At 34.6% G+C, this 72,089-nt stretch overlaps 3 protein-coding genes and 1 long non-coding RNA gene across 4 annotated transcripts; 3 read left to right on the top strand and 1 right to left on the bottom strand.

The window, feature by feature from the left end:
• The first annotated feature begins 8,441 nt into the window (after nt 1-8,441).
• On the top strand, nt 8,442-8,956 carry LOC120163098. The gene is made up of 2 exons (XM_039173109.1): nt 8,442-8,595; nt 8,673-8,956. Exons 1-2 carry the CDS (start codon nt 8,442-8,444, stop codon nt 8,954-8,956), a joined length of 438 nt encoding a protein of 145 aa, XP_039029040.1.
• Nucleotides 8,957-27,796: 18,840 nt separating this feature from the next.
• LOC120163056 lies at nt 27,797-29,436 on the top strand. The gene is made up of 3 exons (XR_005519615.1): nt 27,797-28,067; nt 28,729-28,807; nt 29,312-29,436. It is a non-coding gene; the product is annotated as an uncharacterized LOC120163056 (long non-coding RNA).
• A 22,103-nt stretch (nt 29,437-51,539) lies between these two features.
• On the top strand, nt 51,540-55,529 carry LOC120162963 (pachytene checkpoint protein 2 homolog). The gene is made up of 14 exons (XM_039172997.1): nt 51,540-51,753; nt 51,841-51,904; nt 52,072-52,178; nt 52,398-52,465; nt 52,743-52,846; nt 52,921-53,025; nt 53,678-53,767; nt 53,881-53,956; nt 54,039-54,108; nt 54,213-54,283; nt 54,398-54,488; nt 54,767-54,894; nt 54,975-55,103; nt 55,196-55,529. Exons 1-14 carry the CDS (start codon nt 51,621-51,623, stop codon nt 55,334-55,336), a joined length of 1,377 nt encoding a protein of 458 aa, XP_039028928.1. The 5' UTR covers nt 51,540-51,620; the 3' UTR covers nt 55,337-55,529.
• A 1,179-nt stretch (nt 55,530-56,708) lies between these two features.
• On the bottom strand, nt 56,709-58,463 carry LOC120163087 (elongation factor Tu, chloroplastic-like). Its single transcript, XM_039173099.1, has one exon. The coding sequence runs from the start codon at nt 58,356-58,358 to the stop codon at nt 56,901-56,903; it is 1,458 nt and encodes a 485-aa protein (XP_039029030.1). The 5' UTR covers nt 58,359-58,463; the 3' UTR covers nt 56,709-56,900.
• Nucleotides 58,464-72,089: the final 13,626 nt, after the last annotated feature.

Raw genomic sequence — 72,089 nt, 5'->3', positions numbered from 1 at the left:
TATTATTATTTTTAATCATTCATTAATTAAACATTTCAATGTTTGATCATATTTTATCATACCCTAGTCAACATGTTAATATCAATATCATACAATCATCAATTTTTTAATGAAAAATGACGAGTTTGAATCATATGAATAGTCGAGTGATCATTTTATAACTTTTAATGGTTGAAGGACTCAACAACATAACATCCTATAGTCGTGGGACTATTTTATAAATTTTAATAGCCATGAGACTATTTATGTACTTTACCCTATTATTTTCATATGATCTTTATTTTCAATAACTTGATAAAAATGAATTTAAAAATATTATATGGAATTAATAATCAACCGATATGAATATTAATAAAAATATTAATATATTTAATGTGAAATTAATATATTTAGATGGGAAAAAATTTAAAAATATTATATAAATATTTGATAAAATAATATTCTAATTCTGAACCACAATCGACATGCAGTTTTCTTGGATCAAAATTTTCCTTCGTTCAGCAATGAAACTATCTACTATTAATCGGAACTCATCGTTGCTCATCTCATCCAGCGATTTCCTCAGCGGTTCAGTAGTTGAAACCATCAGTTCTCTGCCCATCATTGCCATCTCTGATCTTTTGAACTGCCGGCGGGGATGTCGGTTTCCAGATTCCGAGAGCATCGATCATGTTATTCCGTACTCTTTTCGATTGACTTTTTCAGTTGAAGTTATTACAGGCTTTGGCTTTGTCACTGTTAGTGCTAGGCTCATCGTCGAAGATTATTGTTGCTGTTGTTGTCGTTTACGTGGTGAAAGGGAACGTTTTGTCTCTGCAACAACAACCGCATTTTCCACCAGGATGATTTGCTTCTCCACCGTGGTCTCCTCCGCGCCGTTGATAACAGCAACCGCATTTTTCGCCGCGACGATTTGTCTGTCCACTGTGGTGTCATCAACGACTGCGGATGCGGGCATAATACTCTGGCGAGAGTCGACGTACTCTTCTTAGATATCAGATTGTTTCTAGGTCTGTTTTTGGCTAGACAGAAGACAAACGATGAGGATGATGATGTTTAAAATAATGAAGATCGGAAGAGGCTCATTAAGAGTGTTGTCAAAACGCAGGCGAAGACCTCCGGCGACCCGGACGATGTCGGGAGTCAAAGTGGGGAACCAAGACCATGATGTAAAAAGAAACACCAACAAAAACCCGATAAATTGAAGACCGGACCTTAGCTTCTTCTCCATGTTGTATCTCCATAGAGCATCCTCTTTCTCTGCCTTAACGTTGTCAAATTCGAAGGAATCCATTCTTTTGTTTAGCAAGACACTTACGAGGGTAAATGTAGGAGCAGGTTTAAGGGTTGCTTTCAAAACGGTGGGTACTTGATGATTCGGTGCTTTGGAAGATGAATGATTTGAACAGATTCGACGATGCTAGCGACAGATGATGCTGAAGGTGGCAAATAAGCTGGAGGAGATGCAGCATACGAGAAGTCTGTGACAAACCGTTCCCTCTCTTCGTCAGGATCTGTTACTCAAGTCTTGTGTGCATGTTCAGTACTTCAGTTGGTTTGAGTTGATATCCCACATTGGTGGTTTTTGGGGGAATAACGGGTAAAGTGAGTGTATAAAAGGGATGGGTTTTCAGCAAATCAAAATTAACTCGTCGAGCTATAATCGAGCTTGAATCGAGCTCAAAATCGAGCTTCAATCGAGCTCGAGTCTCGAGCTTTAATTGAGCTTTTGAATTTTTTTTTTAGTTCGAGTCGAGCTTGAAAATTTTAGACTCGTGAGTTTTCGAGTTGAGTCGAGTTTACATTTTAAGTTTTCGAGTTTGAGTCGAGCTCGACAATACTCGAGCTCGACTCGGCTCTCGTTTACACCCCTAGTTTTGTGAAAGGTGTTTTAAATACTCATGGGATAGCTCCAAGTCAGCCAGCTAGAATTTCTTAGTGGATCCTCATCGGGTACTTTATTTTCTACTGGCAGAGAAACTGAGTGCATTCTGTGGCTATGTTACAAAATCTCTTTACTCTGAGTACTAGTGGCTTAGAAGACTTGTTCTGAGCTTGTGAGTTTTACAATGAGATGTAAAAGCGGTTTTGAGGTTGGTGAGCCGATTGCGGGTTGGAGTAGTAAGGAGAAACTAGACTTGGATCATCCTAAATTCATTAAGATTACCCGCACGTTGTTCGGCGGTTTCAGTTTTCCTATTTCATGAAGTAAACCTAGTGAAATTGTAAGGATTGTTATCCCCTAACTAAGAAAAAGAGGAAGATGATTAGTTGCTTTTTTGAACAAGGGTGGTTGGCTGGTCATTTTAGAGGTGATTTTCGTTTTGAACGTATTCAAGTTTTGTCTCAGATGAGATAACGCAAACATGTTCAAGATGAAATATGCCATAGTTGGTGGCGAGTACCCTTTGGGAATTAGGAATTGTCGGAAAATGTGGTCCTATGAGGACACGAATAGTCTAACGAAGATTTGTTAGGAAGAATAACATGCATGTCTTCTTATTCAATAATTAAATATAATAATGTATGTATGAATTGTATCCTAACGCTTTTGAAATGGCATAAGTCTATAAAAGTAATGATACTTATGTCTTGACATGACATGCACACATTATATCTTGTATGTACACGAGGTTTGATTTGTACACCAAGTTGGTCGTGATGATGTTTCGAGATTTTAGGGTACCTCTTTATCTTGTTCATGAAGGCGATATGTAGTTAGGGCTTATTAGCCGCAATACTCATGCATATTTTATTTTATTTTTCTTGCATGTTCTATCTTGATATCTTTATGATACTTACCATGATTATCAACCTTGATGGTAATACCCTATTTTTACTCTACATATTGATTTGGGAAGATTTTTTAATTGTCATGTTCATATATATGTAGGTTGTAAGTTTATGTTTTACATGTATGTAGAATCTTTGGAACATACTGAGTTCTATAGCCCACTTTCTTTCTTGTCTTTTCTTTGACAGTTCAAAAATCATGGATTCTTGTTTAGCAGTTAGAGGAGGATTAGAGTCTTGGTTTTGACATTAAAAATGTAAATTATATCTTTTATTTTTTAGTTTAAAAAAACATGGCATTGGTTTGTACTTATTATTCCTATTTTGGGTTTTGATTTCACTCATGTTTTTAATTATATGTTTTCCATACGAATTAGTAACTATTTTTTAGATGAAAAAATTTGGTAAACCCTATTTACCTAGCTTTGACGACAAATGTGGCACCCGATATTCGATCATAGCGTTTGGACCTAATGTTGGATGTTACATACCAACTATGTGGAAAGTTTTCATATTATATGATCTTAGTAGATTGACAAGCGTTAAATTTGTCAAATAAATAATCTAATTTCAAATAAATAATGAAAGTAGTATGGAGAAGTAGTGATCGATCCACAGGGACAATGAAGTGATTAATATGCTTATTTTGATCCTTTGGTTTAAATTGCAAAAATAAATACGGGGATTTAGAAATAATGAAAATAATAAAAATAAATAAGTAAATCAAGTAGAAGAATTCAATTAAGATGATATAGCCTTAGGTTTTGCTTAGTCTCAATTTCGATCGATCATCGAAATAGATTTTCTCTCCTTGATGCACGTCGTTTACAGTTAACGGAGCCCAATCTCCACAACTAACTCTTCTCTTGGGTTAACCGAAATTTTCAAGTCTATCTTCGAAATAGGGTCCTTGCTAGACCAACCTTGTTTCTCATCGTTAGCATCAAGACAATTTTTAGTACTGAAAGAGTCTGACTCGAGTTATAGCATCTCTCTGAGAATTGAACTCGATCTTGATTCCCCTTAGCGGACCGCGACTAAGTTTGTTCACAAGAAGCTAAATTACGACCAATGGATATGTCTTCCTAACTGCAAGCCAAAACAACCTTTAAGCCAAATTACATCTTTTTGGATTGAAGATGTAGTAACTTTAAAGGAATGATCGATTGCCACTATTAGTTTCCAGCGAATTGAAGAATGCTATCAGAAGTTACGAAGAACAAGTCTCAATTCTCACGATTTAGAATCGAGCTTCGCAAAGCTTTAGGCTAAGTGGAGTTTAGCTAAGCATGAATTGGATCATACTTAGCATAATGAAAAGAAAATAAAGAAAGAAAATAAAGAGATGAAAGAAAAGTAGAACCTCAATAAATAGTCAAGGAAATATGAATTCCAATATGAGTTGAAAGGTTGAACCTAATGGGTATTTATAACCCAAGAGTTCTAAGTAAATAAAATAAACAATTCCTAAATAAAAGGTAATGATATAATCAAACTAAAAATCCTACCGAGAGTTCTAATAAAATAACTAATTCTCAAATAAATAATAATAATAATAATAAGATAATCAAACTAAAAATCTTAAATTCAAAAGGTTTATCACAAAAGATGAAAAAATATTTAAGTTTTTTATTTCTGGTTGAATTCTGCTTTATCTTTTGGATAACTTTATTCTAGGTAATATAATTAAATATTCAAGATAATTTCACTCATCTTCTAAAAGAAGCAAACTGAACCATCGAAATCTGTTGGTTTTTGGGTTAATTAATCCAATGAAACTCTTGTGCAAAATCAACCCGAAAGGAAAAAAATCAGTAATATCCAAACGACAAATGAAGAGTAAATAATACTCCCTCAATCTCATTAAAAAAGTCCCTTATTGACTTTTTAAAAATCACTTTTTTAAACTCTGATCATGATTATTTTAAATAATTGAATTTTAATATTTATTTATATATATATTTGAAAACTACTTGATAGAAGGTTTTTAAAATATATTTTTACATATTTTTATCAATAATAAATTTTTAAATAATAATCAGTCAAAGTTCAAAAAATCAATAATGGACATATTCTATGGGACAGAGGGAGTAGTAAAATAGGCATTATTCAACACTTATCATAGATGAATATATAAGATAATCACACATGACATATATGTTATCTTGACAACAAATGTGGTATATGATATTCGGTCAGAAGTAATAGAGTGTTGAATTTTTTTTAATAGAAGCAACTAGTTTCATTAAAAAAAATCTAGAACTACAATGAATGTTTACAACCATGACCGTAAACTAAACATATAATTAGAATATTTTCCTATACCAATTGACACAATAAACTAGCTACTTGAGATTATACAAGGACCAAATAAAGAAAATGTTAAAAACTCAACCAAAGATTCGAACAAAGATATATACAAAGAGATCTAGTTGCATTGCCAAACAAACTACAAAAGGGGATCAAAACTATTGAAAGACCACCGACAAACCATATATCAAAGTCGAGTGACGTTAGAAAACTATCCATGAGCACAACCGCATATTCAAATCCAATCCGAGGGTCTAAAGCAGGGAATATCAACAAGATAAAAAAAATAAGCGTCATCTTGACCAGTCAAGACGTCGTCAAATACAACCATGAGACAGATAAAACGAAAAGAATGACTAAGTGATTGATAAAGAAGACAAAAAAGTGTAACAAAAAGCAGAGAAAAACGTTTCATAAAGGTAGAATTATTAAAACTAAAATACAAAAGGTAAATCAAAGATGTAATGTAAGAAAATAATGAAAAATCAAGGAATACCACCGGTCGACAATCAACACTAAGGTTAGTGTTGTCGCCGGCCAGGCAAAGATAAAAAAAATTTCAAGCGACACGAGAGAAACTTAGTGTTTGGATCGAGTGTTGGATGTTTCATATCAACTAAGTGAAGAGTGTTTTTATATTATATGATCTTAGTAGCTGAATCTATAAGATAATCGCACATGTGTTATCAATTCACAATCTATCATTTGTAAGTTAATATTTTAAAGATATAGTGTATACCAATTGAAATAGTTGTTACAAAGCATGTTGTTTATTAACAAAATAATTTAGCAGATTTTTTGATTGAACGATTCTTTTTAATATTTTTTAATAATAATTAAACTATAAGAACAAAACTTTTAGTATATGTATTATATTGTAACACTTAAACGCATCAAGAAAAATGAATTATAATAAATACATCCTATTATGATTGACTTTTAGTAATATGCCTTATATTTCCCCTTTGAGAATTTTCTTTAGATATACGGTACATGTTTAAATTGCTCCACTACAACACATAAAATGAATATCTGAAAAAGGTTATATATTAAGAATGAGTCTCATTTTACTATTGAACATTAATTAGAGATTCATTATAATAATTTTATTATTTTTTGATTAGATAATTTTCTAAACATCAAAAGAGAATAATTAGCTAAATGAATACGTTAAACATGTTATTATTATTATTTGGATCCTCGTATATTAATGGAAAGCTCACATAAATGATACAAACATTAAGTTAAGTAACTAACATTTATTAAAAATTGTTAATAAATATAATTTAAATATTAAATTATACTTTTATGAAAAATAATAAATATTATTAATTATATTAATAGTGTATTATATATTACTAAAATAAGAATATATTATTTTATATTATTATATTAATAGTTATTAACTACAATTTAATCTATATATAATTTAAAATATTGTTAATCTTAATCGAGTATTGGATTTGTCTAAGTAATTTATTTTCACAAAAAAATAACCTCTAATAAAATATGTTTTCAATATTTAAGAAAGTGATGAACTTGCCTCAACTATTAGTGCACTAATACCCCACCTTGCACTAATACCCCACCTTATTGTCCTGGGTTTTATTCTCTTCTCCTTCCCATTTCTTGTTTATAAATATGTAATTATACAAATCTATTTAAGTAGTTTACCTTAAAACTTTTTGTAAATTAAATGTTAGATTTATTTTATATATATAATATTACATGTCTTTGTTCTCTTGTAGGTTATATATTTGAGTCTCATTTCATATTATTATTTTATTACTTTTTACTCATAAGATATAGTTTAATATATTATATAATATATTGTCAATTATAAATAGAGATAGACACAAGACCCATATCTGACAAGTTTTGATCCGACTCGAACCTATTAGATCAAGTTTTTAAATTTTTTAAATATGATTTGGATTTTTTAGAGGATGAGTTCGTGTCAAATCGGATTTGAATTTATGGTGAAAATATTTGACCCGACCCGATTCAAAAAATAATATAATCATATCTTATATATTTAGAGATAATTATAATAATTCCCCTATCTTTATTTTTTTCAATTAGATCTCTATTTTATCAAATAAAATTAATAATTTTTAATAAATATATTTGTTTCGAGTCAGATCGGATTCAAATTTTATCTCAAAAGAAGAGTCAGATTTTAGGTCGAATGAAATCATTCTCAATCTGGATCGGATCAAGTTTCGGGTGGATAGTATATATCTTTTAGGTCGGGTCAAGTTAGCCGAAAACTCAATCTAACATGACCCACACCCATCCCTAATCATATACCAATTAATAGTTGTGACTCAATGGTTGGACTGTGCCCTTTGTACTCGAGTCTTGGGTTTTAATCCCCTTCCCGCTATTATTTTTGGTAGTTCATCCCATTTTATTTGATACGGGAACTGAAAGAAAAAATATGGGTATCTACGGCCAGCTCAGATTAAACCTTGGACCAAGACAATGGCCCAAGCGATTTTAGGAGTAAGAAAAAAGCTCGGGACCACCCTCCGATGTGGGCTCCACTTTATTTTAAGCTCACTATGAATTAAAAATAGAGTTGTAAATGAGACGAGACAAATCACGAGTTATTTGAAATTGATTCAATAAAATTCAGTCAATTTTTAAATTAAATAGACTCGACTTGAGCTTGAGCTCGACTCAAATTCATAATGAACCGAAATAAGCTACTTAACACTCGACTCAAAAAACTTATCGATAATTCGAAAAAAATAATATATCAAAATTTTAAAATTTTAAATTAATTTATTATTAATATTAACATTTATATGTAATTCTTTTTTTAAATAAAGATACAATATAAGACTTTTATGTATTTAAAATTTAAGTTTGAGTTCGAGTTTAAGCTTCAATCAAGTTAAGTCTAACAATATTTCGAGTTTCAATCGAACTTCAATTTTTGATTTCGAATAAAACTTAAAAATTTTAAACTTGTAAACTTTCGATTTAAGCTTCATTTTTTTATTTCAAGTTTAAGTTAAATTTGATAATTTTAAACTCATTAGTTTTTAAATTGACACGAATTTAATTTTATAATTTTTGAGTTGATTAAAATTCAATACTGCTGGATTCAACTTGAGAAAAAGGAATATATTACCCTCTTTCAGTTTGCCTGTAGGACCCATGTCTGTGCACGTATGTATATATACGCGCCTCTTCTTGCTTTCGGTGTCAGATTCATAAGAAAATCCCTTCTTTTTCTCTGGCTACGCCCCCATATATGTTCTGCTCAGAATCTTCTCAACCCTAACTTTCTTTGACCTCCCCAAACACTCAAGTCAAGGAGCAAAATAATAATGGTTTCTGAGACTCAATCCAATACCTCAGAAGCAATTAAATTTCTTTGCAGTTATGGAGGCATTATTCATCCCCGTTCTACCGATGGCAAACTCCGTTACGTGGGCGGCATTACAAGAGTTCTCTCTGTTGATCGTTCTATTTCGTTCACAGGTTTATTTTGTGCCAACCGTCTTTTCATTTTTCTTCCATTGAAAAAAGTGTATTCAATTTTTTGGTGTTTGTTGCAGAGCTGATTGTGAAACTCGATGAATTCTGCGGGTATTCGGTAACGCTGAGGTGTCAGTTGCCGAACGGCGATTTAGATACGTTAATTTCGATAAAGTCGGATGAGGATTTAACGAATATAATCGCCGTGTACGACGAAGCGGCGTTGATGTCTAAATCCGCACCGTCTAAGATCCGTGCAATCCTTTCACCCCCAAAGTCGCTCAACCAAATCTCTCCTAATACTTCCACCGTCAATCTTTCGTCTTCAAAATCGTCCGGTTCATGTTCTCCGGTGAGTACATGATTATATCGCCGGAGTTTCTCTCCGACACCGTTGAGGGGATATTCCGTCAGAGGATTGTATTGTCACAGTTGCTACCTGAAGCAGTATCCTAGGTTTTCTTTAACGCTTCTTGCCCTAATTGCTTGCGCTAAACTTGAAACGAGAGAATGACAACAGAGCCCCTCACTCGGACGGTTATACTGTAAAAAGCCGTACATACGATGCAGATGATGGATTTTTTGCAAAATTTTACTTACGATTAAGTAGAGCGGCATTTTTCCCGGAAAATCATCTTTTTAATTTAATATTTTTAATTTAATATTCTTGATTAGACATCGGTCAGATTATATTTTTTGATCTAACACTCTTTGCAGTAAGACGCGTCTCTTGAAGCGCGTTATACGTTGATTTTGCGTCACGTGGGGTAAGGCGTGCCCCCTGCGGCGCGCCTTATGCTGACATAGATACACGTGTGTATGGCGCGGGGCAGAGACCGCGCCATACGCCACGTAAGATATAATACGGGGCAGGGGCCGCGCTATTCAATTATCTCAATTATCAAACATGCATAATGCAAGGCGCGGTGCAAGGACTGCGCCTTGCATTATTTTCCCCAACTTCTCGGCTTTAAGGCATCATCTCTCGGCTATAAATAGTCGTCTCCCGTAAACTCTCTCACCAACAATCATTTAAATCAGTAAATAACATCCGACAATCATCTTATATTTGATTCAGAAGTTTGGTCGATCTTTCGTTATAAGGTAATTTTGTTATAATATTTATTTTATAGTTATATATGATTATTTGAAAAAAATATTATACTAATTATTTTCAATTAATTTCTGTGTTTGTAGAATTAGAAAGTGGAAGCATACGTCGAAATATTTTTGCGGTGAAGGTAATAATATAAAATTATATTATTTAAATTATTTACGTTTACGTGTAAAAAAATTATTCTGTTATATTTTTGGTCATGTATTATTTATTTAATCAGGTTTGTTTCAGTTGTTTTTTTTGCAGATATAATATTGTTGCACTTTTAAACTCTAAGAATGACACGACTTTCAGCTATTGTTTATTATGATGGAGAAATTCGAGAAGATGAAACCGGCGTTGTTTTCGTATCAAATGAGCGTGTTAAAATATCATTCAAGAGAAACATAACTCTTGAGGAGCTGATAACGAAGATTTCGAGGAAGGTTCATGTTGGAAGTAGTAGAAGAATGTCGTTGTTGCAGTACAGATTTCCAACATCATTGTTGCCATTAATTTATACAGCATTCGAACTATCGAACAATGATGATGTTGAAATGATGGTTGATTCTCAAAGTAATTATTCATACGGTTATATTGAGATGTATGCAAAGTTTGTTTAAGTGTGTGCTGTTCGGGGTCAGCCATTAAGCTCACACTATGGGCTGGTTGAATAAGTTGATCAAGTTGACAGCCCGACTATAGTAATGTGTAATGCTTTTAATGCCATAATGGGAAATCCACATCATGGGGCCGGCACATCAACTTCAATGGGGAGACATTCATCCGCAACTCCTTACGATATGTACCGAGGTGGGTCCACGAATAATCCGTATGGAAACATCGCGTCCAGTTCGAGGGGAAGGCATTCATCTGCAAATTTCTTTGACCTTAATATGGAGATTCCATCGACGCAACAATCTGTACAGTTTCCATTTGACACAATGGGTTTAAGCTCCAGGGGGAGGTATTCGACTGCGAGCTTTTTCGATCTCAATCCAAATATGCCTTCTAGTTCAAGGGAAAGGCGTGCCAGTAGTAGGTTCTTCGACCTAAATGTGGAGAGCATGGAGGAACCATCATCTCCACCAGAAGAACCGCTTCGTGAGCCTGGTACGGATGGTGCTGAGACTGGACTATTCATTCACCCAGAATCACCGCAATTCAACTCCGATGGTGATGATGATGTAGATGACGTTCCAGCAAATATGGCACAAACTGACCCTCCAACACACATGTATGAAGCTGATTATGATGCAATGTACAGACCAGAATTTGCGGATATAGCTCATCTCGGTGACTATGTATATTACTCATCAATAAATAATGGTGAGTTATCTTTAGGCATGGAGTTTTCAAGCAAGGAAGAAGCGATGATGTCTATCAAAAATTACAATATCCGTAATTTTGTTCAGTCCAGAGTCGACCGCTCCACGGCCAAAAAATATGTATGCTACTGTGCCCGACGCGAAAACAGATGCAATTGGATGGTTCGCATATCGAAGAGGAAGAGGAAAAACAACAGATAGGAACTAAAAGTATACAACGGCCCTCACACATGTTATGCTGGAGGGGTCAACCAAGATCATCCCAACTTGGACTCTAAAGTGATATGCCAAGCCATCATGCCCATGGTAAAAGCAAGCTCTCATATAGTTGTTGCAGTGTTGATTTCAGCTATACAATTGCAGTATGGGTACAATGTCTCGTATAGAAAAGCTTGGTTGGCAAAACAAAATGCCATTGTCAAACTTCATGGTGAATGGGATGCATCTTACAATGAACTTCCAGGTTGGTTTAGGCTGGTGCGGACGTTGAATCCTGGGACAATTATGGACTTTGAAACCTCCTATGCATACCATAATGATTGAGTTCTACGCGATCGATGCCAATTCTACCGGGTTTTTTGGACTTACCCACAGTACGTTAATGCTGTCAAATACTGCAAGTATGTGGTCCAGATCGACGAGACTTTCTTGTATGGAAAATACAAGCAAGTTTTATTATTGGCAGTTGTCCAAGATGACAATTGCAACATTCTTCCAGTTGCTTTTGCTATTGTCAAAGGAGAAGATACAGATTCTTGGGCTTTTTTCCTCTGAAACTTACGTGCACATGTTATCACGAGGGAGAAAATCTGTGTCATTTCATATCGCAGAGCTGAGATCAAAGCAGCAATGGAGTCTTTGGGTCCAATGTGGCAACCACCCTTTGTCCAATATAGGTATTATCTCCGACACATTGTTGCGAACTACCATGGAGGGTACAAAAAGAATGATGAGCGTCAATTAATTGTGCGCATGGGTAAGTGAAAGCAAGTTAGTAAGTTATACATTTTTTATCATTTTAATTTTGCAAACAAATCAAGTTATTAAGTTATACATTTTTTATCAAGTTACGAACTACTTCCTCGAACGTTTGAATCAATGCTTCAAGATTTACGGGCGAAAAACGAGGAAGGATACGATTACATCAGCCTCATCGATAAAGAAATGTGGACGAACGCATGATGGGGATATCGATATGGACACATAACGACCAACTTGGCTGAGGCAATCAATTCAACCTTAAAGGGTGCACGTCACTTACCTGCAGTGGCTTTGGTAAAAACTACATATTTTCGTTTGGGGCACTTTTTGCGAAGCTCGGGGGATTAGCTGAAACCTGGATGCAAGGCGGTCATATCTATCACCCTAGATTTGTTGTAGATATATAGAAAAAAATTGTTGCATCAAATAGAATGTCTGTAACAAGCTTCTCTAGAACTCATGAAATGTTTCGTGTCACAGAGTTGCCGCAACCTCTTCAAGGGATTGAAGCTGTGTCGTTAAGAGTAAATCTAAGGGACAGAACATGCGACTGCGGGTTTTTTCAAGCTCTGAAGTATCCATGCTCTCATGTGATAGCAGTTTGCTTGTATACACGTTAAGACTATACCATTTTGTGGATCCCGTATACTTACTCTGTGTTAAGGTATATGAATTTGAGTTCCCCCATAGGTAATGACAAAGACCTGATGAGGTTCAAGATTGGCTTTCGATTGTACCAATCTGATTTTATTGAGGAGTGTGGTCATCCAAATCCAATCGAATTCATTGCGATATGGATATCGAGAAAGATCTAGACAAGACAAAGATGTGGGCATTGTAGAAACCTAGGACACACTAGAAAAACATGTCCACTTCTGTTGTCATCAAGTAACAATTGATGAGGAAATGATGTAGTTGTTTATCAAATAATAATTCTTGTACTTTACTTTGCATTTACTTCTAGTTAATGTTATTCGATAACCGCTGATGAAGATTAAAAAAATGATACAATTATACGAGATTCGGCGTTGGCGTTATATTAACGAATAATTGATATTAACGATACAATAAGTATTAATGAAATGATAACCAAATTACAATAACTTATATAAATGATAAATTAAATATTAAATGATAAATAATAAAAAAATTACAATAAAAAAGTCCAATAAACAACTACAATAAAAAAAGTACTAAATACAAGTATAAAAAACAAAATCTATCGATGTCTGCGACGCGAATGTGTTCCACAGAGCGGTGGTTGTCGGTCTCGATGAGGATTTCTTCGTATCACTGGTTGTGACTCCTCGTTGTCATCATCATCACCATCATCATCAACATCGTCATCGTCCTCCTCCTCCTCCTGAGTAGGTACATTAGGTTGATGAGGAGCTGATGACGATGAAGAACCTCCATAGAATAAGGACCCTCGAGGTGTATAACTGACTATCCCACCAACCTGCGAAAACTGGGAAAACTAATAAAACCCTGACATCGCTGAGTGTAAAAACTGTACAGGATGTGTCTGTGTTGCGGCCATGGGTGATGTAGTTGAACCCGTCAAATATCCAGCATATGAACCCCAAGTCAGATCTGCAAACATAGACCCATAATAGCCTCCAGGAGAGGTCATCTGTGACGGTGGCAGCGGCGGGGTCATAAAACCCGGTAAAGGCGGCGGTGACGGCATCTGGTAATGGAAAGGCGGTGGCGACATAATTTATGGCTGCGATATGTAAGTCACTGGATACGGTGGTTGCTGTGAAGGTCCTTCTGGTGCAGCTGAGGATGAACCGGAAGCACCTGCTCCCTGTCTCCGAGTCGGGGGACGATGGTGTTTTATCGGTGAACGTCTCTGTCGACGTCATAGAAAGGTCTACCCTCGTGCATCCTCGAGATGCAGAAACAGTTTCCCGTTACTGTTAAACCACTCATAATAACTGTCAGCAACCATCAAAAGGTCAAGTAAAATGGGCTCTCTACGGTGAAGGCGCCGATGTCGATCCTCCCACAACACGACCCACTCATGATGCCTCACCAGCCAATTTGTATCTGTCTTGCCATGTCTATATATGTGATATACAACTCGTCCATATTACGAGGTGCTTCCAGAATTGGTTGAAAACAACCAAATTGCCGAAGCACGCGATCAGTGGAGTGCCACTCGACGGTCGCGTAACAGATCAAGGGGACCATCGCCATCCAAGCATCTGATGGGCCCCTCAACTCAGGTGGGATCACCGCCCTTACATCATTAGTAGAATATGGCACCCATTCAAACTAAAACAAATATATATAATTTCTATCAAAAGAATAATCTAATTATATAACTATAATCTAAAATCGATTTTTAAACATTGAAATTCATACCTGTGTGCCAGCCTTCTGATCGATTATCACCCTAATTTTTTCTAAATCATCAGGTAGCTCTTGATGGTTTTTCCTATCAGTAGACCACCTATTCAAGGAAAAAAAATTTATTATATGCTTTATAAAATTATTAATATACGAAATCGGTTTTATAATTGCCTCAGGAGTAGTGGAAATACGAATGGGTTCTTCGCAACGGGACATAAAAAGGGTAATCGATACCATGCCCAAGACTGCAGTAGCAGGAAACATCCACCGATAGCATTACGCCTGTAGTCAATGGCTTGACACATCTCCTTGTACAGGCAAGCCAAAACTACCGAGCCCCAACTGAGTGATCTGGCCAGATGAAAGTCGCCAAGATGTTGCAACCACATGCAGTGAACTTGGTTGCATGATTTGTCCGGCATCAGCAACCCTCCTATCAGCTGCAGTATGCATGCCCGTGCATACTGTTTAACTTCATCGTCAGACGCGTCCTCGCTCAACTCCCGAAAATTGGCATCTAACCAATTTAACGGTATCCGTCCACCGTTAAAATTTTTCGGGACACATCTTAGACTAACCCAGTACAAAGTAGTCCAAGAATCGGAAGCTATCCCTGATATCACACCTCCATCCACCGCAAGCCCCAGGTGCATAGAAACATCCTCAAGCGTGATCGTGCACTCTCCGCACGGAAGATGGAATGTGTGGGTCTCCGGCCTCCACCGCTCTACTAAGGAAGAAATAAGGTCTGGTTCTATCTTACAATGACCCTGATATCTACCTAGGTGACCAAATCCAGCCTCTACTAAATACGACATTACACGAGTAGGTATAACTAACTTAAGGTTCCTAAAAAAGGATCTAATATACGGTCTCTCTCCTAAAATATAAATAATTACATTAATTTTAAACTAATAATCATGCATTAAATTAATTAATTAATTAATTAAATTAAAACGTTAAAATGTTACCATATCAGTAAAGTGTCGAGATATATGATTTACATCCAACCAAAGTAGACGCCTTTCATTTTATATCTGCAAAAAAAATTAATTAAATAAAATATTAAACAATTAAAATAATAAATAATACTAAAAATAATATAATAAAATAAGAAATATAGAGTATTTGAGAGAAGTTGAGAGGATTTGGTGTGATGAAAGTGATTGATAATGGGGGTATTTATAGGGAGGGATGGGTGTGAACGGGCCGGGGTAGGTTGGTAATTAAGGGTATAGCACAGGGCAGGGGTCGTGCCTTTCTGACCCGTGTCAGAATAACAGGTAAGGTGTGGCCCTTGTCTCGCGCTATTCCCTTAATTACCAACCTGCCCCGCGCCTTACGCACGTGTATCCATGTCAGCATAAGGTACGCCGCAGAGGGCACGCCTTACCCCCACGTGGTGCCAAATCAGCGTATAGCGCGTTTCAGGGGGCGCACCTTACTGCAAAGGGTGTTAGATCGGGAAATATAGTCTGATCCGGAATATTAAATTAAAAAGATGATTTTTCAGGAAAAACGCCAAGTAGAGCTATATTACTTGTGATTAAAAAAGACTTAAATTACAAAGAGTTTGGCTAGTGGAATTTTGCAAAATTTTCTAACTAATTTGTTCCAATTGATAAATTTCGAGGGTATTTTTTTAAGTGGTCAATTTGATTAGTATTGTAATAATAATTACATTGTAATATAAATTGTTTTAAAAAAATGTCCCCATTAGAGTCGCCAAACTATCGACATCGTTTTACGTCCAGACAGGGAAAGATTGATACCGACTTTAGGGTTTTTCTTTGAAAAGAATTTCGAAATGTGAGGAGTTGCCACCAATCATTTAAGGTGTGATTGGGACACCATAAAACCAGGTGATTTTAATAAAACATTTTTTTATCAAAATATTGAGTTTTAAGGTATGCGCAAATCCAGTAATCAGGTTCGAGAGTCAGTTACGCGTGGGGAAAGATTAGCACCCCTACAAGTGCCCAAAAATTGGTACCTAGTTGGTTACCCTATATCTAAAATAAAAAATTGTGAGTTCGAAGATTATTTAATTTAAAAACCATTATGAATGCAAGGTTAAAAAGCGTTTTCGTTTGTTAAAACCAATAGCATTCGCCCCCTAGCATAAATGCGGGAGATCAGTTATTATGCTCGATAACCGAATATTGCCTCAACATTTTAGAAATCATGATGCGATTTTGAAAAGGATGTCGACCTATTTCAGGAATCACAGTAGTCACCCCCTGAGCATACTTGCAGGAGATATACCATTAATTCCCTAATAAGTGAACATTGCCATAGGGTTAAAAATAAAATGCAATCAAACAATTTTTTATTTGTCCTAATTAAGATAAGAGTAAATTAAGGTTTTTTCTAGCTTAAGTATAAAACTATAAAAATTAAAGGACCTAAAGGCACAAACCTAGAAGTGTAGGTTCTAATATTAACCCTATTTGATTTTTAAACCAATTATTGAATTGAATAATTGAGATGGTCCCTTGAGCATTTAGGCAATGGCTAACTCGAATTACTCCCTAAATTAAAAGGATTAAATTGAGATCTAGCTAAAAGTGGAGGCTCTATTTAGCCTATTCAATTATGTCAATCTTAAAAGTCTAATCGAAGTTCAGGGACTAAAAGGTCAATGATCTAAAATATCAAGTTCTAATAAGGACCTAAATTAATAATTTCTTAAGTTGAGGACTAATTAATAAACCAAAAACCTAAATATTATCTAAATTAACCTATTAAAAAGGGACTAAGCCTAAAGTTTTTAATATTGAAAATTAATAAATTTTAAAAGAGTCGAACAATCAATTCGAGTAACCGGGCATCTTATGCGAAAACTTGACTCTAATTTCTCCCTAATTAATAACTAAAAAGTCGTCCTAATTTCTAAATCCGATTCAAATGTTAATCTAATCTAAGAACTAAGTCTAAATATTTGAACTATTAAATAATGAATTATTTAAACAAACTAATTAAAATTAAAAGAACATAAAAAAAGAACATAAAAAAATAAAGATAAATTAAGCATCCACATATGCCAAATCACATAAATATTAAATTACCAAGAAAAAATAAAATAAAAAATAAATACATTAAACATATAATAGGGGGCTAAATTAAACATATTAAAAAGTTAATAGCTAAATCTAAACAGGGACCTAAAGCTAATTATACATTTTATGTAAAAACCAGATTAGGGGACTAAGATGTAAAAAAAAGGCAGTTGGCCACCAAAATTTACTGAGAGACTCGTCTTGGGCTCCTCGTTACAGATATGGGCTCGGCTTCACACGAAACGAGCTCCATCTCTGTGAAAATGGCTGAGACCCTTCAGCTTTCTCGGGCTCCGACGACTCATCCGACGACCCAGGTAACACTAGATCTATTATTCCTTTTATTTTTTAGCCTTTTTTTACTATAAAAAATGGTCGGTTGTTAATACTAGGTTAAAAAACTCTATTTGTATTTATATTCGAAACATATAATATATATATACAAGTTATACATCATTTTAAAACGAAACTAGTTCTTTTATTATTTTTTTTGAAAACTACAAGAAAGCCCCACTTTTACCAAGATTCAAACTAAAAGTAGTAAAGAATAAACAAAATAAAAAACAAGTAATGTATTCGAAACCAGAGAAAAAAAAAATAAAGTAAATAACCTTTGAAGGTTTCTTGTTATTGCTTTGAAAAGAATAGGTTACAATATTTTTTCTTGACTGGTCGATCTCCTTTACAGTGATTGTGCTTAGGGTTTTATACCCATATACAGAGAAAATCGAAAATCATCATTTTTGTTTTCTTCTTTGTTGCTTTCTACAAGTGGTGGAGTATTGGTGATGGTGGCGTACTGGAGTGACTCTCTTTCGGTTGGGGCAGAGGGAGGTGGCCTCTAGTTAGGGGGAAAGGGGCGGCTACCTAGGGCTAGGTTTAGATCCGGGTCGGGTCTAATTCAGGTCTGGTTTGGTGTTGTTCGGGTATGAACTTAAGGTTTGAGGCCTAGTTTTTTTTGTTTTATTTTGTAACGGGTTTAAGTTTTAATTAGGGTTTGGTTTGAGGCCCGATTATAAATTATAAAAGGGTTTGGGTATTGGTTTTTTTGGTTTGTAAATAATATTTATAATATAATAATGATAATAGTGATAATATAGGGGTAGATTCAAAAAATGGTGATTACAGCTGCCCCTCTTTGCTTATTGGTGTGAAATGAAAATGAAGCAAAGATAATAAAGAACCATTTTTCATCTTGGTCTCTTCTTGTCAAGCTGCAAACTCTTCGTTGGGAACGTCAATTCACCTCTTTTTGCGATGGAATCGAGCAGAGTGATAATGTTGATCCAACCTCATACGCGATGATTGACCCAAGGTGATGCTAATCTAACTCTCTATGTGGAATCATCGAGTCCTTGCTGCAAATGATATAATCTTGTTTCACTCTCTTGGCTGATTCCATCTTCAGTTCTTCAAGCTACAGGTTCTTCTCATCATAATCTTTCCACTAGAAATGTTGATCTCTCGATTGAGGAGTTGTTGATTAGAAATATCGTGAATTGAGCAAAGGAAATGTGAAAACATCTTGCCTGAAGGTCTTATGGATGGCCCAAAGGACTTATCATCTTGCTCAAAAGACTTATAAATGACTCGAAGGATTTAAGCATCAATCGGGAAGCCTACTATTGAATCTGTTGATCAGGCTCTGCTGCAGCGCTAGACCTTACGAATCGGAAAAATCTATATTGGAATCCTAATATAAATAATCTTAATCATTATTTAACTAATTTACGAAAACCTATGGGTAATTCTCGTAGTGCGCGGTTTGGGATGATCTGACGAACGGACAACACCGGACCTAACTGATCCTCTCTCAGGTGAAACACGAGTACCTTCATAAAATATCTTACTAAATCAATTCCATAACCATATCTCCAATAAATAATCAAAAATGTTAAAATACTAAGCATTTTTGGGTTAACAAGCTCAATTTGGGGATTTTGGGTTAGAATTTGGCAAAATGAACTTCAGAATTAGATTCAGGATGTTGAAAAACATAAAATATGACCTTTTAAAAATTTGAATTTTTGGTCAAAGTCAACAGGTTTGACTGACGATTTGGAGGCTTTCATGTTCGAATTTGGTGAAACAGACCCCAAAAACAAATTCAGGACATCAAAAAAGTCAGAATAGGTATACCCGAAAAAAAGTCAACGGTCGTTTAATGGTCGGTCAACGCCGGTCAAAGTTCTGGTCAAAGGTGGTCAATTGCAGTCAACGGTCAAAGGGTCGGGTCGGGTCGGATCGGTCATACTGGTTTTAAAGCATCCAAGCCATAGCAGAACCTTCCCCACGCGCAGTGGCGGCGCGTGAGACCTCCTCCGATGTCGAAAAAATTACAGAAAAATTTCCTAAATTTATTTTAAGCGATTTTAAGGCACTTACAAAGCTTGGTTCAAATTTTTGAATGATGGAGAGCTTGATTCCAACAAAACCGAAACTTTGACCGCTTCACCTCCCTCACGCGCCACCGTTGACGGAGACAAAGAGGACGCTGGTGAACTCAAAACGACACAAGGAACACGATGGTGTGGGAGGTGTCAAAAATGGAGCAACGATCGGTGATAAATTTAAGATTTTCCCGGCGGTGGTGCTAAAAAAAGTCGAAACTTTGAATCAAAATTCACGGTGTTTGATAGTGTTTCACTTTAATTGATTTAATGGGTTTGTTTATCGCTCGATGATGAACACGATGGTGGTTTCAAAATGTCGATCAGAGGCCGGACGGCGTCCGGATCGGGTTTGGAAGTTGGGCGATGGAGGAAGTAAATTATGAAATTGGTTTTCTATTTCAAAACAGAAAACCACGTATATAACATGATTCTGCCGACACTCCAAGGGTAAATTCAGGGCTTAGTCCCTGAATTTCCTTTAACTCTAAAACAGGCTACAAGTTTTGAAAACTTTTAATTTAATCCCCAAATTTCACCAAATTACTTAATTACAATTATGTTTATTTTTTTCTTTTTCCAATTTTCTGGGTTGTTACATAAACCAATTATTGAATCGAATAATTGAGATGGTCCCTTGAGCATTTAGGCAAGGGCCAACTTGAATTACTCCCTAAATTAAAAGGATTAAATTGAGATCTAGCTAAAAGTGGAGGCTTTATTTAATCTATTCAATTATGTCAATCTTAAAGGTCTAAGTCGACCATCATACTACGGCTAATGGCTGCCCTATAAGTAGGATTGGGATTGAGGGAGTCAAAATGGCTCTTAGAAAGATGGGGAGGGACAAAGCTGTCGGTCCAAATCAAATTCCTATCACTGTGTGGTTAACCCTAGGAGAAGAGGGAGTTAAGTGGTTGACCAATATCTTTAATATTATTTTAGAGACTGCCAAGATGCCAGAGGAGTAGAGACAATCTACGGTGATATCAATCTATAAGAATAAAGGAGATCCCCAACGTTATCGTAACTACAGAGGTATTAAACTACTCAGTCATACCATGAAGCTATGGGAAAGGGTGATAGAGGCTAGGTTGAGACAGGTTACTAGGGTTTCGGAAAACCAATTTGGCTTTATGCTAGACATGTCTACTACGGAGGCGATTCATCTACTCCGACGGCTTATGGAGAAATATAGGGAAAAAATAGAGATCTCCACATGGCGTTCATTGACCTTGAGAAGGCGTATGATAGCGTTCCCCGCGATTCGATCTGGAAGACCTTGGAAACGAGACGGATCCCAACTGCTTATATCTGGACGATTCGTGATATGTACTGTAAATCTACTACATACGTTAGGACTAGAGACACCGAGGCATTCCCGGTGGAAATCGAACTCCACCAGGGGTCATCTCTTAGCCCTTACATCTTTGCCTTGATTATGGACGACATCTATTGTGCGACACCAGACGGTGTTCCATGGTGTATGTTTTTCGCGGACGACATTATCCTAGTTGCTGAAACAAAAACTGAGTTGAATAGTAGACTGGCTACCTGGAAGACTGCTTTGGAAGAAAAAGGTCTACGAATCAATATTGAAAAGACATAGTATTTATGTTTAAACTTCAGTGGGAACCAAAACGATGAAGATGTAGAAGTATGCATAGAAGGACACGTTTTCCCCTCAAAGGATTGTTTCAAGTACCTAGGGTCTATGATACATAAAGATGGGGGTGTAGATGATGACGTTACACACCGTATAAAGACGGGACGCTAAAGTGGAGGGCTACTGCTGAAGTTTTGTGTGACAAGAAGGTGCCTCTAAAACTAAGGGAAAATTTTATAGAATGGCAATAAGACCAGCGTTGCTGTATGGATCAGAATGTTGGGCAATCAAGAAGGATCACGTAAGGAGGATGGAGGCCGCAAAAATGAGAATGCTTCGATAGGCATGTGGTAGGACTCTGTGGGACATAACACCAAACTCTGCAATTAGGATGTCCTTGGGGTGGTGCTTGTATCTGAAAAATTGATGGAGGGAAGACTACGGTGGTTTGGGCATGTCCTTAGGCGACAACCGCTGGATACGATTAGGAGGGTAGAGTCAATTACAGTCAACAGTGCCAGAAGGAGAGGACGACCAAGGAGGAAGTGGGTAGACTGCTTGAGATATGATTTGAAGGATTTATCCCTTATCGAGGACATGACCTCTGATAGGAAAGTACGGAGACTTAAGACCAGGGTAGCCGAGTAGTGTGGGTCACAGCCATAGGGTGTAGCATCTTTGTTTTCTTTTTAATGTCTTTGTAGTAATTTCCATGACTTCCACTTTTTATACATTTCTGTCATTGGAATTTATGAAGGCTTAGAACTAGGGTAGCGGAGTAATGTTGCCTTAGTTTAGGTTTTAACCCATTTGACTATATTACTTATCGTAGCTTGCTATCGCTGACTTCTGTGTATCATTCTCTTCATGTTTCCTCCTTTTAAATTTAGTCGGGTCTTACATTTCTGTCTATATGCAGAGATTTTTACGCAGGGATTTATTTGCAGGGATTACTTCCCATTCAGACGCGCATATGAAGATTGTTCAACTATGTATGTATTTATTTGTTTATTTATACATGCATTGTATTTTATCTTTATTTTTAATTTTCTGACTGCCGGAGGTCTTCCACGGAAGCTACTCTCAACCTGGCGTTAGGGGCAGCCTACTACCCTACCTCCCCCTTACCCCATTGTATATGGAAATAGGGTTTTGTTGTTGTTTTTGTTGTTAAAGGTCTAAGCGAAGTTCGGGGACTAAAAGGTCAAAGATCTAAAATATCGAGTTCTAAAAGACTAAAAGTTTAAAGACCTAAATCAATAATATATATAAAGTTGAGGACTAATTAATAAACCAAAAACCTAATTATTATCTAAATTAACCTATTAAAAAGGGACTAAGCCTAAAGTTTTTAATATTGAAAATTAATAAATTTTAAAAAGAGTCGAACAATTGATTCGAGTAATAGGGCATCTTATGTGAAAACTCGACTCGAATTGCTGCCTAATTAATAACTCAAGCGTCGTCCTAATTTCTAAATCTGATTCGAATGTTTATCTACTCTAAAAACTAAGTCTAAAGATTTAAACTATGAAATAATGAATTATTTAAACAATCTAATTAAAATTAAAAAAACATAAAAAAATAAAGATAAATTAAGCATCCACAGGGACAAAATCACATAAATATTAAATTACCATGCAAAAAAATAAAAATAAAATAAATACATTAAACATATAATAGGGGGCTAAACTAAACAGATTAAAATGTTAATAGCTAAATCTAAACAAAGTAAAAAAACATATTAGGGACTAATATGTAAAAATACGTGAAAACTATAGGGACCTAAGGATAATTATACACTTTATTTAAGCCTAAAATTAATATGTTAAACTAAAAAGGGAAAAATACAAAATTAGTCCACATGCATTTAAAAAAATTAAAAGGTCAATACGCTGACTGAAGTGTAAAAACACACTAAAAGTAGGGGGACTGAATAGTAATTATACCAAAAATTACAAAGCACAAACATAAATGGGTAAATTAATGAAATGGTCTCTGCCAGTGGCTACTTTGCAAAAACGCACGTAAATTTAGGGGAAGAAAACACAATTTTCCCCCGAAAGTGTTTTATAAAAGCTAACTTTTTCATTTTTTTATTTTATTTTTCCTTTTTTAAAATTTTTTTAGAGAGAGAAGCTCGCGCCGCCGGTCGCCGCTCCGCTGTCCGGGCCGTAACAAACCGCCATTGCCGCCGATGGCCGTTGGCCACCAAAAGTTACCAGGAGACTCGTCTCGAGCTCCTCGTTATAGATCTGGACTCGGCTTCGCACGAAACGATCTCCATCACCATGAAAATGGCCGAGACCCTTCGACTTTCCTAGGCTCGGGTGACTCCTCCGACAACCTAGGTAACACTAGATATATTATTGCTTTTTTTAGCCTTTTTTTACTATAAAAATGGTTAGTTGTTAATATATATATATTACAGGTTATACATCTTTTTCAAACGAAACTAGTTTTTTTTCAAACTATATGAAAGCCCCCTTTTACCAAATGAAACTAGTTCTTTTTTTTCAAATTACAAGAAAGCCCCCCTTTTTCCATGATTCAAACTAAAAGCAGCAAAGAAAAAACAAAATAAAAAAACAAGGAAGGTATTCGAAATCAGAGGAAAAAAATAAAGTAAATAACCTTTGAAGGTTTCTTGTTATTGTTTCGAAAAGAAGATGTTACATTGTTTTTTCTTGACTGACCAACCCCCTTTACAGTATTATGTTTGGGGTTTTATACCCGTTTACAGAGAAAATAAAAAATCATCACTTTTGTTTTCTTCTTTGTTGCTTTCTGTAGGTGGCAGAGTGTTGGTGATGGTGGCGTGCTAGAGTGACTCTCCTTTGGTTGGGGCAGAGGGAGGTGGCCTCTGGTTGGGGGGAGGGCGGCTACCTAGGGCTAGGTTTAGATCCAGGTCGGGTCTAATTCGGGTCTGAATTGGGGATGTTCGGGTTTGGACTTGGGGCTTGAGGCCCGATTTTTTTTTGTTTTATTTTGTAATGGGTTTAGGTTTTAATTGGTGGGGTTTGGTTTAAGGCCCGGTTGTAAATTGTAAAGGGTTTAGGTATTATTTTTTTTATGTTTGTAAATAATATTTATAATATAATAATGATAATAGTAATAATATAGGGGTAAATTCGAAAAATGATGATTACATAATCCTTGCCATAATTTGAAGAATCACTAAATAAATTGATCGAGATCTATAGAGTCACTCGGATCTATAGACATATTAATACACGTCCAATAAAAATTAGATTGCATTAGGTGTAAGTTACTGAATCAATAACAATATAAATTCTTAGGTAGCGTATGTAATTAATTAATAGCATACAATATCATACAATACATAACATGTCTCAATTTAGTCTTAGAATCGACTAAACTCAAACTCTAATATTACTAAATGTAACATTATTAACCAGATCTAATTGAGAATCAGATCAACGATGTTACGTGACTAATCAGAATCAAAATGATAATTTTTTAAAAACTTAATTTGATTATCATATAAACAATAGATTCAATCATGATTTAGGCGACTAACATGCAAGTATTTAATCAGTTGAAGCCGTTACTAACATTTACATGCAATTTATTAACATAAAGGGTAAATTATAAACATCACAAAGATTAGGTATTAATTGCATAACTAAATCATTTTATACAGTTGGTATCGAAATTATTCATAGGGTGCCGATAGTGTATTAATACAATATTAATACTTCTTAATTTAATAGGAACTTTGAACCTCAATACCATGATTTGGTATAGATGCATATAGCTTGAGTTGAAACATTAAACCATTATTTATACTGGTACTACTCAAGAAGCATCAATACTCATTATTAAAGAATACATTAAAGCTAATAGTATCGATATTGTTATCAATACTTGATATTGTATAGGAACAATATCAATACTCGATAGTGGTATTGATACTCATTTAGTGTTTATAAACTTTTATCTCCCTAATGAGTTTCGATATTACATAAATGGTACTAATACTCTACACACATTATCGATACTAAATTAACATTCAAAATTTAGCCTAGATATCAATACTTGCACTACAACAAAAGTGTTATGTAGCGGCGTTTGGAGAGTAAATGCCACAAAATTTAAATATATAGTGGCGTTTATAATCCAAACGCCACAAAAAGATACTTTAGCGGCATTTTTCCAACAAACATCATAATAGAGTGGTAATATAGCGACGTTTATAGTATAAATACCGAGATAGGGTTGTTTATAGGGGCATTTTTCTAAAAAAATGTCGAATAGAGTAGTAATTTAGCGGTATTTATAGCACAAATGTCGGAATAGGGTTGTTTATAGTGGCATGTTCTAATAAACGTCACAATAGTGTTGTTTATAGTGGCGTTTTTCCAACAAATGTCGTGATATAGTAGTAATTTAGCGGTGTTTTTAGGAAAAATATCGTAATAGGGTTGTTTATAGTGGCATTTTTAGACAAACTCCACAATAGGGTTCATCAATAGTGGTATTTGTTATAAAAACGCCGCAAAACATGTACTATAATGGCATTTTTTAAAAAATGCCTCCAAAGGTTAAATATATGCTTCACCCATTTCACCTGCCTGATCCCTAAAATCATTTCAACTATGCTTCCCTAAAAGGGATTTATCTGGTACAACAACGACCCTCACACGATTCCAAGTGATGTCGTCTTCTGTATGTCCCAGCGACCAAATCGGCCCTCTCACCGGCGAACTATAACACAATTGCAAGGTTTGATCCCTTCTCTCACAACTGAAATTTTTTATTTATTTTTTGTTGGTATTCTGAAAATGGGGAAAACACAGAAATCTAACGTATTTGAGAAAAATAATAGCTTTCGAATAGGAAATTAAATAATATCTACACATAGTGTTTTACTGGTTTAGTGCTTTGGAGTAGTATTTTTCTGCTTTCCAATAGGAAAATAATAGCTTTCGAATAGGAAAATAATAGCTTTTGAAAACGTGAACAAATGGTTGTGGTACAAAAAGCAGGTGTTGCCTTGAGTAAGAGAAATTATCGTCGGAATGTCCACGTGGCGTATTTGCTTTGACGATGGATCAAATTATCGTTGGGAGACTATCGGTCCGTACTTGCTGTCGAAACTCGATGATGACCCGAAAGGAGCTCCTATTGATCTATACCCTTCCATGGTCGATCTCCTACTTGAAGGTAATAATCGCTGAAAGTTTCTGTCGCTATATTTTTATTTTGTACTCTAAAATTTCATAGATCGTACGCATGTAGGATGTTCAAAGCTTATTGAGAACGATGATAGAGGAGTGGATAAATACCCGATGTTTAGAACAAAATTTGGTAACTCTGTGGCGTTAAAAGAATCTTCAATTGCAAAAGCATTATCTATCCTCAATGAAGATGACGTTGCCTCTACTGTTACTCCAAGTAAACGTTTCTATCATCAATTTAAATTTTTTTAATGTTTGATTCATTTCCCAAGCCACCTGCAATCAAGTTTCATACTGTAGGTGGAAGGTCGTTATCTGTTTCAAGTGAAGCACTGAAGCGCACAAGGAGTCTTCTTGGTGAACCGGAGGTAGGGGACTTATTTGGTGAAATGGATGAAGAGTTTCTCCATATAGCGTTTACACGGAGGAAAAACTTAACGATGCGTCGTCAAACAAGGATAACTGTTTTTTTACGTCCTTTCCCCACGAAGGAGCAATGAAGACTAAATTCTAGTGAACAATATGGTGAAGACTGTTTATGCATAACTTTAATGTTTCTAAATTTTAATGTATTTTGTTGTTAAGTATTTTTATGCATAACTTCTGTCTTAATTAAAATGTATGGTTGTTGTTAATTAGATAAAACTACATGATAGTAAATTTAGTTTATGTAGAGCAAAAATGAAATATTTAAAATCAATTAATAAATAAAGGTAATTAGTGGCGTTTGTATCCAAAAACGCCGCAATAGATTCATCCATAGTGGCGTTTTTCCAACAAACGCTGTAATATGGTTTAAATATAGTGGCGTTTTTTCAAGAAACACCGCAACTGAGATTTATTTTGCGGCATTTTTATACAAACACCATAATAGGGTTTATCAATTGTGGCAATTTACAAAAAAACCATAATAGAGTAATATTTTAACGGCTTTTTTAACAAACGACACAAAAGGTTAATCTATAGTAGCGCTTTTCTCCACAAACGCCGTAATATGTTTCATATATAGTGGTGTTTGTGTAGAAATGCTACTGAAGAATAAATACTTTTGTGGTGTTTTTATGTAAACATCGTGATAGTTCTGTAATTTAGTGGAACGCCGCAATATTAATAGCGTTTGGTTTAAAACGCCACAAAGTTTTATAAAACCCCAAATTTCTTCATCCCCCCGAGCCTACGCTCAGTATCATCTTCAGTAAATTGGGCTTGAAATTGAATCTATTGCCACCGTCCGTTCCTTGCGTCTTCAGTATCATCTTCAGTAAATCGCACCTTCAGTCGTCAGCATTCACTCCGTCGGTTCCTTGCGTCGCGCCTTCAGTCGCCACCATTCACTCCTTCGGTTCCTTGCGTCGCGCCTTCAGTCACCACCATTCACTCCGTCGGTTCCTTGCGTCGGTTCCTTGTATTAAATTGCATCATTCATCTTTTGGCTGTGCTCAGGTTGATTCTCAAGGTAAGCTTGAACCAGAAGTTGAAGATCTACTTCTGGAGATTGCTGATGACTTCATAGACTCTGTAAGGCTCTACTTTAAGGGCTTACCTTGTTGATATTTGCCTTTCTGTTTTTGGAGTTATGGAAATGTGCATTTATTACTCAGTTTGTGGTGGAAATTAACCTCAAATCGTAGTATAAATAATGTCATAGGCTTAACTGTTATAAATATAGACATGGCTAGCTTTGGGGTTTTTTGGTCAGATGTAGCCTGAATACAGCAAAATACTTTTTAAGAAATCCATGAAATTCTTCCTGCAATATTTTGTGCTTAGCCTGAAGAGAAATCAAATATTTGGGCTGACAGTGGATGGTTTAGAAGACATTGGGTTTACTTAAGTTATTTGATTTTTATGACTACATTGGGATGGTGAAAAATTGTTTTAATTGGTAATTTTTGTAATAAAAGTTTAGTTTTTCTGTCAGTTAATGCCAACTAGCCACTTGCTTGCAGTCACAGCTATACAACTAAACTGTCCATATGTACTGTTGTCTTTTTTTTCATTCATTTTTTTCAATCTTTCTTCTTATTCTTCTCTGTGTCCTCCTCTTTGGTACATTAATCAGCTGTTGAGCAATAATCTTATTTGTTTAAAACTTACACCATTTTACTCATTTTCAGGTGACAACACTTGCACACAGTTTGGCAAAGCATAGGAAATCGTCAACATTAGAGTCCAAGGATCTCTTGCTACACTTAGGTTTGTGCTTCACTATTTTTCATTTCTTTTGAATAGTTTTGTTGATGTGATGGTCATGGTACAATATATATTTGGATAGTTCTCTTATTTTTTATCACATGGGGTAAAATTCTAGAATATTTAGGTTTTCTATGATTTGAAGTTTGCCGTAATGGAATCCGTGTTCTCTGATTTCTCTCCTTTACATAATTGTGCAAAGTTACTTCATGCTTTCATATTAATAACTATATGCGAGTTTAAGCTTACATTCGCAACTTTATACATCATGTTGCTGGTGGTCAGTAGAATTTCAAAAACTTATTGTAATCCATGCTTAATATTTCCTTCCAGGAGCTGCTTCTGATTCACTCTTATATCATGTACATTTTGATAAAGTATGTTTTACTTCAGTATTGCAAAAAAATTTAGATGTTGAGTCTGCATAAGATAACATATTATAGTTTCTTCATCCTCTGAGTGAAGCCAATGGAGCTATAATGAAAGTTGAACATGGGTTATTTGCAGAGAAAAACTGGAAATTGACTGTTACAGGATTTTCAAGTGAAGAGCGGAATCAAAGAAGCCCGGTAAGCATTTCTGTTTGTTGTTTACTAGATGTCAGTGCTCAAAATGTCTAAGAATTTTGACTTCAATGTATGTGAATTCCAATTTCCTTTTAGGGTTAGGAACTCATCGTTTAAAACCCATCTTTGGTAGTCAAAATTTACTTTCTCTATATTTATCTTCCACATTCTACTTTGCCTGATAGCTTGAAACCGTCTGAGCTATCCTCTCTAGCATTTGTGCTGATGTTATTTCCTTTTGCTTTATATGAAAATATTTGATTATTTGCAAAACAAGAAAGATTACAATCGATGACGATGTATCTTGTTTTCAAAATATGCAGTTTTCCAAACTTATTAAGCCTCGCCATTTGCTTTACATTTACTTTATAGCTAATGGACGAGATATAGTTGGCTGTCAATATGTTCTTGTCTCCATCTCCTATTGGATTCTTTGTTAAACTTGTTTAGCTGCTTAGTTTACTTGATTCATTTCTCCATCTCTGTAGTTCCTCTCATGTCAATGAATCTCCATCTCTGTAGTAACTAACCTGGCACTTTTGATAAATCATACTTTTTTGAACGATTGAGTAGTCGCATATATATATTCATATGATCTGATCCAGTCTAATAAAAATATGGTCCAAATAGATTCTTTTTATGTCCTTTATGGAGCTTATAAAATATAAGGGATTATCTTGAATCCTAATAGTATAGGATAACTTGACTCGGGCTGATTTGCAATTCTCTGCTGCAGCCTGCTCCATGGATGCACTTCCAGAGTGAAATCCTTAATTTGTTTCCTTTTCTCATTCTTTGCGTTGTAAAGAAGGTTCTCATGTCTATCAGGTATCTCTTGACCATTTTTATTTGGAGTGTGTGATTTGCCACTTTTTTCTTTAATTATTGATACTGTTAGATGTTATGCATTTTTTTTTGTCAATAGTTTTTGTTTAACACACCTGTGCCTTTTGCTGTCAATTTTGTTTCGTATGTGTTATCTTATGCACAAACCATTTGAAATTTCTAGTAAATTCTAGGAACATCTGCTTCACTTGGGATGCTATCCTGTCTTCAAATTATAAAGTACTACTTTTCTTTCTTTAGTTACATTGCAGAATGACCTTACGTTCAAGATCTGATATGCTCCAGTCACATGTATAAAATTATATCGTGGGTCCCAAATATCTGAATTCTCAATGAAAATTGTAGGAGTAAATAAAACTAGAGCATTCAACAGTCTAATCTGGGGTGGTTTCATTTTCGTTATTTTTCCTTTCGTTTCTTGTTATTTTAGTCTTCAAAATATTGGTACTGCTGGCATTGTTTAGGATATAGATACAAATTCCTCAAACTTTAATAGTGTGTCTAGTTTTGTTTGTAGTGATGTTAATATGTTATTTTATCTCATTTTCTTCTTTTTCAATTTTTTGCAATTTGACTTACTGTCCACAGACCAGAAACTTACAAGCCAAGTTAAAGAAATTGTTGGGCGTATTAAAGGTCGGTTTGGATCATTGACTGCAGTACCAATTCATCACCTGGTACAAGTTTAATTTTCATGCTTTACTGCTGTATTCATGAATACTTTTATGTGAACCGTGTTGCCTGTCATTTTGGCAAACTAGTATTTATCTTTTTACCATCCTATTTTGAACATAATGTGCATGTATTAAAGATGATTGAAAACATATGTGCTGCTATTATTCAAGTAGAGTCAAATTTGAAACATATTGCATAAAATTAGAGTACAATGAAGTAAAATTGAGTGGAATAAGCAGTTCCTCATTTCTTATTTTGACATTAGAGTAGAGTTGAGAATTTATCATAATGGGGTTTTTTCAGCTCATTCTTCCCAGTTTTGCCTATAGTATCGGTACTGATAGAACAATACCGATAACCTTACCCATATTTTCCCTTTTTAAACCCGATTCTTAACCAAATTAACATTTGAGATTTAAATTGCAGAAGTAAGAAATGGATAAGAGTTGGATGGATTTCTCAAGGGTCAGCGAAGAATATCGAAATAGAGTCGAACATTTTCTAAATCTAGCTTTTGTGAATGCAAGCCAAGAGAATATGATTCTTTGCCCTTGTAAGAAGTGTGCTAACATTAATTGGCACATTCGTGAAGTTGTGTACGAGCATCTAGTTGTGTTTGGATTTGTTCGGGGGTATAGAAAATGGATATTTCATGAAGAATTTATATCTGATAGATTTGCTTCCACTAGTTATTCGACTTATCCTACTACTTCTCACCATCGAACTATTAGACAAGATGACATGGTAGGGATGTTGCGAGATGCATTTAATATGCACAATCGTCATCAATCTGTTACAGAAAATGATTGTGTTGAAGATGTTAATGATTTCACTGAGATTGGAAGAAGTGGATGTGATGAAGAGCCAAATGGAGATGCGGCAAAGTTTTACAAGTTGCTGAATGAAATGAATGAACAACTTTATGAGGAATCAAAATATTCAAAGTTATCTTTCTGCATTCGTCTTTTCCACTTAAAATGCTTGGGAGGGTAGACTGGTAACTCTTTTACGTAATTGTTGATGTTACTCGGAGAAGTGTTTCCTTTTGCAAAAATCCCTCAATCATGCAAAGATATGAAGAAAATGAAAAAAGATTTGGGTTTTGGATATGAAAAAATTCATAGTTGTCCGAATGATTGTATGTTGTATTGGGGTGATCGGAAAAATCAGGAGTCTTGTCATGTATGCGGAAAATCTCGATGGATGAATAGGGATGCAGAAAATGTGAGTGAGGATGAAGCTCAAGCACGATCAAGAAAGAAACCGGTAAAGATTCTGCGATATTTTCCTCTCATACCTAGGTTACAAAGATTGTTTATGTCCTCCAAGACTGCTGAGTCTATGAGGTGGCATCATGATGGCAGAACCGATGATGGATTATTACGACATCTTGTTGATTCTTTAGCTTCGTCATTTGACAACAAGTATCCAAGTTCTGTGAGAGATCCTCGAAATGTCAGGCTCGTTCTTGCAACTGATGGGTTTAATTCATTCAAAATCACGAGTACTTTGTATAGTACTTGGCCTGTTATACTTGTTCCATACAATTTGCATCCGTGGATTTGCATGAAACAATCATCTTTCATCTTATCCATGATAATCCCTGGTGAGAAAGGCCCTGGAAATGATAATGATATTTACATGAAGCTGCTAATTGCAGAGTTGAAAAGGTTGTGGGAAGGGGTCAAAACATATGACGTGTTGAAGAATGAGAACTTTAATTTACGTACGGCTTTATTATTGACAATTAATGATTTTTCTGCGTATGCAAATTTATCTGGTTGGAGTACCAAAGGTCGTTATGCTTGTCCTTGTTGTGTTGCACAAACATGTTCGAAGTGGTTGTTTAATGGAAAGTTCTCTTATATGGGACATCTTCGGTGGTTACCTGATAATCATAGATTTAGATGTCAAAAGAATATGTTTGATGGTGATGAAGAGTTTCGAAATGCTCCTGACCAAACAACCGGATCTGATATATTCTCCATGTTGAAAAATATCAATTTTACTTATGGAAAGATGAATCAAGCAACTAATACACGATCAAAGAAAATGACAAATCAGGTCAAAGAAAAGGACAAATAAGGTAGACTTGTGAAAAAAGAGGAGTATATTCTTCGAGTTGCCTTATTGGAAGAATCATATTTTGAGACATAATCCTGATGTAATGCATATCGAGGAGAATTTTTTTGAGAATATTATCGGACCATTCTAAATGATAGCAGAAAATCTAAAGATAATCTCAAGAGTAGACTTGACTTAGTCGACATGGGAATTCGACATGATCTTCATCCGCAGTTACATCCTACTGGAAAATATTTATTGCCGCCTTCTATTTTTTCTCTTTCGAAGAAAGAAAAAGAAGTGTTTTGCACGGTGTTGAAGGATATAAATGTCCTAGATGGGTATGCATCAAACATTTCTCGATGTGTTAGTGTTAAAGATTGAAGACTTTATTCTTTAAAGTCACATGGTTATCACATATTAATGCAAGATTTACTGTCAGTAGCTGTACGCGGTTGCATGTCGAGTAAGGTGACATCTTATATCATTGAACTTTCTAATATAATGAAAGCCATTTGTGGGTAAGTTCTGATGGTTGAAGAACTTGATAAATTACAAGATCGAGTCGCCTTGACTTTATGCAACTTGGAGAAGATATTTCCGCCTTCATTCTTCACAATTATGGTGCATCTGTTAATTCATCTTTCTCACGAAGCAATAGTTAGTGGACCAGTTTTCTATTGATGGATGTACCCTATAGAGAGGTGTTAATTGAATTATATGTTTCAAATGATTACTGATTATACCTTTTAATAGAATGTATTTACGTAGTATGTTGTTTTGAGTATAGGTTCTTGAGCAAGTTGAAGTCTTACTATCGTAATAAGCGTTATCCGGAATGATCAATTACTGAAGGGTATTTGGCAGAGGAATGTATGATATTTTGCTCTAGATATTTGGAAGATGTTGAAACAAGATGGAATAGACCAAATAGAAATGATGTGTTCAGTACTAATGACTTACTTCAACATTATTTGTTTGGAAGTTATGGCCAACCACTAGGGAAAGTTGAAATTGCACACTTAGATGACACATCTTGGGTACAAGCACACCGATATGTTATTTTCTATCACGATTCAATAGATCCCTTTCGCACGTAAGTCTTTCGGACCCAATACTAATGAAATCTCTTAATCTTTTATATTTATCATTTTTAACGACATGATATACTTTATAGTGAGTTTAAAGAAGTCTTGAGATCTTGTGCACGCTCCCGAAGATTACATCAGCGAGAAATACATAAGTTATTCACATAAACTTTTCATGATTGGTTAGGTCAGACGGTAAGCAACTAAATCATTCCACATAATTATAAATAATACATGTCTTAATTTTTATATCGGAATCAATGCAAATTAATTCACCATTCATGTGTAATAGGTTTGGAGTGGGAGAGAAGTTAGTGAAGATGTTAAATGGCTTTCTCAAGGTCCGAATAGAATAGTTAAAAGATATAATGTCTTCCTCATTAATGGGTTCAGGTTCCACACAAAATCTCATGAAAGATTAAGGATGACACAAAATTATGGAGTCTTAATTACTTCAACTACAAGTTATGCTAGTGTCAGGGAAAATAATCTGTAGGAGGGAGATGTTGATTATTATGAAATTCTTACGGACATTATTGAGTTATATTATTATAGAAAACGAAAGGCTGTGATGTTTTGGTGTGACTAGGTTGATCTAAACAGAGGCATAAAAAAAGATAAATTCGGGTTTACAATGGTGAATTTCTCTCGATTAATTCACAATGGTCAACGATCGATGGATGAATCATATGTATTTTTTTCTCAAGTGAAACAAGTATTTTACTGTCACGATCCAATGGATGACGGTTGGTATATTGTGCTTCGTAATACTCCCAGAGACTTGATAGACATTGGGGATGGAAGTAGAGATGACATTGAAACAAGATCAAAATGTTTACCTCTAGTAGCACAAAACTTAGAGGAAGCTATCACTAATAGAACACAATTTCAATGGGTTCGGGAGGACATTGATGAAGATATTTATGACAATTGACATTACATAAGAATGTCGTAAGATTTTATATCTTAATTTATTTGTTTATAATGTTATAACTTTTAATATGTTGTCTTTCAATATATTCATTAATTAAATCATTTTCTTTTTACAAATGTTTTTTTATTACAGATATCATGTCGAGGAGAAAATTAAGTGATTTGCGGGTTGTTCGAGCTTCTGAAGAGCATGAACAAACAAATAATGAGGAATCGAATGCTGCTGACTCTTCCGAAGTTCCTATAATTGTTGAAGAAGCTATAGAAATTCAAGGTAATATTCGAAACTTTATTTAATAGTTTGTTCATTTTCAAAACTTACATTTAATAATTTCTTATATAGTTGAAAATGTTGGAACACGCAAGAGTAGATGACGTACAACATTGAAGGAATTATACCAACTTCTTCCTGGGCACCGTGTCAAAGTTTCAAAAAACAATGTCGGTCAACCTATTGGCCCAGAAGCACGTCTTCTATCCGGCTACTTAGGCATAGTTGGACGTAATGCTAATCTTTTACTGATCAATTATGAGTCATGGCGCGAAATGCTTAATAGTAACAAAAATCAGGTGTTGGATTTTGTTAAGGTAATAATGTCATTATAATAGATACTTTATAACAATTCAATACTAATTTATACTTACGTTGAACACTTATTTGCTGTATAGGAGAAATTTTCTTTAGAGGTCTCTGACGATTATGTGAAGCAAGCTTTAGGGAAGAGATGGAGAGACCACAAGAGCTCCTTAAAAAAGAAATACTTCAAGAATGATCTCAACCTTGAAGAGAATCTACAAATTGTCCCACCTGGAATGCTCAGGTACTAATAGGAAGATGCATTCAGATTTTGGAGTTCACAAAAAGGACAGATATGATTTATTTATCAAAAATAATTTTAACGAATTATAAATCATCATTAAAAGTGGTTGTTTGCAATTGTAGGACCAAGAGCATATTGGTGTTGCTAGTAGGCAACAACAAAAGTTTACGCACACGGCTGGATCGAAGAGTTTTGCTTGTATAGCTAATGAGGAGGTATTATAGATTATTCACATAGTTATTTGTTTTCCGTGTATATACTAACTCAAACTAATTATATTATGGTACATTGTAGGAAAATGCATCTGGTTCTAAAGTTGGTCGAATCAAACTCTTCGACATGACACATACAAAGAATGATGACACTCATATGACTGTTGAAGTTGCAGAAATTATGGTACGTTTATTAGATAGAAGATTTGAATTATGTTTTATTTATATCTATAGCATGACATTTTTAGTTGAATTAATTATTTACTTTATTATTAGGAAATTTGAGGGAGAAAATGGCGGAGTATCAAGCTACGGCTTCGAGTCAAGGTCTTGTTAATGAGGATGACATTGAAAATCAAGTTATTAATGACGTTTTGGGTCCTAAAAGATATGGCTGGGTGAGCTGTCAAGGATCATTCGTTACTCCCACCAAATATTTTGGATTTAGTTCATCTCAGTACATGTCATCACAGTCTCAGTCTTCCCAATTAGAAGTTAGTCATTTAAAACAAAAGTTGGCTGAAATGGATCAACAAATGGCTAACATGAAAGCCGAAAATTAAGCGAGGGAAGCAGAGATAACAGCAGCGGAAGCACAGAGAGAAGCAGCGACAGCACAGAGAGAAGCAACATATCAGCAGAAATGTCAAGAATTTGAAAAACGACTACATGATATGATGCAAATGTTATAGAAAACGCAACCTCAGAATCCACCATCTTAGTCTTATTTGTGTTATATGTTTTGTTAATGTTACTGAACAATGTTTAACTGAATTAATATTACGTTAATGTAAACTTTTAATTATTATATTGGATTTGATGTTGGTTGTTATGGAAATTGAGTTTGGTGTTATTGATGTCATGTTCGTTGGATAATGGAACATGATGAAAAAAACAGATTTGGGGTAATTGAAGAAAATATTTAAATTGTTTCAATTCTGTGTTCTTTAGCGGTGTTTGTAAAAAAATGTCGCTAAATAACAAAAACAATACCGGCATTTTACATGAAAACGCCATAAATAATTTAGATATTTTGTGGCGTTTGTAACAAAAAACGCCGTTATATACCAAACCTTTTGCGACATTTGCATCCAAAAAACGTCGCTATATACCAAACCTTTTGCGACGTTTGTATGAAAAACGTCGCAAATTATCTAATTTTTTGGTGGCGTTTTATTATAAAACACCACTATATAACAGACTTTTCACGGCGTTTGTATCTGAAAAACGCTGTTAAATATCTTAACCATTTGCGACGCTTACAAAAACGCCGCTATAGATGTAGACATTTTGTGGCGTTTGTATCTAAAAAAACGCCGATAAATATCTACACTTTTTGCGGCATTTGTGGGCAAACGCCGCTAAATCGCAACACCTATTGCGACGTTTATTCAAGAAACGTTGCTATATCTCTTCACCTATTGCGGCGTTTTTTGTTGACAAAAGCCGCGAACTTTAGCGGCGCTAGTTTTCCCGACGCTTCTTGTGGCATTTTTCATATCGCCATAAACGTTTTTTGCGGCGCTTTAAAACGCCGCTATAGGTAAAAAAGCCGCAAATGTACAGTTTTACTGTAGTGTTGACATGATAATATCGATACCTACTACTGATTTGCTATTAATACATTATGTTTATATCAATACAAAATGCACAAATTAGTTAATTTTAACTTTCAAACATGCTCGTAAGTTCTTCAAATTTTATCCATGTTATGTTTAACATGTGATATGATCCACGACATTTCAATAATACGACATATCATCAGTTTCATCAAATTTCACTCATGTGTAATTAACATTCTATCATGCTTAAAACATATATCTCATAAGACATTTCTTCATGAAATTTAATATAATCTTATGCCTACACAGTTTGTGCATGGAAGCATAATACACCAGTTCATCGTATTCGTAACTTACATAGGTATCATATAACATATCACACAATAGACACACGAAACATACCAACTAGGAGTCAGCATTTGATCGAGTTGAATTGAGTCAAAAAATTTCAAGTTATTCGAATTGACGAGTCATATTTTATAATTCCAACTTGATTTGAATTATTTTAGTCGATTCGAGTTTATAAAATTCCAGTCGAGTCGAGTTTTCAAGTTTATATTTAAATTTAATTGTAAATGTTTATAATATTATGATACTATTTGATTCCATTTCAAATGGTTTTTTATAACCTTATATGATACATATATATTTCTTCATACTTTTATCATATGTGATATACATATATGATATATCTTACAGAGTCGAGGGACGCGACTCAAACTTGAAAATCAATTCACTAGTTACTAAAAATTTCAAGCTATTCAAGTTGTATTTTATAACTCGACTTGAACTTGAAATTGAATTTTTTTTCGAGTCAAGTCGAGTTTATGAAATTACAACTAAAAGTCAATTCGAGTTGAGTTTTTTCAACTCGAGTAGAAAAAATCGATTTTTCCAGTCGAGTTTACGAAATTACAGCTTGAAATCAATTCGAGTTGAACTTTTTTTAGTCGAGTTGAAAAATCGATTTTTCGAATCGAGTCAAGTTTTGCTCACCCCTAATACCAAATCACTTTAACGTATATTACACACAAAATACTTTATATTTTACATAGCCATCATTCTAGGAGTTTTAGCAAAAGTTCATTACACTAGCAAAATCGTAAATGACTTATAACAGTTAAAACACAATTTCAAACTCAACTACGATGATCGATACATTAAAAATCTTTAAACAAACAAAATAAGCTTATACAACTTAGTAAGATAGTCATAACCATAAACCATATTTGAATGACATGTCTATAATCATGATCTTTTCATACTTAATAATAATGGCAATGATATCTATATTGACATTAATGGAATCAATAATAATAACAATATCAAAAATCATGATTATATTAATAGTTATACAATAACCCGATGATATTCTTTCAAAGTATGAATACATGAATTCTTATACATCGCTGTTAATAATGCAATAGCACATCAATAATGGTCAATCCCTCAGTTACTAATGGGACATAAGTCTAACCAACATCAACATCCCTCCATTACTAACGAGAACAAAGTCTAAATAATACTCGTTCAAGCGTTGTGGACTCTATAACATGATAATTATATCTCGAACTCAACAAGATAATCATGTGCAATAAATAATCACAATAAAATGTTTAACAAATAACCATATTTGAACTCTTCGCTCGATCATCCCATGTAATCATATAGGCTTACCAATACTTTCTATTAACAATGTTTGCCATCCTTTTTTCTCTGAGTCAATGATCATGCATATAATATTGCATACGTAGTAATGATCACTACAACAAATTAGGGTTTTAGCGGCGTTTATTTAGCTCTATAGCGGCGTTTTTAAGCGCAGCTAAACACTTTCCCGGCGTATGTAAAAATGCCGCAATAAGCGCCGCTAAAACTAACGCCGCAAAAGGTAGTGGCGTTTGTGAACAGAAAACACCGCAAAAGGTCAAGTTCTATAGCAGCATTTTAAAGAAAAACGCCATAAAATATCAAGATTTATAGCGGCATTTTTAGAAAAACGTCGCAAATTACCTATCTTTAGTGGCGTTTGTTTTCTAAAACGCCGCTACATGTTATTATATTTAGCGGCATTTGTGGTAAAAAAATATCGCTAATAACTATGTGTATAGTGGCATTTTCTTCACAAAATGTCACAAAAGAACCTAACTTATGGTGACTTTTATTTACAAACGCCGCTATGGTTAACTGATTTCACATATATCATTTTCTATTTTATATTACGCAAATTTAATATTCTATAGCATTATCTAATAACAGTAAACTTAAAATTGGGGGACATGACACCAAACTCTGCTATTAGGAAGTCTTTGGGGTGGTGCCTGTATCCGAAAAATTGAGGGAGGGAAGACTACGGTGGTTTGGGCATGTCCTTAGGCGACAACCGTCGGATACGATCAGGAGGGTAGAGTCGATTACAGTCGACGGTGCCAGAAGGAGAGGACGACCAAGGCGAAAGTGGAAAGACTGCTTGATATCTGATTTGAAGGATTTAGCCCTTACCGAGGACATGACCTCTGATAGGAAAGTATGAAGACTTAAGACTAGGGTAGCCGAGTAGTGCGAGCCACATCCATAGGGTGTATCATCTCTGTCTTCTTTTAATGTCTTTGTAGTAATTTACATGATCTCTACTTTTTATACGTTTTTTGTCATTGGAATTTATGAAGGCTTAGAACTAGGATAGCGGAGTAGTGTTGCCTTAATTTAAGTTTTAACCCTTTTGACTTCATTCTTTTCTCGTAGCTTGCTATCGTTGACTTCTGTGTATCATACTCTTCATGTTTCCTCTTTTTAAATTTAGTCGGATCTTACATTTCTGTCTATATGCAGATATTTTTACACAGATTTATTTTCAGGGATTACTTCTCATTACATACGCGCATACGAAGACTATATATGAAAAGTGTCCAACTATGTATTTATTTATTCATTTATTTATTTATACATACATTGTATTTTATCTTTATTTTTAATTTTCTGACTGTCGGAGGTCTTCCACAGAAGCTGCTCTCAACCTGGAGTTGGGGGCAACCTACTACCCTACCTCTCCCTTACCCTATTACATATGGGAATAGGGTTTTGTTGTTGTTGTTAAAATTTATTTACGACACAAATTATGTAGAAAAATAAATCAAAATTTATAAAATAAAATTAAAATGTAACATAGTTCAACATTGTTCACTAGAATATCATTGAAAGCTCAACTGACAAAGAAAGAAGGAAAAGAGGCATGTTCTGTTCTTGGAACTACTGCAAATTAGTCTCTACCTCAGTCCGGACTTTTTTATCCACTGACTGGGCAGCCAGCAGAAATTGAGTGATCTTCATAGCCATTTTAACTAACATGCAATTGGAAACAAAAAGCACTAATCAACATTGGTGAATAGGACACAAATACATCACTAGAGATTGCAGCCAGTTATAATTGAACAATATCAAACAGTCATATATAGTAATAATCATGGTTGGAGCCTTGGAGCAGATGTTGAAGGAACAAACTTATCAAAACCACACAAGTTATTCGGCAAACATAAATCAACATTTACCAAGCTTAATATAGAGTAGAATATCATTGCCAATGATAGGTCAATAGTGACAAATATGCTGAAACAGTGAAATCATACTTTCCACTAAAAGAAATTAAATCCCTATACTTAAATAAGAATATTAAAATTTCAAGTGCATGCAATAACTTCTTTGTTCAATTTCTTAATCACTATCCCTCTCAATGATATTGTCATATTATTTGATTTTGAAGTTCAACCTAAACGAAGAAATAAAAGCATTACTATCTTACAATTACATAAACCCAAAAGTTCTTCAAACCCCCTTCGCACAATCACAGAAATCAAACAGTTATTGCTAAGAAAAAGGGGAAGACCTTAGAACATAACATAAAACCTTTAATCTCATTCCTTTACTAATCAGAGAATCAACCAAACAGAACAAAAGAACACACGTGAGTGACGATAATCAAACAAAAAGAACAAGCAAACCGAGAACATGATATATGAAAAAGATTGTGGAGGCCGGAACAATGATAATGATTAGTTAATATCAAAGGATTGAACAAAAAAATCACATAAGAGAATTCAAACAAAATATCACCTCTATAGAACCCATACCTCCCGGAGAACAGGAAATTGGAAGTTCCTAGCAAGTTCCAATCCTTTGCAAACATCGTAAAAATCAGAAAGGCTATTAGCCTGCATCATAGACATTAATTATATTTTCACCAAACCAACCACAACTACTAACCAAATAACAATTTAATTCAATAACCAGAAAAGCTAAATATTCGACACAATTGTAACTATTAAGAAATTATATCTTCACCTGCTGACCAGCTAGCTTGTATACATCAAGTGCTTGGACAGCTTCATGTCTAGGCATCTCAAAAAACTGCAATGAAATCACAAATCAAACTATTGTGAAAAGGGGGAGAAAATAATTAAAAAAAAGTATCAACCTGAAATCAGGAGTAGACATCTAAAATTGATTAAAGCAAAACTATAGACAATATTTCAACCACATTCAACCAAACTCTAGCTCTTCCTAAATATTTCCTTTCACAGGGCTATTGTGTACTTAGAACCATCATCTAATCTCCTTTCAAACATCATGATCATTTCTAACCAGATTATGCGTAATGCATTAATTTATCCAGTTTAACACACTATCTATCCGTGCATTTTGTTTATAACAATGTAAAGTATTTTTCACTCTGGCATTAAACAAAGTGTTAAAATAACAACTTACCTCTTTTAACAAATAGATTTTTCTTTGCCATCTCTATGTGCAAAAGGGACTTTAACTCGGCATCAAAAACCATTTCCTAGCACACATCCGAATCAAACCCAATCAGTGCTTTGAAAAAGAGAGATACCTCAGATGAGTAAAATAAAAAATGCCAATTAAATAAATCTATAATACTTGAAGGGCATCCTTAGCAGCAACTGCAAATCGCGCATTTGAGAAGAGAGCAAAACCCATAGGCTTTTCTCCCTTGTAGTTCACTTGCGAAGCTTCATAACCTGGAAGCCATCTCAATAAATTCTGCAACTCTCTCTCTTTGACATTTTCAGGAAGACCCGTAATGAAGATAGTCCGAACCTAAATCCAGCACAAATTAATTACAATATCCAAGGAAAGTTCAACGACCTTGCTTTAATACTTCAGCTTTTTAAATCTTCTTTGCTAAAAACAAAGTAACTAAATTGTCAAAATTTACATTCAAATAACGAAATATATGTAGTCAGTTATTAAATTAATTTAACTGATTCTCAAGTGCAAAACGAAATTCGAATTTCTATATAAATTATCTATAAACAAATACTTTCATGGAGTGAATCAATGGACTACACAATGTTATGCTGAAGAAAATAAAGCGAAACTAATTTTTTTTCAAAGCTGAAAACCAAAACATAACAAAACCCCACTGAATTACATGTAAAAAACCATAGATATGAAACTAAAACAGATATGAAAAAGGAACAGACGAACTTGAAGTGGAGATTGATATACCTCAAACAAGTCTTCGATGAAGCAGGGAGGCTTCGAAATAAACACACACAGTCTGGGCAGAGAGAACTTAGGGTTTTTTTATCTCTCACACACACGAAAACACTATTCCCAGTGTTTTCTTATGTTGTTTTCCTGCCGATGCCAAAGCCAAACAAAGAATTGAAAAAAAAGAAAACAAAATGAAACGAAGGAGAGGAGGAATCGGCTAAGAAATGACTATAGATTTTTTGAAGATATGAGATTTGATGATTTCAGGTATTTCTCACCTGGATTAAGCTCTCCTGATGATCCAAGCTCTGATCTGACATCGGGAAGGTTGGGTCTTTGAGAAGAGAGAACTAAAGCTAGAGTGGCTTTGAGTTGATATGGGATAGTGGGTCTGTATTCTAGAATCTTCTCCACCATTTTATTCACATCGGATTCCAGCTCCTCCAAGTCTTCTTCGGAGTCAAGCTCCGGTTCAGCTTGTCGATTGTTAATGCCAATCTCAAGGGATTTGTGTTTGTTGTTTAGAGTCATGGAGTAAAAGGGGTAGATTTGAATATTTTTTTTCACTTTTGGGAGATTAGGGTTTTGAAACTTGAGGCGTCTGAAGATTTACTAAGCGTTTTAAAAAAATGAAAAGGGTTAAAGGGGAAATTGCGTAGGAGTCTTTAGCGACGTTTGTAAATAAAAATACCATTAAAGTACGAGTCTTTAGCGGTGTTTGTATAAAATTGACACTAAAGTACGAGTCTATAGCGGCGTTTGTATAAAAACGTCACTAAAGTAACAATCTATAGATAGCGACCTTTTGTAAAAACATGCCACTAAAGTACTACTTTATTGCAGCGTTTGTTGAAAAACGCCACTATAGATGAAGTCTACAAACGCCGCTAAAGTACTACTCTGTTGCGGCATTTGTATAAAAACGCCACTAAAGTAATAGCCTATAGCGACATTTGTAAAAAACGCCGCTAAAGTACTACTCTATTACGACGTTTGTTGAAAAAACGCCACTATAGATAAAGTCTATAGCTGCGTTTGTAAAAAACGCCACTAAAGTACTACTCTGTTGCGGTGTTTGTATAAAAGCGCCGCTAAAGTTACCATTTTGTGGTATTTGGAATGTAAACGCTTCTATATGTTTAAAGTTAGTGGCGTTTTCTCTCAAAACGCCGCTAAAAACGTCACTGTAGAACATTTTTGCTGTAGTGGATCAACATAACAATCATAATACAAGTGAACACACTCATCTAACCGAAGCTGCTTGGTTTTGACTTAAATTAAACACTACCAAGAACTTTAGCCTTCCCTTTTTATTTGATGGCCTCCATCAAATTTTCTTGCTTTAGGAATATAAAAAGAACATATATTTAATGACAATATAACCAATTTAAACGTAAACCCTCATATTACCATAAACCTTAATTAAGTTTTGATTTTAGGTTTAAGATTAACTTACTCGAAATCAAAAATTGAGATTACCAATGGAACACTTATGAGATGATGATTATAAATATGCATTTACATTTCAATTTGGGAAGGGAAAGAGCTTGAATTTTAGAGAGAGAATTTAAGGTTTCTAACATTAAAGGCGTAAAACAAAGTTTGAAGATGATATGAGAAATGACATTCTATTCTCTTTTACCATACCTTTTAACCGATGAAAGACAACTCTCCAAGGAAGGTCAGCTAAGTTGTTAAATTAAAGAATTTAAGATAAAATGATTAAATTATAACAAATTAACACCTAAGTTCTTATTCACCAATTTGGAAATGGTGAAATCTCATGGTTAGTCCTTCATTTTTTCTTCTTCTTCAAATTAATCATTTTATGGTCTAATTATACCTTTATCCATTAATCTTTTTCTTTGTTTTCATTTGAGCACCTAAGTTCCCATTTTTTACTAAACCATTATATTCTTAATTTATCATATTTTAATCCTTAGCCTATTTAAAAGGTCAATTATTCTTCAATCTAATCAATGAAATAAAATTAATCTCGATATAAGAAATCTAAAATACTGAAGTAACTTATCAAAAAAATTCAATCTTCATATATCAGAAAAATTCTAGACCAGATTTTAGGGTACATGTGTAATGTAACTCTTGATACATTTATGGAATCAGAATGATATTTGAGATAAAAGGATTTGATGTGATTATTTATAGTGCAATTATATTAATTTGTGAAAGATTGAACAATTAGGTGGAAATTGAGGGGTTATATAGAATAATCCAATAAAGGACTATATAAGAATACATGTCACTTATTCCTTGCTAGTTAGCTTTTTTGTTCGTTGTTATCTTTGTGAATTATGTTGAAAAGTCAAGCAACTTTCGGTGGAAATTGCTATTCAAACTTTCGGTGCAAATGATTGATAATTGACACCGAAATTATTGAAAAATGGGATGGTAAAACTGCACATTTAGTCCCTATACTTTAGGGTATTTATAAGCTTAGTCCTTAAGCTTCAACTATAAATACCCTAACCCATTTAGCTTCAAAACCATCTCAAATAATTCTATCTTTCTCTCAATACTAGAGAATTTAGAGAGTTTTCTTGAGAGTTGTTTTCTCTTTTTTATCAAGAGAGAATTGTTATTGTTTTCTCCTTGTTAGATCGAGAGAAGTTGTAATTCCTATTTTCTTATAGTGAAATTCTTCTATCTTTTCCCGTGGTTTTTACCCTATATTATTTAGGGATTTTCCACGTAAAATTTGTGTATTATTTATCTTCATTTTTATTTTCTCAAATTTTTAGTTGCGATTTTTCTCTATCCGATAGCTGTATTCCGCAACAATTAGCATCAGAGCCAGATTTGAGTGTGTAATATCTACTTATTATCTTTGTGGTTGCCACCAAAAAGTGGATCCTCGAACATAAGAAAATAAGAAGGTATTACCCATTCTCTGAAGGTTCCAGAGAACTATTCACGATAGTGAAATAGTGGGAGCTATCCGTAATAGAACTTATGGCAACGAAATTTGATATTGAAAAGTTCAATGGGAGAAATTTCTCATTATGGAAATTGAAGATGAAGGTCATCCTGAGGAAAGACGGTTGTCTAGCAGCTATCAGTGAAAGGCCGATAGATTTCACAAACGACAATAAATGGATCGAAATGGACGAGAATGTTATGGCAAACTTTCATCTAGCATTAGCAGATGAAGTATTGTCAAGCATCGAGGAGAAGAAGACAACTAAGGAGATATGAGATCATTTCACCAAACCGTATGAGGCCACATCGTTGCACAATAAAATTTTCCTTAAGAGGAAATTATACACTCTTCATATGCCAGAATCTACTTCAGTGACAGAGCACTTAAACCACACTGAACACTTTATTTTATCAGCTTACATCCTTAAGATGTACAATAGAAGAACAAAAACATGTTGAACTTCTACTTCAAATTCTACCTAATTCGTATGATTAACTCATCATCAACTTGACAAACAGTAATGTCACCAGTCTAGTCTTCAATGGCGTTGCAGCTGCTATTCTACAAGAAGAAAATCGACGCAAGAACAAGGAAGACAAACAATTAAATCTGCAAAAAGCAGAAGTGTTGACAACGATGAGAGGGAGATCAACGTGGCCAAAGCAGCAGTCACAAACATGGTAGATCAAAATCGAGAAGCAAAAAGAATTTAAAGTGGTACAACTTTGGAAAGAAGGGTCACTTGAAGAAGGATTGTTGGAGTCTAGGTAAAAACTCCAATCCACAAGGCAATACCGCAAACACTTCAGATGATGGAGATGCTCTATGTTATGAAGCGTCAACCACCGTGGAAGATAGAAAGAGATTTACAGATATATGTATTATTGATTTAGGAGCAACATATCACATGACCTCAAGAAGAGAATGGTTCCATCATTATGAACATGTCTCAGGAGGATCTGTGTATAGTTGCAATGATCATGCCTTAGAGATTGTTGGCGTTGAAACCATCAAATTAAAGATGTATGATGGAACAATTAAAGTTGTTCGAGATATTTGGCATGTGAAAGGCCTGAAGAAAAATTTATTATCCTACGGATTGTTGCATAATAATGCAAGCAAGATTGAAAACCGTAAATGAATCATGAAGGTGTTTCATGGAGCGGTTATGGTGATGAAAGGTGAAAAAATAACAACAAACTTGTACATGTTGAAGGGAGAGACTTTGCAAGAAACAGAAGCCTCTGTTGCCTCATGTAGTTTAGATTCTGCAATGCTATGACATCAAAAACTTGGACACATGTCAGAACAAGGAATGAAAGTCCTTGTGGAGCAAAATCTACTTTCAGACTTAATAAATGTGTCATTTACTTTGTGTGAGCATTGCATAACATGTAAACATCACCGATTAAAATTCAACACGTCAAATTCTAGAAGCAAAAGTAATCTATAATTGGTTCATTCAGACATATGGTAAGCACCAGTTACATCCATAGGCGGAGCAAAATACTTTATCTCATTTATTGATGACTACTCCAGGAGATGTTGGGTGTACCCTATTAAGAAGAAGTCAGATGTGTTTTCAAATTTCCAAAACTTCAAAGCGCGAGTGGAACTTGATTCTGGAAATAAGATCAAGTGTTTTAGAACAAATAATGGAGAAGAATACACAAGTGAAGAATTTGATAACTTTTACAAGAAAGAAGACATCAAAAGACAGTTCACAGTGGCGAACACTCCTAAACAAAATGGAGTGGCAGAGCGGATGAATAGAACCTTGTTAGAAAGAACAAGAGCAATGTTGAGGGTTTCAGGCCTAGAAAAATCATTTTGGGCAGAAGCAGTCAACACCGCCTGTTATTTGGTGAATCGAGCTCCATCAACTACAATAGAGCTGAAGACACCAATGGAGATGTAGACTAGTAAACCAGTTGATTATTCAAACCTCTATGTATTTGGAAGTATTATGTACGTGATGTAAAACTCCCAAGAAATTTCAAAGTTCGATCCAAAATCCAGGAAATGCAAATTCTTGGGGTATGCTGATTGAGTAAAGGGGTATCGCTTGTGGGATCCCACTGCCCGCAAAGTGATCATCAGCAGGGATGCTATCTTTATAGAAGATAAACTACGAAGAAAAGAAGACGATGATAATGCTGAAAAGTCAGAGACTACACAAATACATGTGGAAAAGGAGTTTGAACAAGGAGATTATTCTGAAGCAGAACCAGCACATGATGAACAAGAAACAGAGAGTTCTGAAGCTCCAACAACTCATCAATCAGATCGTGTGAGAAGATGTCCCAATTGATACTCAGATTATATTATAGAAGGAAATATTGCATACTGCCTTTTAACATAGGACGGTGAGCCATCAACATAACAAGAGGCAATAAACAACTCAGATGCTTCACTATGGATGATGGTGATGGAAGAAGAAATTGAAACCCTTAATAAAAATAATACATGGGACCTTGTGCCACTACCATAAGGAATGAAGCCAATTGGTAACAAATGGGTCTTCAAAATTAAGTGAAATGGTAACGATCAAGTTGAGAGGTATCGTGCAAGATTGGTGGTCAAAGGATATGCTCAGAAAGAAGGTATTGATTTCAATGAAATCTTTTCTCCTGTGGTTTAACTAACAACAGTTCGAGTAGTCTTGGCAATATGTGCTACATTGAATTTACATCTAGAGCAGCTAGATATTAAAATAGCTTTTCTTTATGGAAATCTTGAAGAAGAGATTTATATGCTTCAGCCTGAAGGTTTTGAAGAAAAAGAAAAGATGAACTTGGTTTACAGGTTGAACAAATCTATGTACGGTCTAAAGCAGGCGCCGAGGTGTTGGTATAAGAGATTTGATTCCTTCATTATGTGCCTTGGATATAACAGACTTAATACATACCCTTGTGCTTATTTCAAGAGGTTTGGTGATAAAGATTTTGTTATATTACTGTTGTATGTGGATGACATGTTGGTTGCGGGATCCAACAATGATCATATTGAAGAATTGAAGGCACAGTTGGTTAGGGAATTTGAAATGAAGGACTTGGAATCAGCAAACAAGATTCTTGGGATGCAAATTCACCGAGATAAAAGTAATAGGAAGATTTGGCTTTCATAAAAGAATTACTTGAAGAAGATCTTGTCACGATTCAACATGTAAGATTGTAAGCCAATTTCTACCCCTCTTCCTATTAACATCAAATTATCCTCCAGAATGAGTCCTAGCAGTGAAGAAGAGAGGATGGAGATGTCTCGAGTACCGTATGCATCGACAATGAGAAGTTTAATGTCGCTTTGTTATGCATAAGACCAGATATTACACAAGTAGTGGGAGTGGTTAGTCGGTACATGGCGAATCCAAACAAAGAGCATTGGAATATAGTAAAGAGGATCTTGAGATACATCAATGGGACCTCAAATGATGCATTATGTTATGGAGGATCAAACTTACTAATCAATGGGTATGTAGATTCTGACTTTGCAGGGGATTTGGATAAAATCAAATCTACTACATGATATGTGTTCAAAGTTACTGGTGGAGCTGTAAGTTGGGTTTCAAAATTGCAGTCAGTTGTGGCTACATCCACAATAGAGGCAGAATATATAGCAACTACACAAGCCAATAAAGAAGCAATATGGTTGAAGATGCTATTGGAGGAGCTTGGGCACAATCAAGAGTATGTCTCTCTGTTTTGTGACAGTCAAAGCGCCTTGAATCTAGCAAGGAATCCAACATTTCATTTAAGGACAAAACACATACGAGTTCAATACCATTTCATTCGTGAAAAGGTGGAAGAAGAGACGGTAAATATGCAAAAAATCTATACCAAATACAATATAGCAGATTTTATGACGAAGGCGATTAATGTTGATAAATTTACTTGGTGTCGATCATCTCGTGGCCTGTCAGAAACGTAAGCAACATGATGGTATAAGGTAGAAAGAGTGGTGTGAAGATATGATTGTTCCAATCAAATCTTCAAGTGGGATATTGTTGAAAAGTCAAGCAACTTTCGGTGGAAATTAATATCCAAACTTTTGGTGCAAATGGTTATTGTTGAAAAAAATAGGATAGTAAAATTGCATATTTAGTCCCTATACTTTAGGGTATTTATAAGATTAGTTCTTAAGCTTCAACTATAAATACCCTAAACCATTTAGTTTCAAAACCATCCCAAATCATTCTAGCTTTCTCCCAATACTAGAGAATTTAGAGAGTTTTCTTGAGAGTTGTTTTCTCCTTTGTTTTCTCCTTGTTAGATTGAGAGAAGTTGTCATTCCTATTTTCTCATAGTGAAATTCTTCTATCTTTGCCCGTGGTTTTTACCCTATATTATTTAGGGGTTTTCCACGTAAAATTTGTGTCTTCTTTATCTTCATTTTTATTTTCTCAAATTATCAATTGCGATTTTGCTCTATCCGATAGTTGTATTCCGCAACAAATTACCACTTGATGGTTACAATGAGATGATTCAAATGGAGTTAAATCTCAATATGATGCAATGCATGCTCCGATTAACACATGTGCAAAGGAAGAGAAATGAGATTCGACATTATCAATCTTTCGGAGGATGATTATTTATATAATTTACATTTTTATATTAAACTTCGTAGAAGCATGTATGACGTTGGAATTATGATTTTACAGAAAACATCATATGATGGGAGGATGAATAAACAATAACAAAAGCAGAAGAATATTTATTGAAAGAGAGAAAAAGGGAAAGAAGAATGATAATTCAACGTACGAGGACATGCGAGAATGAATGAAGTAAGTAGAAATTATAAATCAATAGACACAAATTAATGAAGCAAAAAAGAAAGCTAAAGGCATGCCTTCACACATCATGAAGGAGCACCAAAGAGGCAGAAATCAACATCATAAAACTATTCTTTGAAAGGAAATTGGCATATTTGGTTGGGAGAAATTAACACCTATCATCGTTCTTTATAAACCCCAAAATCTCATAGTTATTAAAAAAGCATCTCGAATTTTTTGTGCTACTGATAATTCTTCCAAAAGCTTGAAAGTGAGGTTTTGAGGGAACTAAAAATGGGTTTAGGGTTTCAAAAAATGGTAAAATTATTAGTTTCTCTTTTACTACAACCAAGCATGTTTTGATCATTCCATAGTTGAATTTTAGATCGAGAATTTGGTTAAAAAAATGGAAGAAAATTAAGTTTGTTGGAGTAGATGAATGTAATTAAATTCGTAGTATAATAAAATATTGAGGATACATTTTTATAATTAGAACCAAATTAAAAACTGTAAAGTTGAGGGCTAAATGGAAAACAATCAACTTGTTAATTTTTTAAAAATTGAGTGATCATTTTTTAATTGTTTCTAGTTAGGATACTCCAGAAAGATTATCATATATTTAAGGGACTATTTGTGTAGTTTTCTCAAAAATTAGAATAAAAGGAAATTTGAGTGTGTTCCATCCTATTCGGCCAGTCACTTTTTTCCCGCCCATTTCAAATTTCTATCTAGCGTTTTAGATTAAACCCTAAAAACTCCATCTTTTTCCAGATTCTCTGCAATGCTATTCACATTATAATCCGTAGTCAATCAAATTACTGAAACAAAAATGACGAGCTCTCCCATGGAGGTTTCCGTTCCAAACGTCGAGGACGTCAAGATCTCCGACCAAAACAGCGTCCCTTTAGCACCACCCACGACGTCGCCTTCTGCTGTGCCTCTTGACAAATTTCACGTTTCTGGTGATTTCTCAGTCTCACGCTTTTCACAAATTTGACTCTTCTTTGCGTTGATTTATGCTTGTAATGTATCTCTTCTTTTAATGTCAGTTGAAGTTTGCTTAAAACCTTCAAGCACAGCTCGGCCTGACGATGTCCAAAAAGCCGTTGAACAGTAAGATGTTAAAATGATTTTGGTTTATTTATCTATTTAAAAATATTTGACTGATGATGGCTGTTGTTTGATGCTTATGTTGTAAGAATAAGCTTGTAAATTAATTAGGGCCAGATTTGGTGGTTTTAACTGAAATGTGAAATTAAACTTTTCTGTCTTGCAATCAGAATGCTTGAAAAGAGAAGCCTGAGCTACATTGATGGTCCCATACAAGTGTCTAACGATAATCCATTTCTTATGGAAAATGTACACAGAATCCGTATATGTGACACAGGTATGTTCTATTTTGTCTTCTTTTATGCTCTCATTTTTGTCTTTAAAATTTAAAATTTTCAGTGAGTGGGGCATGAGAAAAATAAGGAATTGCGTGTTTTTTTTACAGAATTAACCGTTAAAATAAGGAATTGTATTTTAGTTTAAGAGTTCGATTATTTCTGTACGGAGGATGATGGATTATAATGTACTCATATTGTTCACGCTGTTTGTTGTCTAGATGAATGGGTTAAAAGCCATGATGTTCTTTTGTTCTGGCAAGTGAAACCTGTTGTTCATGTCTTTCAGGTACCATGCTACTCTGATTTTATTAAGGTTAAAAGGTTATCATTTTGTTATTATTATTTTGCTCATTTTCCCAACAACTTGACTTAGCAATATCTGTCTACATCTTATTTGAAATTGATTCACATTTCAAATGAACATCTACTTAAGTTTTGTAACAGAGGATGTTGATACAGTTTTTGCCTGGTTGCTGAAATTGAGAAACGTCTGATCAAATCTTCAGTTTATACTTAAATGTTTTTTGTTTAAAGTTGAATGGATATGATTGTTGAATTGTCAGCTTAGTGAGGAGGGACCATGTGAGGAATTAACTGTGGATGGCCAGTTGTCTAGCTTCAATGAATGGATCCTACCAGCTAAGGAATTTGATGGCATGTGGGAAAGGTTTGTCTGCAGCTTCCATTTTTCTTGAATGTTTGAATTAGTTTTTATATTGATTTTGGAACTTGATTGTGCAGCTTAATCTATGAATCTGGCCTAAAGCAGCGGTTATTGCGTTATGCAGCCAGTGCATTACTTTTTACTGAAAAAGGTGTTGATCCTTTCCTTGTGTCATGGAACCGGTATGGAACCTCCTCATCACTTTCAATAAAGTAGTATCATTCTGTTCCCAGAAAAGAAAAGAAGAAAACGAAGCGTCGTTTCTCTCTTTCAGAACTAGTACCATGATCCTTATCTAGTAATGACCAACCTGATTAGATTGTTTCAGCTGGGGCTTTCATAGTTGGACCCTTATCTAGTAAGACTAAAACTTCAAATAGAACATTCTGGATGTTGGCTTTTGAATGTATCAACTTGTTGTCCATCTTTCATCATCATGCATATTTACTTGTTCATATTTATTGTTTGACAATACCACTTTGTTTTAGTTCTGTATTCTTGATGATGCAAAGCTCTGTAGAGAGGGAGAGAGCTTACAAGCATCTATATAAATATACATGGTTACTTTTCAACATTCAAAATTTTCTTCATGGCGTTTGGCAGTTCTCCTGTTGCATGACATTGCCCTTAGGGCAACTTCTAGAAATAGGATGAAGCATGGCATCATATTGTCTACTGGTCACTGGTTCAAGACTGTTAAGCAGCAGATAATATTAGTTTCTTCTTTTATATTTTCTCCAATTTTCTACGCCATCTAGATAATATCAGTTGATTACAGGCATTGATATTGATAATAGTAACACAAAAATCTGTTCAATAATTTTTTTTCTGCAGCATTATACTTTTACATGGGCCCCCGGGGACGGGAAAGACATCTTTATGCAAAGCACTGGCACAGAAATTATCCATCAGATTCAGCTCCAGGTCTTTTGTTAATTTCAGTGTGTAATGCATATATCACTTTAAGGCCTTATACACAGCTTGTGAGATGGTTGGTTCTAGCCTGATTTTATCTTTGGTTTCCATTCTTTTTTCAGGTATCCACAGTGCCAATTAATCGAAGTTAATGCACATTCATTGTTTAGTAAATGGTTCTCTGAGAGCGGCAAGTTGGTATGTTTCTGTATCAATATTTTGAACTTATGACAGAAGTATCATGAACTCTTTACATTCTTAACCCCGGTCATAACTTTAGGTTGCAAAACTTTTCCAAAAAATTCAAGAAATGGTGGAGGAAGAACACAATCTGGTATTTGTTCTAATTGGTGAGTTTTTTAATACCGAAGCTATGGTTTTGATCATTTCTGGTCTTTCTAGCTTATGATTTTTTGGATATATGCTGCTGCTGCTACTGCTACTGCTACTGCAGATGAAGTTGAAAGTCTTGCTGCTGCTAGAAATGCTGCTTTGTCTGGTTCCGAGCCTTCAGATTCCATTCGGGTATAGTTTTGTGCATCATTAAACTACTACATAAATTTTTTCTTAAACGCACATCTTTATATGAGTATATTTACCTCAACTTTATACCGGATACAACTTGAAAATGTACCTCAGGTTGTAAATGCGCTATTAACTCAGATGGATAAGCTGAAATCATCTCCCAACGTTATAATCATGACTACATCCAATATAACTGCTGCTATTGGTAAGCCTATAATCCATTTCATATTGGTTCCTTATTCTCAAATTTATGGCATTTACTTGAACTCTGCAAGTTTGCATGGTAATTTGCCATTATCTCCTTGTGGATTCAATATTGGAATCTTCCAACTGTTAGAAAATTTTCTCGGATAGTCCTCTAAATTAACGTATTGAGGGATATTTTACATTTTTCATATTTATCAATGGCACCAGTCCCTGAAATATTAGGCTGGAGAAGTATCAACTGTTTTGGAATGTATAAATTTACTATTAGTGTTGCAGATATTGCATTTGTTGACCGAGCCGATATCAAAGCATATGTGGGACCTCCAACTCTTCAAGCTCGTTATGAAATTTTAAGATCCTGCTTGCAGGAACTTATGCGGACAGGAATCATATCAAATATCCAGGTAAGAATGCAAAACAATGCCCAAGGCCTCCATATTTTCATCTCTTTACTTAATGCCAAGTCAAACATGAATCTCTTTAGGGTTCAAGCCAATACATCCTTCCAGACTATGCTACTTTGAAAGAGAAATCGAATATGGATGAGAATCAGGAGGTTCAAACAACTATTCACCTGTGTAAGCAATTAGCAGAGGCTGCCGAAGCATGCGAGGTTAGACATCGAAGCCCTGATAGTGAGCACATCGAATCTAGCAACGATTTTTGGTGAAATAAATAAGTATTTTTGGTATGTTTTGTTTACAGGGATTGAGTGGAAGAGCATTAAGAAAACTACCATTTTTGGCGCATGCAGCTCTGGACAACCCTTATTGTCGTGAGCCTAGCAAGTTGTTGAACACAATGACAGTCACGGCGCGGAGGGAGCGTTCGGAACTACCCGACTGAAGTAATGGAGTTCTGAATTGGTGTAAAATGGATATGATATTTTCATGCTAAAATTGTTAAATCTTTAGCAACATCCACTGTCACCGGTGTCCTGTCTATCCGACTATAAATCTTCGCATGTAATGAGAATATAGGCTACGGGAAGAGACGAAGATGATTGATTAGTAAGAAAACTAAAGTTTCAATTTAGGAACCCCATTCTCCAGCAATATATCTGTTTACAAGGATTGCTTAAATTCTCTTGCTTTATAGTTTAAGGTTAATTACACCAGACATCTCTCACTATGGCTTAGATTTTAAATTGGTCCTCAATTTAAAAAACATTTAATTGAATTCTCAAAGTATTAGTGTCGTATCAATTAGGTTTAGTCTAATTATCAACTAGGGTCTTAGAAGTTAGATCAAACTTGACGTAGAATATATTCGATATATGTGGATTATATTTAAAAAATGTATGTATATAGTTTAAATTTGACATACTTCAAAACAAAAACAAAAACAGAAAGAAAGGCTTACTAAATATCAATCACACTGTTTTTAACGCTAATTCTTAATACATGTATTTACGGGTTTAAAAGTTGATTGAAGTGTTTTAAATATGTTTTAAAAGTTCAATATAACTATTTTTTGAATTAATCACTGGTGTCCGATCAATTGACCGACTAATCTAAATTGGGTATTGTAGAGGCAAAGGCAACCCTCTCAACCCAGTTTGTTCTATTCGCAAAAGCTAGGATTCAAACTCCTGATCTTGTAAAAGGAATCTAGTGCCTCATCCTACTAGACCAACTGATTGTTGGTTCAAGATAACTATTAAACTAACAAAAAAAGTTATTTTATGGTTGATAATAATTATAAAACTGATTAAATATTTGGTAACAATTAAAAATAGTAAAATATAAATATTGATAAAATAATATATTAGGAAGATCATATTTAAAAAGAAATATATACGAATCAGGTAGGGCAACATGAGACGGTTCCTATCGATGTGAAATTCTTTATCTTTATTAAACTCGACTCTTTAAGGTCACTAAATTTAAAGAGATCCTAACTTGTAATAATGACCGATCTACCAGGTAAGTTTCCAAAAAAGAGAGGTAATGCACAATTCACACTACTTACCAATCAAATATTTATTGATTTTTCTCTCTTTTTATTATTATTAAAGTATCTTAATAAATTATGCTTAATACTTTTTACTCACAATGGTATAGTTAAATTAAGTTCAATTTTCAACATCTATCCATCCAATCTAAGCTGAAAAACATTAACCAAGTATTATGATTGCTCTAAAAGAGTAAGGTATAACATAGATCAAAGAAGAAAAACATGCTTGAGATAAAGCAAGACATGCTTGACCAAACTTATGACATGAATATTAACCAACTAGATTTAACATGAGGTTGAAGCAAAAGAAATACAAAACTCCAAATATGAAATTGGAATCAAAGAGGTTTTAAAAATTGTGATGAAACTAATTGCATGACTTTAACATATGAAGTTTTTTTGACATCACTGCAAATGCAAATAACATTTTTTGCAACTTAGGTGTATCCAAAAATCACTCAATGATGGACTGAATAACACCGGCTCCAACTGTCTTCCCACCTTCTCTGATTGCGAACCGCATCCCTTGTTCGCAAGCCACGGGCATAATGAGCTCAACTACCATCTTTACACGGTCACCGGGCATAACCATCTTAGACTCTTCATCCTTATCATTCATAATGGAAGATACCTTTCCGGTGACATCGGTGGTCCTCATGTAAAACTGAGGCCTATAACCTGCGAAGAATGGAGAATGCCTACCACCCTCTTCCTTCTTCAACACATAGACAATGGCGCTGAACTTGGTATGGGGCGTGATAGTTCCCGGTTTAGCCAAAACCATCCCTCTCTGAATATCAGCCTTTTGAACACCTCTAAGCAACAATCCAACATTATCACCAGCCATGGCATCATCTAATATCTTTTGAAACATTTCCACTCCAGTAACTGTGACATTCCTGGTTTCCTTCAATCCAACAATGTCAACAGTATCTCCAACCTTAATAGTACCTCTCTCGATACGACCGGTGGCGACAGTACCACGGCCGGTGATGGAAAACACATCCTCAACAGCTAACAAGAAAGGTAAATCTGTTTGTCTTTGAGGAACAGGAATATAGCTATCAACAGCATCCATAAGTTCATAAATCTTATCAACCCACTGGTTTTCTCCTCTAGGAATACTGGGTTTAGCCATTAAAGCTTCTAAAGCTAAAAGTGCAGAACCAGAAACAATAGGCACATCATCACCAGGAAATTCGTAACTAGAAAGCAATTCACGCACCTCCAATTCGACCAATTGCAAAAGCTCTTCATCATCTACCTGGTCTTGTTTGTTCAAAAACACGACCATGTTTGGGACACCAACTTGTTTAGCCAACAAGATATGCTCTTTAGTCTGGGGCATGGGTCCGTCGGCTCCGGAAACGACCAAGATGGCACCGTCCATTTGGGCAGCTCCAGTAATCATGTTTTTAACATAATCAGCGTGCCCGGGGCAATCCACGTGGGCGTAATGGCGGTTCTCGGTTTCATATTCGACGGTGGCGGTGTTGATGGTGATACCACGGGCACGCTCTTCAGGGGCGGCGTCGATTTCGTCGTACTTTTTCGGGGCGCTGTTACCCATGGAAGCTAAGGCCATAGTTAGAGCGGCAGTCAAGGTGGTTTTACCGTGGTCGACATGACCAATGGTGCCGATGTTGACGTGGGGCTTTTTGCGTTCGAATTTGCCACGGGCAGCTTTGACTGTGAAATAGGCACGGCGGTGGGGGAAGACGGAGGAGGTGGAGACGGTGGTGATAAAAGGAGGAAGGAAGGAAGAGGAGAGGTGGGTAGGGGTTAGTTTAGGGATAATTGAAGAGAAAACTGCAGAAGTGGCTGAGGAGTGAATAGGGAGAGGGGAGGCTTGTGGGTATCTAAGCTTAGAAGAAGCGACAGCGGCGGTGCCTGCTGGTGATGAAATTGCCATTTCTTCGTAACCGAAGGAATTAAGAGGATAGTTTTGGCCTTTGGATTTGGCGACGAAGAAGAAGGAGGAGAAGGAGAAGTGATTTGGGGTTTGTTCTTATTCTTCTGGCTTCAGATTGAGGGTTTGAGGCCAATATGAGCTGTTATTTTATCCACTTCTGCTTTCTCTGCTGTTCGGCACAGGTGAGCATTCGATGCAGGCGAGTTGAGTAGAATTAAAGAATTTGAGTTATAAGTGGTGTATTTCATAATTTAAATTTTATTTTAAAAATTTTAAGTAGAGTTGAATCAAATTGAATTGTTTGAATTTTTATTTAAATTTAATTATAAATATTTATAATACTATGATATTATTTAATTTTAATTTAAATAAATTTTTATAAGACAATAATAATGTACAATACATATATATATTTTTCATATGAGTTGTTTGAGTTCTATTTTAAACTCAACTCAAATTTAAAATTTTAGTATGTGTTATCTTATCGTTTATTTATCCAAATATCATCACAAACAACTTGTTTGTCCGATTCTCTTTTTTTCTTTTATTTTTTTACATTTTAAATATTGGTGAAGGTAGGAACTAAATTGAACACATGATAAAAGTTAAAATTTAAACTGTGAATTTTAAGGAATTTAAACACTAGTGATATAATTTTACCATTTTCTTTAACAAAGGGTAAAACTAACAATTGAACATATAAATGAACAATAAGTGACCGTTATACGAACATGTTCGTGAATATGTTGAGTTAATTGATCGACGAATATGACCAAGAGGGGGGTGAATTGGCAATTAAAATTTTGGTGGAAGCTTTTGCAGAAAATTGAAAGTAATTGCACAACGATTTAGAGTGGTTCGACTTTCTCAACCAAAGTCTACGTCCACTACCTTAGCTATCCACACTAAGGATTTTCCACAAATTCACTAATTTTTCTTTCTTTTGAGGACAAAGAGTAACCTTACAAACCCTCAAGAATTATACCCTAAATTCTTGAGAACACTCTCTCCCAAAGAGAACAATACAAATTTGCAAACTTACAAGGAAATCCTCACAAGGTAGATTGTTTGCACAATTCTAGAACAAAGAAAAGAACACTCAAGAATGAATACAATTGAGTACAAGTAGTGTTCTTGAAAGGAAAATGAATATTGAATAAAAAAATAGGCTTGAAATGCACAAACTTGAGGTTTGATGCTTTCTCTTTGATTCTCTCTTGATTCTAGTTGATTGTTGTTTCTTGTTATTGATTAATGGCTTCTAAGCTTGTTTAAATACACCTTGAATCACTTCTGAACGTTGGGGGATCATTAATGAAGTTATTGGAGCCGTTTAAGTGTGAAAACAATTAATATTTCTGCTTGGAGCGTTGGGGGAATCGGTACCCCCTTATGGGGAATCGGTTCCCTAAGTGTAAAATTCAAATATTTCGACCGTTAAACAGGGGGAATCGGTACCCCCTTGGGGGGGAATCGGTTCCCTCTGAGCATTCTGTTTTTCTCGGAGCCAAACCATTCAGGGGGGAATCGGTACCCCCTTGGGGGGAATCAGTTCCCTCTGAGAAATCTGGAATTTTTGGCTTTGAAATGGTTCGAAACATTTTGTAAAATTGGTTTTGAAATTATTTTAAGATTAAAACTTAATTTTACACTTGAGTAAGGATTAAAAATGACATTTGAAAGATTTTGAGTAATATTTTGATATTCAAATAATTATATCGAATATACTTAGAAAATCTTTTTAGAAAATCTTAAAATTCATTTAACTTAATTTGTTATATCGAAATATCAAAATATTTTCAACAATCTCCCCCTTTTTGATATAACAAAACATTTTAGTAATTTTATGATTTTATTTTGAAATCAAGTTTGAAATAAATCAAGTTTGAAAGTACTCCCCCTTACTCTTTGAAATTACCCCCCCTTACTCTAACACTTCTCACTTTAACATTTCTCCCCCTTTTTGTTAAATCAAAAAGACTTTTTAAAAGAACTCTAAACAAGGTTTTGAAAAATACTTTGCCAATTGATTATAATAGATATAGCTTAAGCTGCTAAGAACACAATCAAGAGAAACGTTAGCCATTAGCTTCATAATCAATATTCATAAACAATGTGATATGACAAAATTGGTCATATATCTAATTGATGTATATGATGCAATAATGAATAAATTTAACCAAACCAAATATATAGAAATATAAGTTCAAACATCCATAATTCATCAAATTAGTTCAAATATCCAACAACCAAAGTAAAAACAATCCAAAAACATTCAAAATGTTGAAACAATAAGCTTTAAGTTCAAAGTACTAAAGCATAACACAAAATCAAGCATCCGTAGGAGGATCGGGAGAAGGAAAATGAGCTCGCATAGCGGCCATCTCATGTGAGAGTGCATCAATGCGTTCATTCATAGAAGCGTTGTTTGTGCGCATCTCCCGGAGAATTTCCAATTGTTGAGCTCCCATTGTGGATAAATGAGATTCTATGGAAGTGAAGCGAGAGTCCATGTAAGCATATCGGAAATCGAATGTCTCCATAAAGGATCGAATGTCTCCATAAAGGATCGAAAGTATGGAGGCATTTGATCCTCTGGCTGTGCTTGTTCCTCTGCTCGTGCTTGTTCCTCGTGCTATTCTGGTTCATTGTCGGAGTCGTCAACTTCAGGCGGTTGCTCACCGGTATGAACCCAAAGACCAGTTTCTTCATTGATCTTCCATCCCGATTTAGTTAAAGAGAATATATTGATTTGGTTTTTGAGGGGAAAGTAAGCATCAAGACCAACTCTAAGCCCAATCTTCTTAAACAGATTACTAAGAATATAACCGTAAACTAAAGAAGAACACAATTTCTTATTGGGAACAAGATTTACGGTTTTGACAAGTTCAGCAAAAATAATCTGTGGAAGGTTAATTTTGTGATTATTTTGGACACAATGAAGCCAAAATAGATCTAAGGTGCGAAGAGTAGAGTAACAGCCCCCGGATGGTCGAAACCACCAAGAGATCATTAGGTGAAAAAAACGGTCATGAAGGTCTAGAACACTTGCACTCGCTTATACTGAGATCCTACCGTAAGTTTTTCATTGTCTAACCCTTCATTATCTAATCCTAATGATTTGGAAATGGATTCCGAGTCAAGATGAAAGAATCGTCCTAGAAGATAGGATCGAATCCCTATGGTTAAGGTTTCCTCTCAGTTTTTAATGCAAACGGCATTAGAGTAGAAGATACGAACAAGTTGATGGTAGACAATTGGTTCAAGCTCGAAGAGTTTGTCAAATTTCCACTCATGAAGAGTAGGAAGATGACGAAAATTGATGTCTAGCATGGCTTAAAGAGATGGGATACGTTCTTCCCTGATTTTGTAGGATTCAAAATATTGACAAAACCTAAAGTAAAGATTTTGTTTACGACCGGGTTCATTGAAACAAGAATTACGAATGGTCATGTTTGGATCATCGGGATTAGGAATAGGAATTTGTGGGATAGGTGGAGGATTTGGAGGTGAGTTTGGAGGTTGGCTAGAATGACTAGAGGAGGCCCTAGAACGTTTATGAGACATGATTTAAGGTAATCGAAATGAAAAGAGTAACCTGCAATTTTTAAAACACATGTATGCAAAATAATCAATCCCAAAACTCAATTGAGTCCTTAATATTTCAAGGTTCTCTATACCAATCCTAATGGGCAAAGTTTTTGAAAAACTATTGAAAAATAAGGTTTTGAGAGTCAATATACATATAGTTTTTATGATTACAACATAATTAAATCAAAACACAACAATTTTTTTTTTAATTTCGAAAATTTTCAGAATTTTGGAAAAATCTTGTGTTTTTGATAAAATTAGTTTTAGAATCTAGTTTCTAATCACTAAATAATCAATGCCCGATCTAAAGTTCGACCTAGAACTAATTAAACTAGTTCTATGTTCAAAAATTGATGAAATAGAAGTTTTAGAAAAATAACTTGAAGAATTTCGGATTTGAGTGAGATTAGATGAAGTTTGCACGATTTTGATGATTTCAACAGGTTTAGGAGATGATATTTGAAGAGAATTCCGATTAAAAATGTTGTTTTGAGGCAAAATGGAGATTTAAAAGATGGAGAGAGTTATTTGCGTGAAGAAAGAAGAGAAGAGGGTTTTGAGCAAAACATAAGGGTTCTGCCCGATAAAACCAGAACCCTCAGGGGGTATCGATTCCCCTGTGGGGGGAATTGGTTCCCCTTCAAAGGGGGAATCGGTTCCCCTTCAAGGGGGTATCGATTCCCTCTGCACCAAAAATGCTAAAATCTGATTTTAAGCACACAAAATGCTAAATTAATTTTCTCTAGTGGTATTGGCAACTCATATATAAAAAATTAATCATGTTCAATCAATCAAATTAATCCTTAAACTACATTTGAACATAAATGTATTTTTCATCAAGAATCATAAACTCCCCCTAACTAATAGCAATGAATGTAATCAGAAATTACTATTATAAGCATTTTTCATTTATTCTTTAAAGTGCTAAAATTATTTTAAAAACTAAGTGAAGATAGGTTGGTCAAACCTAATTCTCTCCTAAGTGTCCAAAATCTTTCCTTGTCTAAAGGCTTCGTAAAGATATCCGCTAATTGATGCAAAGTTTCAACAAATTCTAGAACTACATCTTCCTTAGTGACATGGTCTCTAATAAAGTGATGTCTTATTTCAATGTGCTTAGTTCTAGAGTGTTGGATGGGATTTTTAGTGAGACAAATAGCACTAGTATTGTCACACTTGATAGGAATAGTACCTACTTCAATTCCATAATCAAAAAGTTATTGTTTCATCCATAAAACTTGTGCACAACAACTACCGGCTGAAATGTATTCCGCTTCAGTGTTAGATAATGCAACACAATTTTGTTTCTTTGAAAACCAAGAAATCAACATATTTCCAAGGAATTGGCAAGTACCAGAGGTTCTTTTCCTTTCTAATTTGCATCCTCCATAATCCGCATCAGAAAAGGCATGCAAGTTAAAGTTAGAGTCTCTAGGATACCAAAGTCCTAAACTAGGAGTGTCCTTAAGGTATCTAAAGATTCTCTTAACAGCTAGTAAATGTGATTCCTTAGGGCATGATTGAAATCTAGCACATAAGCAAACACTAAACATAATGTCCGGTCTACTTGCAGTTAGATAAAGTAAAGATCCAATAATTGACCTATATAATTTAATATCTACACATTTACCTCCTTCATCTAAGTCAAGCTTTGTTTAAGAGCTCATTGGAGTGTCATTAGGTTTGCCATTTTCAGTCCAAACTTCTTGAGCATATCTTTGACATACTTAGCTTGATTGATGAAGATTCCATCTTTTCTTTGCTTGATTTGGAGTCCCAAGAAAAATGAGAGCTCACCCATCATGCTCATTTCGAATTCACTTTGCATTAGCTTAGAAAATTCTTGGCAAAGAACATCATTAGTAGAACCAAATATTATATCATCAACATAAATTTAAACTACTAATAAATCTTTACCTTTATGCTTTAAAAACAATGTAGTGTCAACCTTCCCTTTTGAAAAACCTTTTTCAATTAAAAAGTTTGACCATCTTTCATACCAAGCTCTTGGAGCTTGTTTTAAACCATAAAGTGCTTTTGTCAATTTAAGAACATGATTTAGAAATTTTAAATCTTCAAAACCTGGAGGTTGTTCCACATACACTTCTTCTTTTATAAAACCATTTAAAAATGCACTTTTAACATCCATTTGATATAATTTAAATTCATGAAAACATGCAAATGCTAATAACATTCTAATTGCTTCCATCCTAGCTACGGGAGCGTATGTTTCATCATAGTCTATGCCCTCTTCTTGAGTATACCCTTGAGCAACAAGTCTAGCCTTGTTTCTCACTATATTACCACTCTCATCAAGCTTATTCCTAAATACCCATCTAGTACCTACAATAGATTTATTACTAGGCCTTTCAAATAATGTCCAAACTTTACTTCTCTCAAATTGATTTAACTCTTCTTGCATAGCCATAATCCAATGTTCATCATTTAATGCTTCTTTAATATTCTTAGGCTCTATGCATGAGATAAATGCAACATAATTACAAATATTTTTAAGAGAAGATCGAGTTGTTACCCCTTTGGATGGATCACCTATGATTTCACCATCCTTGACATAGTTGTACTCTCTTGGATAAGATACTTCCATTTCTTCAATGATTGGATTCTCGAGAGGATCATGAGTTACCTCATCTTTTGTTTCTTCCTTTGATGATGGTTCTCCAACGTCATGTCTAATGTCATTTATAATGCCTACATCATCATTCACACAAGAATCCTTCCTCGGAAGGGGATTATCATCGAAAACAACATGTATAGACTCTTCTACAACTAAAGTTCTTTTATTAAATACTCGATAAGCTTTAGAATTTACAGAATAACCCAGAAAAATTCCTTCATCACTTTTAGCATCCAATTTGCCAAGGTTTTCTTTACCGTTGTTCAAAACAAAACATTTACATCCAAAAGGATGAAAATAGCTAATGTTAGGCTTTTTATTTTTGAAAATTTCATATAGAGTTTTATTTAAAATTGGCCTAATCATTACTCGATTTACAACATAACAAGCGGTATTTGTGGCTTCCGCCCAAAATATTTTGGCAAATTATTTTCACAAAGCATGGTTCTAGCCATTTCTTCTAAAGTTCGATTTTCCTCTCAACAACTCTATTTTGTTGAGGGGTTCTAGGTGCTGAAAAATTATGGCTAATGCCATTAGAATTACAAAATTCAGTAAATCCAAGATTTTCAAATTCAGTGCCATGATCACTCCTAACACTTGTTATAGAGTAACCTTTTTCGTTTTGGATTATTTTTGAAAATGTGATGAAAAGTTCTAATGCTTCATATTTAGTACTTAAAAATAGAACCCAAGTATATCTAGAATAATCATCTACTAAGACAAATGCATATTGTTTTCCACCCAAGCTAGTAGTCCTAGTTAGCCCAAAAAGATCTATATGGATCAATTGTAATACTCTACTAGTTGATACATCATTAATGGATTTAAAAGAAACTCTCTTTTGTTTTCCTTTAGCACAAGCATCACATATTTGATCATTATCAAATTTTAGTTTAGGCAGCCCTCTTACTAAGTCTCCTTGAATTAATCGTTACAAAACACTCATGCTAGCATGTCCTAGTCTCCTATGCCATAACCAACTATCATGCTCATCTTTTGCAACTAGGCATAAATTAGTCACATTAATAGAATCTAAATGCACCATGTAAATGTTTCATATTCTATGACCAACAAGCATAATTCGATTAGATGCAATGTCAATAACTTTACAACCATTAGTTTCAAACATGACATTGAATCCTTTATCACAAAATTGACTAATACTCAAAAGATTATGCTTTAATCCATTCACATATAAAACATTTTTAATTTGTATGGAAGAGGTATTACCTATTGTACCTATACCTTCAATGTGACCTTTTGAATTATCACCAAAAGTCACTTTTCCTCCATTTTTGGCGTTTAGTTCTATGAACCGACTTTTGTCTCCGGTCATGTGTCTTGAGCATCCACTATCAAGGTACCATGAATTTGAATTTGTTTCCCGTGCCTTGTAGCAATGCTCCTTTCCCTACAAACATAGATTAATTTCTAATTTTTGGTACCCAAATTCTTTTGGGTCCATATTCATTAATTTCCAAAATCCTAGTCCCCTTAGGTATCCATTTGTGTAGGATATCTTTATCTTTAGTAGTAATGAGTTCTTTAGGAACCCATATACTTCTAACGATTTTTCCATTAGAGGTTCTTTGGAAACCTCTATGATTGTAATTTTTAAAACCTTTTCTAACAAAGTTGGATTTTGAATTTTCTCCTTTTTCAAAACGTTTTGTTTCAACTTTATCAAAAGAAGTTTTAAGATCATCAATTTTCTTTTGATGATCATCATTGACCTTTGAAAGTAAATTTTGCAAATCAAAAATTTTCTTTTCAAACTCTTCTAGTTTGATTTGCAAATATTTGATTTTACTTTCAAGATCGTTGTTGGTTTTGGATATGAGTTTATTTTCATTTTTCAAATTTGAAACATCATTTTTATATTTTAAAAACAATTTCTCATAATCCGAAGCCAACCCATTGTATTCCTCTAATAGCTCATCATAGGATAAATCATCAAAATCAGATGAGCTAGAGGTTACCTTAGAATCTTCCCCGAATGCCATCAAGCACAAGTTTGCTACTTCTTGTTCCTCTTCATCGAAACCTTCTTCATCTCTCCATGTAGCCACATGAGTCTTGTGCTTATTCTTTGATTGACCCTTTCTCTTCAATTGTGGGCAATCATATTTGACATGCCCCGGCTTTTTGCATTCATAGAAAATGATCGGGTCCTTCTCTTTTGGTTCATTTTTTAGGCCTTCATTTCGTTTGAATTTTCTTCCTCGGTAAGGTCTCATCATTTTTCTGAACCGTTTGGCAAACAATGCCATTTCCTCGTCATCGTCATCTTCATTCGAATCACTCTCATCTTTTGTGGATTTGAGAGCAACTCCAATGTTTTTCTTATTCTTCTTCTCCTTTGGTGTCTCATAAATCTTATCGAGGTCCACCTCATCTCCAAGCATCATTTCATGAGTGAGGAGCGAACCGATTAGTTCTTCAAGAGTTAAGGACGTTAGGTCCTTAGACTCGATGATTGCCGTATTCTTTGATTGCCATGATTTTGGAAGGGAGTAAACTAACTTTCTCATAAGCTTTTCATTTGAAATGATCTCTCCATATGATTTGAGACCATTGACAATCGTTGAGAATCTATCCGTCATAACTTTGATATCTTCATTTGGTTTCATCCTGAAATTTTCATAGTTATGCGTTAGAATACTAATTTTAGATTTTTTTACCTCATCCATACCTTCATGAGTGACTTGAAGCTTGTCCCATATTTCTTTGACGGTTGTACAAGATGAAACTCTTCCGTATTCATCTGGTCCAAGATCACAAAATATGATATGAATGGCTTTATAGTTGAGCTGGAACAATCTTGTCTCTCCTTCACTACACATTCTTGGATGAGTAAGAGGCTTGATATATCCGTCTTCTACAATATTCCATGCTCCCATGTCACTTGTTTGAATAAAGTACATCATCCTATTTTTCCAATAGGCATAGTTAGCCCCATTGAAGAAAGGAGGCTTGTTGACGGGCATCGAATCGAGACCGGAGTCGAAGTTTGAAGTAGAGGCCATTGTTGACTTTGATTATCGATGTAACTCTTCCCGAATCAACTCAAGAGGTGATTAAACCTTCAAATGAGTTAGGTTCTGATGCCAATTGTTGAGTTAATTGATCGACGAATATGGCCAAGAGGGGGGTGAATTGGCAATTAAAATTTTGGTGGAAGCTTTTGCAGAAAATTGAAAGTAATTGCACAACGATTTAGAGTGGTTCGACTTTCTCAACCAAAGTCTACGTCCACTACCTTAGCTATCCACACTAAGGATTTTCCACAAATTCACTAATTTGTCTTTCTTTTGAGGACAAAGAGTAACCTTACAAACCCTCAAGAATTATACCCCAAATTCTTGAGAACTCTCTCCCAAAGAGAACAATACAAATTTGCAAACTTAAAAAGGAAATCCTCACAAGGTAGATTATTTGCACAATTCTAGAACAAAGAAAAGAACACTCAAGAATGAATACAATTGAGTACAAGTAGTGTTCTTGAAAGGAAAATGAATATTGAATAAAAAATAGGCTTGAAATGCACAAACTTGAGGTTTGATGCTTTCTCTTTGATTCTCTCTTGATTCTAGTTGATTGTTGTTTCTTGTTATTGATCAATGGCTTCTAAGCTTGTTTAAATACACCTTGAATCACTTTTGAATGTTGGGGGATCATTAATGAAGTTATTGGAGCCGTTTAAGTGTGAAAACAATTAATATTTCTGCTTGGAGCGTGGGGGAATCGGTTCCCTAAGTGTAAAATTCAAATATTTCGACCGTTAAACAGGGGGAATCGGTTCCCTCCAAGCATTCTGTTTTTCTCGGAGCTAAAACATTCAGGGGGAATCGGTACTCCCTTGGGGGGGAATCTGTTCCCTCTGAGCAATATGAAATTTTTGGCTTTGAAATGTTTCGAAATATTTTGTAAAATTGTTTTGAAATTTATTTTAAGATTAAAACTTAATTTTACACTTGAGTAAGGTTTAAAAATGACATTTGAAAGATTTGGAGTAATATTTTGATATTCGAATAATTATATCGAATATACTTAGAAAATCTTTTTGGAAGATCTTAAAATTCATTTAACTTAATTTGTTATATCGAAATATCAAAATGTTTTCAACAGAATACTAAATGAACACATTCATGAAGCGAACACGTTCGCGAACATTAAACGAACATGTTCGTGAACACTAAATAAACGAACAAGAATACCTTCAAAAATAAATAAACAAACACAAACACGATATTCAAAATTTAAACAAACACGAACCTAATATGAAAACTTTCAAAAAATAAATAAATGAATACAAACATAACCTTGTTCGTTCAAGCTCGATTCATCTACACTCTTATAAGTGATGATATGATATAAATTTTGAAATTAATATAAACAAAAATAATTTAATGATCACTTTGAAAAATTTTCAAATTTCAATAGTAATATAAATTTAATAATTTTCCTTTTAACTAATAATTTTTCTTTTTTTTCTTTCTCTCTTTTAATTTGATATAAGAGATTTAACATTCCTGTCAGATTTACATATTAAATTAAGAAAAAAGTTATTAATGTCAAATCAAACAAGTTATGAAAAATGAATCCAATGATAATGCCTAATGATTTTAATTTGTTTTCATAATATTCACACTTTTACTAACGTTGTTTCTTATGACTTAAAATGTTTTTATCGATATAGCTTCTCCTTTAGTCAAACATTATGGATAGGCCCATTCACAAATGTAACACGTAATATATCACATAGTCTCAAAATTTGAAGGTTCCATGGTTTAAAAAATATTTTAATTTTGTTCTTAATAACGTTCTAATGATACTTTTTAAAAAATATCTCTATTATAGAATTATTTTGTGATATTGTCTTAGTTTCATTTGTTTGATATTTTTATTTTATTTTATAAGAAACAATCATAATTGTCGACACTAGTTTTCGTCCGAGTGACGATTATTTTATATACGTTATTATATATATATATTATTATTTATAAAGCCCGAAGGCCCAGTTACAAAGCAAGGCACACATGCTCGATTACAACCAAACCAAGCCAGGCCCAAATCCAGCAGGCCCACGAGCAAACCCATAAGCTGCTAGGGTTTCACGCATGTTTCTCCAGCGCCTCCATTCTCCCAGCCGTTATATCTTCACGCAGATTTAAGGGCCATGAACCATCTAGTAAAAACCCTAGGGTTATCATCTCACCGCCTCCACAGCTCCAACCGAAGGCTGCCACGCCGTTGCCGCCTCTCCAAAATCCAGTAGAGCTCTCCCGAAGCCTCTAGAAGATAAACACAGACCGTACAATACATCACTCTAGGGTAAGTCACCACCGTAGGTCCGATGACTCACCGGGTAGAGCCATCATTATAGACGGCGATCGAGGACTATAAATAGCCCTAACATGTAAGAGACACAACAACACAACATCAACAAGCATCTATACAAAGAAGAGCAAGCAACCACAACGATCCACAACAGTAACAAAGGAAAAGAGAAGAGATCGAGAGCACTTACCATCATCGAAGCCCAAAGATCGTCGGAAAGTCGATTTTACCAAAGGTAAAATTCGAGATCTATTCCGATTGGTTTGTTTTTAGTAAAAAGGGGTTTAGATTCGGATAAAGGGGGCTTCGATATACATTTAGGGTAGGTTTGGTGTTTTTCGACCACCGGCGGTGGTGGTTGACGATAATACTCGACAACCGACTGGTGATCGGTCTCTCTCCGATGAGGGTTTCTAGAGAGAAACTTGAGCGAGAGAGCCAAAGAGAGAAAATAAGTGAGAAATCTCTCTTTAGGGTTGGTTTAGGGCTTAAATACCATTTTTCGAACAATGTCGTTTTAGGGAAGGGTATCTTTGTAATTTTATCATGGTTAAATTCTATGCGCGGTCCCTCTAGCTTTGTAAACATGTCATTTTGGTCCCGAAATCAGGTTTTGCGTATCTTTTTATTTTGTTTTTATATTTTAATTATTTTTATTTTAGTCATTGTTATATTAATACATATATTATAGGTAAAATTATGTATTTAGTCCCTTAAGTATTAAAAATGTATATTTTAATCATGAATTAATTTAAGGTAAATTATATAATTAATATACAACTTTAATATTATTTTGAAATAGGTTAATTAATGTTACTATTTTATATTTTAGTCATTAATTATTATTATAAGATTAATTGTAATATTAATATTTATATTAGGATAATTTTATTAGTTAATTCATATAATGTTAATATTAAATATTATAGTAGGATTATTAATATTAATATTAAATTAGTAATTATTTATATTAAATTATTAGTAAATTAAATTAATTAAAAGTTTATCAATTACTGAAAAGACATTTAATTAATAAATACCGGTACCAATTTTGGGCGTTGTGGGGATGCTAATTCTTTCCCATACGTAACCGACTCCCGATCTCATTTTTCTGTTAAGCAGACTCGAGTTGTATTATTTTAATATTATTCTTAGGAATTTTTATTAAAATAATATGACATTTTGGCGACCAATCTCACCATATAAAAAGATTGGTGGCGACTCTACAATTTGGTGTTTAATCTGATTCATGGAGGATAAACACTTATTTTTTCGAGACTAGTTACACCGTCTGGGGTGTACTATTTGCACTCTCCGTCGCCAGAGCATAGAAACGTCTCGACAGCTTGGCGACTTCGCTGGGGGATTTTTTAAAAAAATGAGAGTACAACCACCAATTTATTAATTATTTGTCTTTGTAGTAAATAATAAATTTGTTTTAATTTTGTTTTAATTATTTTTATTATTTTACTAATTTTTGTGTTTTATGTGTACATATTTAATTTCAATCGCTAGAATAGAATAATTTGTTTTATATCTTATTTTATTTCTTTTTATGCTTTACCCCACCCACTGTGCACTGCATTCATGACATAAGCTAAAACCCCGCTCTTATCCTGTTTAAGTGAGTGAGAAACTATTCCCTCGTGTGGTTTTCACCTCCGTATGGGAAAGGGGACCATTTTTTGAGCTCACACCTTATGTTCCTCATGTGGTTTTCACCTCCGTATGGACTTAAGGAAGTGTGTTCCTTCGAATTGAACTTAATCTGAAAGTCTGTAATGGACCAGGATTGAGGGCTTGGTAGTCTAAGGGGACACCAACAAAGGACAATTCGTTGACCCTTCTTACTCTAGAGCCAAAACCCAACATATAATAAAACTTAGAGCTGGAATTTAGGTGAAGCCTAACCCGATTGAGTCTTGCAAGATTAAGTACACAAAGGAAAAGCATGTTGAGTCTTTTTTATTTTATTTAATATTGTCATGTTCTCTGCATGTGAACTAGAAATCATGCAGTTAGGTTATTTTTCCAAACAAAGCCTGGAACTAGAAAACATGAGGTTAGGATATGATTTATTTCTTACTAACCAGTTTTGTATATATTCTGAAAATGTACATATTAATTATTCTGTTTGCATTTACATAATCATGACATACTCA

Source organism: Hibiscus syriacus, unplaced genomic scaffold (genome assembly GCF_006381635.1).
Source record: "Hibiscus syriacus cultivar Baekdansim isolate YM2019G1 unplaced genomic scaffold, ASM638163v2 tig00111427_pilon, whole genome shotgun sequence".
Classification (NCBI taxonomy): domain Eukaryota; kingdom Viridiplantae; phylum Streptophyta; class Magnoliopsida; order Malvales; family Malvaceae; genus Hibiscus; species Hibiscus syriacus.
The sequence above is the reverse complement of the archived record's forward strand: the minus strand, read 5'-3'. Positions and strand labels throughout refer to the sequence as shown.

What these genes read in the sequence shown, in the direction of transcription:
- LOC120163098 (XM_039173109.1), top strand. Translation starts at nt 8,442, where the DNA reads ATGGTTTCTGAGACTCAATCCAATACCTCAGAAGCAATTAAATTTCTT. An exon ending in TCGTTCTATTTCGTTCACAG is followed by an intron (nt 8,596 to 8,672) that starts GTTTATTTTGTG and finishes TGTTTGTTGCAG; the next exon opens with AGCTGATTGTGAAACTCGAT.
- LOC120162963 (XM_039172997.1), top strand. Translation starts at nt 51,621, where the DNA reads ATGACGAGCTCTCCCATGGAGGTTTCCGTTCCAAACGTCGAGGACGTC. An exon ending in TCTCTGAGAGCGGCAAGTTG is followed by an intron (nt 53,957 to 54,038) that starts GTATGTTTCTGT and finishes TCATAACTTTAG; the next exon opens with GTTGCAAAACTTTTCCAAAA. An exon ending in CAATATAACTGCTGCTATTG is followed by an intron (nt 54,489 to 54,766) that starts GTAAGCCTATAA and finishes TTAGTGTTGCAG; the next exon opens with ATATTGCATTTGTTGACCGA.
- LOC120163087 (XM_039173099.1), bottom strand. Translation starts at nt 58,358, where the DNA reads ATGGCAATTTCATCACCAGCAGGCACCGCCGCTGTCGCTTCTTCTAAG.